General features: G+C 30.9%; 6 protein-coding genes across 7 annotated transcripts; 3 read left to right on the forward strand and 3 right to left on the reverse strand.

The window, feature by feature from the left end:
- Positions 1–4,487: 4,487 nt before the first annotated feature.
- On the reverse strand, positions 4,488–7,302 carry LOC113867837. The gene is made up of 4 exons (XM_027503332.1): positions 6,682–7,302; positions 6,048–6,119; positions 4,995–5,052; positions 4,488–4,532 (listed from the first exon to the last, which is right to left on the reverse strand). Exons 1-3 carry the CDS (start codon positions 7,288–7,290, stop codon positions 4,999–5,001), a joined length of 735 nt encoding a protein of 244 aa, XP_027359133.1. The 5' UTR covers positions 7,291–7,302; the 3' UTR covers positions 4,488–4,532; positions 4,995–4,998.
- Positions 7,303–15,876: 8,574 nt separating this feature from the next.
- Positions 15,877–17,900, reverse strand: LOC113868139. Its single transcript, XM_027503704.1, has one exon. The coding sequence runs from the start codon at positions 16,966–16,968 to the stop codon at positions 16,138–16,140; it is 831 nt and encodes a 276-aa protein (XP_027359505.1). The 5' UTR covers positions 16,969–17,900; the 3' UTR covers positions 15,877–16,137.
- Positions 17,901–18,269: 369 nt separating this feature from the next.
- Positions 18,270–22,729, reverse strand: LOC113867432. The gene is made up of 6 exons (XM_027502755.1): positions 22,583–22,729; positions 22,326–22,458; positions 21,269–21,372; positions 20,460–20,604; positions 20,236–20,376; positions 18,270–20,061 (listed from the first exon to the last, which is right to left on the reverse strand). The coding sequence occupies exons 1-6, from the start codon at positions 22,621–22,623 to the stop codon at positions 18,646–18,648; spliced, it is 1,980 nt and encodes a 659-aa protein (XP_027358556.1). The 5' UTR covers positions 22,624–22,729; the 3' UTR covers positions 18,270–18,645.
- A 3,075-nt stretch (positions 22,730–25,804) lies between these two features.
- LOC113866799 lies at positions 25,805–27,061 on the forward strand. The gene has a single exon (XM_027501597.1). It carries the CDS (start codon positions 25,805–25,807, stop codon positions 27,059–27,061), a length of 1,257 nt encoding a protein of 418 aa, XP_027357398.1.
- A 2,784-nt stretch (positions 27,062–29,845) lies between these two features.
- On the forward strand, positions 29,846–35,899 carry LOC113867198 (kinesin-like protein KIN-13B). 2 transcript variants are annotated; one of them, XM_027502324.1, is made up of 13 exons: positions 29,846–30,207; positions 30,251–30,421; positions 30,678–30,857; positions 30,978–31,079; positions 32,287–32,364; positions 32,455–32,536; positions 32,837–32,996; positions 33,073–33,375; positions 33,539–33,757; positions 33,836–34,053; positions 34,249–34,331; positions 34,421–34,486; positions 34,568–34,928. In XM_027502324.1, exons 1-13 carry the CDS (start codon positions 30,079–30,081, stop codon positions 34,742–34,744), a joined length of 1,968 nt encoding a protein of 655 aa, XP_027358125.1. In that variant the 5' UTR covers positions 29,846–30,078; the 3' UTR covers positions 34,745–34,928. The 2 variants fall into 2 exon arrangements, with proteins under 2 accessions (XP_027358125.1, XP_027358124.1); XM_027502323.1 differs by having other exon boundaries at positions 30,308–30,412; positions 33,836–34,331; positions 34,568–35,899.
- A 7,660-nt stretch (positions 35,900–43,559) lies between these two features.
- On the forward strand, positions 43,560–45,059 carry LOC113867442 (heat stress transcription factor C-1). Its single transcript, XM_027502771.1, has 2 exons — positions 43,560–43,972; positions 44,123–45,059. The coding sequence occupies exons 1-2, from the start codon at positions 43,736–43,738 to the stop codon at positions 44,897–44,899; spliced, it is 1,014 nt and encodes a 337-aa protein (XP_027358572.1). The 5' UTR covers positions 43,560–43,735; the 3' UTR covers positions 44,900–45,059.
- The last annotated feature ends 18,357 nt before the right edge of the window (positions 45,060–63,416 follow it).

Consider the following 63,416-nt stretch of genomic DNA (forward strand, 5'->3'; position numbering starts at 1 on the left):
ATATTTAAACTCAAATTTAAAAGTTAAAGTTAATAAAATTTATTATTTAAGTATTCTATCTCATAATAAATAATTAGTTTATTAATTTTTTAGTTCAAAACATTCAAATTCGTACGGCTTGACCAGTTTGTATGCGTGTATTAAATGGGAGTCACTTATTTTATTGAAGTTTCTTTATATAACAGGAACACGAAATGAATACAAAAACCCTTTTTTTTTCAATAAAAAAACATTGAATAAGATAATTTAAGTAGTAGAACCCTATCTCTATCATGATTCCATTTTCATTAACCTCACAGAACAAAAGCAAAACCGCGTCTTTGAAAAATGGAAGCTTCAAAATTCACCATACATACAACAAAAAGACAAACAAAGAAGAAAGAAACCATTAGCTGGTGGAAATGTGTAAGAATATTAATAATATTAAATTGTATCAATAATAATTACAGTACAAAAAAATTCTGAAATTTCCTCGATAAATATTAAGAGAAAATTAAAAAAAATCATATATGATTAATCTCGTAACAAAAAATTAATGGAACATATACGTGATTGCCAACGCCACCAACATAAGAATATAAGCAATTCCTTGATCAATTGCAGTGCCTGCGATAAACAAAACAAGATTAGATTAAAAAATACACCCAAAAAAAGAGAGGAATTTTACTATAACTTCACAAATTAAGAAGAATGAAGAAAGAAATTCTGGAAAAAGAAAGAAAGATTGCTACTTTCTCACTCACCATCATTGCTAGGAGGAGGTGCTGAAGAAGGAGCCAAATTCTGAGCTTGACCCAGATGAGAGATTGCCATGAACAACAAACTGAGAAGTGGGAATGCGAAAAAATTCACAGTCTTCATTTCCAAACGATATTTTCCGGGAAAAAAGGGTCGAGAAAATGATGGAAAAGTTGAGGAAAACCTTAAAGGGGTGTATGTGTTTGAAGGGAGGGAAAGAAGGGTGGGTTGCATTTATAGGTGAGGAAGAGAAAAGGGAACGAAATGAGAAAGGTGGTGTGGTGGCGTCTCTGAGAAATTTCAACGAAAGAAAGAGTGAGTTTGAAGACGAGTCAGCAGTTTCGACTCGGTTGGCGACTCGTTGACTCAGGTAGGGACACGAAGGAGAAGGGAAAGATGTATCGTCTTTAATATGTTACATGTGTGTTTAACTGTTTTTTTGCCTTACAAGTTTGGATTCTCAAGCAACAACCTTCGAAGATTCAACCCCAAGTTTTCTAGAAACATGTTGTCGTGGTCAGTGGAGAAAATTATTGCAGGTTGAACAGTGTGGTAAAAATTCATGTTTGATCAAATTGGGTTTTTTGGTGGAAGTTAAATAGTGAATTTATGATTAGTAAAGGTTTTTTAATGTTATGGTCCAAGACAAAAGAAAATGGGTCATTTTTTTTTTCATGAATTAATCATTGAATAAATAGCATGAATCCCAATTTTGTCTGATCAAGTTCTCTCATTTCGCTTCAATTTTTTAATTTTGGGTAGGAATTTTTAAATAACATACTATATATAACATATTATTATAAAAAATGATTCATTTCATTAAAAAAATATCGAAAAAAGAGTATACTTTTTCTTAATAAAAAATTATAAAATAAATGATTCATTTTTTGAAAAATTAAATTAGAAAAAATTATACAACGGGATCCTTATTCCAAGCCATACGAAATTGAGATTTCATGATATTGTAGTCAAAGGTGACGAGCAGGCTGCAGAGGCATGTCAAATTAAAACTTGGAACGGTGAAATGAGCTCAGAACTTTGACCGATATATATATATATATATATATAGTTTGATAAAATAATTATTTTTAATTCATTAACTAATATTTTTAATGTACTAGCTATGTTTGGTCGTTTTGCTTCTGTCTTTTGGGGGCCTGTAATGAGATTTCAATCCTAAAGGCCGAATTCATTCTGAAGAAAAATGTCATTCCAGGATAGCTCTTTCGTGTTTAGGTGAAATTTTATATAAAATTTTACTATTACTATTACTTCCAAGAAAAATTTCAAATTACCTTTAAACTTAATTTTAATTAATATGCTTATTATAAATTTTAATTGTTTATATTGAATATTGTAGATGTTTTGAAAATTTGTGGGCGTGTGACATTATATCCAATAATCTTTAAGTAATTCTAACCAGACACATATTTATACCTTTTCATAAATTATAAAATTTATCTATCCAGCGTAATATTACTGGCACAGTTTGAATCACCTAATGATTTTTCCATCATATCATATCATTATCAAAAAGGTCATTGCATACTTAAAAGTAGAAAGGGGTAAAATTTGTGAAGTGCCCAAGTGGGTAACACATGGTTCTGCTTTCTACTTTCTATACCATAGTATGGTACATTCATATATACATCTAAGCGTCTATGAAAATGAACCAGTGAGCTTTCAACCATCGTATAAAGAATCTTTATCTTGGGTTAATTACCTGAATTGGAAAGGGCAAACAATTGAAAGGAAAACAAAGACACTGCTCAAGAATCAAACTAGGAAATCCATCAACATGTTTCTAACATATTGTTATATTCACTTTCTGCTAAATAAACACGTGCTCTCACAGAAAATTTAAAAGTGCTAGGTGGAGCGTGATTCTTATGAAATCAACATTGTGATTATAATACAGCAAGAGAAAGTTTTTGGTAATGTTGTTTTATTGTGATATAAATACTGAAAACAAATTTTACCGCAAAAGTAACGTAGTTTAAGGTAGGATGAATAGCTCCAAAACACAAAATTCAATGGCGGTGATTCTATCCATGCCTATGAAATGAAACCACCTTCATTAATATCCCACTAGAGGTGCATGCCACGCAAGATTTCTTCTTGGGTTAGAGGCACCAAATGTACCCAAGTGGCATCATCAAAGACAGATACCAAAGAGAGATGCTTGATCACTTGTGATGGGGCCACACACTAGTTTGGAACTTTCATTCAATGTAGTGGGTTTGGTTTTATGCAAGATATGGTTTGGCTTGGCCTCTTTTATACATACACAAAAATGAAAATACACACCTCTAGTAACCCTTGCAAATTGCTATGCAAAACACAATACTTTGTCCGAAGGAATCTATCTAAAAGCCCTTTATGCCAAACACCGCAGAAGCCTTTACTTATGCACCACCTTTTTCCCTTTCTTCTCTTCTTGTACAATGTCATATTACCCTTTAGATTCTTTTCTTTTTGAAGTCTTAGCTTGAGAAAGTAAGGCACATATATATATACATATACCTTTTATTATTTAGAAGAGTTTGAAAGCACAAAGAAGAATCAATGTGTCACCCGGGTGTTCCTTTTGTGAAGGAAGAAGGTTTGATTGTGGATAGAAGAATCAATGCACCGAGGCAGGTTCATGGTGGTGGTAGCTCTGGAGAGGGTGGTTCTGTGAAGCGTTGCGTGTGCTCGCCGTCGCAGCATCCGGGGTCATTCCGGTGCCGCCACCATCATGGTGAGTATGTGTGGCGCGGCAGAGCAATTAAGTAGTGTTGGTTCCATTAGATGTTTCCAATTTCCATCGTATATAAAGGATCTAGTTTGCAAGCATGCATATAAATATGTTTCCCCTTTCTTCTTTAATGATTCTCGTGAAAGAATTTGCGATCACAAAGGATGGAGTTACTCGCATTTTGTAATAAATAATGAAATTGAAGTGCTTTTCTTTGCTTTTCCTGTGCCAATTAAGGTATGCTAATGCTTCATAACTACAGGATTTAGATATAAAAAAACGTGACAAGATTTTCACTAATTCTTATTTCTACTACATAAATGTTGCATTAGAATGACACTGTTTTAAATTAGACCCAAAAGGTAATCTGAATAGAAGGGAGTTGCCACTAGGTCGCTTTTAAGGTACCCCTACTCTCTCCCTTCTATTCATCATCTCAGAATTGTATCATATCCTGGCATTGCTAAATGATTATTAGATAAATATCAGAGTAGACACCAAATTCAAAAATTTGCAAGCTAGAAGTGGTACCCATCCTCGAGATCTCGATTCAAGGATGCACCATTTAAAAACACTTACTTTTGAAACAACATGTGTTTGTACTGTGTAATCAGAGGGTAAAATATGATTTATAGAAGCCTGTTATTTTTTGTTTTGTGAATGATATCAGGAAAATATTTCTTATCACCGTGAGAATAAAACATAAATAAAAGGACCCAACCAATCTCTAAAGTTTGACAAAAGAAAACAAGGGTTTATACCCTTGATCTATATTCCCGTTCAATCAGGGCAGGTTTGGCTCCACCAACAAATCTGCCTGAACTTGGTTCTTTCGGCCACTGCTTGAACGCACTGAGAACAGAATATTTTTGTTAAAACAGACACAGCTATCAGAGAATTGATGCTAGATAGCAACCCATTAACCACTGACGACGATATTCCACCAAGATATTGAAATTCAATATTCAATTCAGCAATTTCAATATATCATATCGTGGTAGGACACCTCCCCCCCCCCCGCCTACGAACATTCTACATGTCAGTGCCCCTTCACTCGCTCCTAAAACGCTCGACATATTCAACATTAGTTTGGAGTAACATTTTTCACATAAAAAAATTAAAGCAAAAGAGAATATGAATAGAACTTTCGTTGTAAACAAAATAAGAAAATATTGGTCATACCAACCAATGAAAAAGACACTTCCAAAACAAACTCGACTAATATCTAGGGTGTGAACTGTGAACATATAAGCGTGCCATTTAAAAAGCAAACTAAAATAGCATTATCATAAAACAATATTTTCATTTCTCAACTACATAACTGAAAAACTCCCAGGTACAACTTTCATTTTATATACCTCGTACGAGCGTTAAATACAAAATGCTGGTAGTCTCTAGACAACCATTATTTACAAGGGTATGTGATCCATTTACAATTATACAGCACGCTAATAGTAATGTAATGAAAAGTACAGAACACCGGCGCCTGTATAAACAGAGGATGCTAAAAGATCAATACCGCATCATGTATCTCCAACTCCAATATATGTGTTCTGATCCAGCGGATCACCCAGTGACTGAAGCAAATGAATAATGGATCAGCAAATTCTATATATATATATATTAAATGAGAACATGAATTGTAAACTGTAAAATAGTTTAAAAATATAAAACACATAACAAGTCAGATGGTCTGCGTAGCCAAAACTTAAAAAGTTCAAAGTAGGGGATAATGTAATTTAATTCAACCCTTAACTTTTGAAACTCCGTAAAAGCAACCACCGATGAATAAGACAAATGATACTGAGGGTAAATTATGACAAACCCGATCCCCCAGCAGAGTACTACAGGATTGTAAGAAGTAAGGATGATGGTTTAAGACCAAGAAGCCCCCAGGCTAACAAGCATAAAAAGTATAACTTAAGTTTCAAGTCGATTATTCAGGATTTCTTATAGGCATAGGAAAAAATAGCTTTATAAGAACGTTTCTCATAGTTCAAGCTTGCAGCTACAAAATGAATAGATTTGCAGCGAAATCAGACTAATTAAACACGGCCAGAAAAGTATCATAATATTATATAAGAAAAGGGTGCTATAGTGCTATGGAAGTACAATTTACAAACAAAATGTCAATTCAACGTTCCGTCTAAAACAACGGAAATGAAGCGCTCAATGATGATCATAGTTTTGCATATAGGAGAATCTTATAATCTCTATGCCTTTCGTATAGAGGTTTGAAGTTCTCCTTAAAAAACACTGCTATAAATAATTGCAGACATCTAGGATTATAAAAGTAGAGCAAGAGTTTGACAGTAAAGGAACGAGAACTTGAATACACATTTGAAAAGAGTTAACCAAGAAGATACAAAATATATACGTACATTGCATTTGCACCAAACAAATTAGTTGCCGACGTATAATAACAAACAAGTGAACAATTCAGGAAAATAATGGAAAGGATGAAACATGAAAGGAATAATTTCTATCTATTGATGAAAAGGATCATTCCTTGGCCATAAATAAGCAGCGAAATTGCAAATTAACATTTGATGTAAGAAACAAAAATCCTCACCTCAGGATAGCAATCTTGACGTACAATTGTCTGCTTGTTTAGATTCACATACACTTCGCACGACACTGTTGCCTGGATTGAACACAGTATTTCAGATAGAGGTATCAAATAGACAAAAAAGCATCCACATTAATCATGTCAATACTTGAAAAACACAAAAACAACAACGCGACTAGCTCCACTCATCAAATACGGGGTTTTACCCCTTTCATTTCCAGACAAAAATAAATAAATAAATAAATAAATATTATGAAAAAAAAATTTAAACCTATACAACACTGCACATAATAAAAAATTTAATAATAATATTTTTTAAGAAAAATTAGCATTTAATAGCATTATTGTATTTAATTGTATAAATTTTTGTTATTTTTAATAAAAACTTACTATAATAATGTTTTTCTTAGTATGCACTAAAGGTATGTTTTAGCTGATAATTGAAGACTAATAATCTATTTCAACACAGATTTTCATTCATATAACATAGAATCAAACTCTGATTAATATGCTAATGCTTAAGAACCCAACTATCTACAGCAATTTCATGAGAAAAAAATTTAAAACAAGCTACCCACAATCGAAATTGAATAAAAGAATTAAATAAAATTGCAAGTTAAAATTCACAGGTGAGCACCTTTAAAGGAATTGAGAAGAAGAAAAGTCCCAATTTCCCCTCAACTCGCGTATCAGTATCGAACGGAATCACGCCCCTGGCAATGTCTTCGAGCAAGTAGAAAGCATCGTAGATGACCTCGAACCCATCGACAGTGAGCGTGGCGTCCACGTACGAAGAGCCACGCGCCCTGATGCGGCCACCGGCGGAGGAGGTGACAAACCCTAGCTGGCGGCCACGGTAGCCGACGGAGACGGCGAGAGAGTGGTAGGAGAGGGAGAAGAAGTCTCTGTTGCGAACCTTAACGGTGATGGAGAAGGAGAGGTCGAGAATCGGCTTTGGGGAAGTTCGAATACCGATGTGGTTGAGTCGGATCCGGGCGAGGCGGATCTCCGGGTCGGAGGGGTAGAGGATGAAGACGGCGGCGGCGAGGAGGAGGAAGAGAAAAAAGCCGGCGGAGTAGAGGATGCAGCGACGGCGACGGCGGTCGAAACGAGAGTAGTAGGAAGGAAGGAGAACGACGACGTTTTGGGGATAAGGGTTAGGGTATTGGGAATAACTGTTAGGGTTAGGGTTAGGGTTTGAGGGAAGGGGCGAGTAAGAGACGAACTCGTCCTTCCCGGTCATCATGACAGATGGTATGTAATGTTATGTGTTTTGTTATGTTATGGTTCTTTCTACCACTTTTAGACAAACACGTAAAACAATAATAATCCTTGTTTAACAACTTTAACGCTTCTTAATTAACACTTTTCTTTACTCTTAATTTCTCAGATTATGTGTTGCCATTGTTTAATTGGTCGCTCTTTTGTTAGATGGGCACTTGATATTATTATATTTATTTGTGTGCTTATCTTTTCCTACGCTCCCTTAATTTTTAATCTACTATGTCAAAATGATATTTTATTGTATTAATTTGTATGGATGTTATAATTATACGTTAATTTTTTATTTTTATCATTTAAAATCATTTTTTTCTCTAATCGTATGGTTCTTGAAAATTTAATGAATAGTTTTTATAAATTATCTCACAATTTAAATTTTTACTTTTAATTCTGATTTGTGTTATTTTTTTGTTTTGAAAAATTGTATGAATGAGTCACCTTTTACTTAATTTTTGTTCAAACAAGATTGCTTATATAAGATAATGAAATGTCATATCCTCTCTTTCCAACGATATTTCTGTATAAGCTTCATTTGCTTATCTGAAAAAATGAGTTAAGCATCTCTTGTTGAAAATATTTTAAGAATATTGTTTAAAAATAAATATAATTTAATACAATGTTTAATGATTTTTATAAGCATTTGTTAGCAAATTTATTCAAATAAGGCTGCAATCGAAAAGGATAAAAAAATAAATTATAAAATAAAATAATTATTTATATGTAAAACTTAATACAATAAAATACATTAAATGATGGATTTAATTTATTGATCATAAGAAAAGTGAGTTAGAAAATATATTTTTAACTTCTCTGTTATGTTATGAATAAACACAAAAAATTTATAATTTTTATTTTATTCTGACAACATATTTATATATCTAATTGCTTTTGTTTTTGACAGATAAGGACTAAAAGTAAAGTTATCATTTTGTAAAATCCTAGTGTTTTGGTGACTTAATTTGAAAATGTTCATCAAACTTGTTGATTGTATCTTAAAAAATTCACCCCGTTAATCCAAGTTATGCCCAAATAATAATATTTGAGGGATGAAACAAATCAAGTCAAAACGAATATTTATCTATATTTTCAAAATATTATATATACACTTTTTTCTCTTCCACGTTTTAAAAATTTCCTTACACCAAAAATTTATTTCTTTTACTTATAATTCATATTTATTAATTATGAGCTTGAATTTTTGTTTTAATATTTTTAAATTTATGCTTATTTTAACTTTATTAATAATAACTTTTGTGTTAAATATATATTTGGATAATTTTAAATGTATTTTTAAAGTCACACTAGTTTGACAATACAATAATAAGATAAAAAAAATGATTTAAATAAACTCCAACTATTATAAGTAAGATTTAAGATATTTGAGTTGAGACAAATGATTAATGCATACTATTGATCTTTAAACTCCCTTCATTTGTTTCTTTATTTATTCATGCAAATTGTATCCAAGTTATTTTATATGTAGTTAAATAGTTTCATTTCCTGTAGTTGTGATCTTTGGCTCAACTTAAATCAATGAGATGTTTAATATGTTATTTAATGTCCTTAAATTAAAGACATTTTTTTATGTTGGAAATAAAAATATAAAAACATATCGTATGATTTACTTTTATATAATAAATATAATTAAAATTTACATATGTTCTTCTTATCTGTACATTGTATGCTCATTCACACCCTTTAGCAGTCCCTGTAGTTCCTTATATGTTATATGGATAAGCTCTACCAACAATTAAACAAGAATTCAAGTTCCTTAATAGATGGGATTCATGTGATAGTGACTGAATTTTATTTAACAAGTAATCAGTCCAAAAGAAAAACAAAAGGATTGAAATAACCAAAGTGGTTTAGAATATCTAGACTTGTGATAGTGACATCAATTCATGCTTGTTCAGAATAATATTATTTTACAAATGAGATAAAATATTATAATAAATATTTATATATCTTTAAGATGATTCCATGAATATGATACTAAAGTTCTCTATGTATAGGTCCACCTTGTAGCAACTTATCATTAATTTCTCTGTTTGAAAGATAATTAGCTATAATATACATCATGGCAACGAGTTTGAGTGCCAATTAATCAAATCATCATGATCAGGGGTTGGTGCAAAATTCACTCACAGGTAGAAATGCTGCACAGAGAGGCACTGATTTTTTTTTATAATATTTTTTTTTTTTGCCCAAATTGTGGAGTGGGTTGAAATCAATCTAATCTTAATTTTCATAATTGATTCTATATTCAACTTCAGTAATATCTAAATAGTTAATTTTGATGTATTAATAATGCAAATCCTTCTATTTATTAATGATTGCTTTATTATTTCATAATTTAATAAAACTGTTAAATAATGTGGTAATTCATCATAAGATGTCTCCTTACAGATTATGTATTTAAAGTAAATTCATATTTAACAATGATGATTAATCATATTGTTTCAGTGGAGTATCACAAAAATATTATTGTGTCTGCTTCAACTTTTTGAAAGTTATCCAGAAGAATAATCCATTTCTATTTATTTTCATTTGTAAAAGCAAATTGCATAGGGGTTAATATATTTTGATTTTTAAAATATGAAACTAATGGAAAGAGAAAGAAGGCGACAAAGCAAAAAATCTTCAAAATATAATTGTGTGTCTTTATCAAGATTCAAGAGCCATCGGTTTTCATTGGGTGGTTTTTCTGCTATTCCAAGTCATTTGACTGTAATTCATTTCAATCTCATCATATCCAATATTTTGTTAAAATCACAAGCCATTCAAAGCCCATCCAAGTCGTTTACTTCTTGTCCAGAAAAACAATATCACTAATTAAAATGGGTGAACCAAGAAGTAATTAAATGAATGATCATCTTTCTTCTCAATCTAGATCACCAACAAGTAGACAAAGAAAATCTTTTTTTTTCTTTCTATTTCTGGTGGATGAACAAAACCCCCCAATATATACCTTATCAGTCACAAAAAAATCTTATTATAAGAAAACTAATCATATGGTTTAAGAAAAAAAAACTAAAACAAAAAGTTTCCCTTTTTCTAAATCTACAGCTCCAACCAATGACTCTGTTATGTGAAAAAAACATGTTCCTGAATAAGAATCTCATGATCTGGTAAAACATACTCCTTGCTCTTACAATATATTATTGAATTAAAAACCATAAAATAAAACAAACGAGACTTGTCCAAAATAGTATAGTATAATGTAGAGGATCTATTATCAAAACCCAGAGAATTAATATTTAGAACAACTTGGTAAAAATCCAGCACCTGGTTTGTTTCTTAATTAAGGGATGAAATCAAGTTAGATAAGCAAAGAACTTCTGAAAATATATTACAGCTAGCAACCCCATCATCATCCACCCCAAGAATTAAATTAATTAGGCAAATACATCTATCTCTACTAATTTATATATGTATATATGTGTGTAACATAGCATAGGGGAAATTGAGATTTGGAACAAGAAGGTTCCATGCATTAACACTTGCAAAATTCAAGTAATCAAAAGTTGCAAGCAATGATTAATAAAGGTACACATGATGAACACAACTCACAAATCATAATCTTCAGCATATCATCATCATGTGGACTCTGGGGAGATTGAAACGACAGGCTTATTGGCAGGCATGGACTTGGAACGTGTCATCCAAGCTGGTTTTGATGAAGACCCACGATGTAAACGACACCTAAAGGACCCTTCATGTGTCGTTGGTGAACATAAGCAGTGCCCTTTTGGCAACGAACCTGCTCCTCCACCACCACCACTGCCACTGTCACTCTTTGGTGATGTGGAAATGGTAAGCTTGTTAGTCTGTGTTTGGGATTGAGATGCCATGGATGATGATGATGATGATGATGGATGAAAATTTCAAGCGGAAAAGCAAGATCTTTCTTTACACACAGAAAGCACACATAGGCAGGGATGGACCTTTATATATAATAATGTTATTATTTTAATATTTTAGAATTAATTTTTTATACAATTATTTTTATTTTATATTTTAAAGTTAAAATGAACATAATTTATAATTGTCTTTTTTTTACATAAATTTTAGGAAAAGTATATGACATCATATTTTGAGAGAAAAAAAATTATCGAACTCAATAAATATTTATATTTACCTTACATAAAAAAATTATTTATTTATAAAATATATCTTTTTACATTTTTTTTATCTGCGGTAAAGGATAAAAATGAAATATCTTATAAGTAAGTTTTACTTGATACGTAAAATATTTTTAAAAATGTTGTTTTTTATTTGTTTAAATTCTTTTTCAATTTTTTATTATTTTAAATATGTTAACTTAATTTAACTCATGTAATTAAGATTTAAAGTGTTTTTAAGGGTATCTTTATTTATTTATTTTTATACTACAAGTATTTATGATAGGCAATTATGTTTAAATTGGGTATGATAATAAATGATAAATGTTTAATATTTAATATTTAATATATCTGTATTAACTGCATCTAAACTCAAAATTATATGTTAAGTTAATAATTTAAAATTAATAGATTAAATTTACAATTTTTGTATAGTTTAAAAATGATTGATACTTTATATTATTGTATTTTAATTATATTTTATTTTAACTAATTAATTAAAATATGGGATTTATTGACGGATAAAGTACTAATTATTTTGTTGGGGCCCAATGGGATGGGGAATCAAATCGAAAGAACATGGGAATGGATGAGAGTATAAGAGCGTAGCCATGTGGGAAGCTCATGCTTTCATATGCTTGATTGAACACTTGGCACTTTTATGCACAATCAAATTTAAATACGTAAGAATATTCATATCAGAAGGAAAAATAAAAATTAAAGAAAAAGAGAATTTGTGGTCACAATGTTATCAATAAAACGACACGGTATTGGCATATGGGCTACCTCTCTTTTCTCAATGTCATCATCCACTACTTCCTCATATAAATGCTTCTGTTCTGTGATGTATAACCACAAAGTAATGTAATCAACATTTTTTTGTTATTTCATTCACTGGATACATAGTCAACATAATAAAATTTGACTATAAAACCTTCTATGATTATATCAAGTTAGACTATATCACATGAAATTTGACTATGCATTACTTGCATATGAGTCCTATATAATAAGTCAATTTCAGTTACATACATTGTTTTTCCATTATTATCACTCTATTGGTGAATGAATTAACTTAAGGGTTAAAGTACCTTTATATATAGGTCCATCTGTCCTCCATTGCCAAGGGTGCTTTCATGACCATCAACACAATAATCACCTCATCTCATCCCCCATAGACCAAGTAATCCTAGACCCACTAAAATTATAAGTGTAACTATATAATATTAATATATTTTTTAAAAAACAAATAGTGCATGTTTTACTGATCAAGGAAACGAAATCGTAAAAATGTATAATACACACTTTATACAATTACTAATTTCAAACTATAATGTTTTCATTTTCTAATTATACTTATAGTTTACTTATAATTTCCATTTTCTTTATTTTCCTTATGATGTTGTATATATTGAGTAAAAGAGAGAGAATGATTTTGAATTTGTCCATAAATAGAATCTTCTTCTTATACTGTTCAACATGAGTTTAACCTAGCTTGCTTGTGTTTCATGTACAAGCCACACAAAGTTGACAAACTAGCTTGGCTAATCAAGCTATTTATAAAAGGACATGCTGTTGGTCCTATAGAATAATAAGCTCCAATAATTGTCCTACCATGAAAGGTAAGCTGATAAAAAATTATAGAGATTTATTGATAACACGTGTCACGTTTACAAGCATTTTGTCTTAAAGTTCAAAGGACAAGTGCTGTTCCAATTTATATGGATGTCCAAAGGAACAATGAGAAAAATACAATGGATAATTAGATTCTCAGGTTAGTGGGGTAGGATTCTAGATTAATTTCATCTGATCCATTGGAGACTGAAATGTTAAACAATACGATTTTTTTTATTAAATTGTTTTTAATATTTGCAAATTAACTTTATACTGTATAATTAATTTTAACCTATATATATTTTGTAAACCTTGAAATATAACAAAAGTGCCCCTCTTGAAAAACACTAGTCCACTACACTCATGAATTTTTCTTCTTTTTCCCACTGATTAGTAGAGCTTACGAGCCAAACTCTGGTGGGTATGACTTCCCTTTAACTGGTTTGACAAATTGCCAAACGGGTCAGCTCCATTTATACTATAGAATTAGTTTGCATTTGAGATTATAGGAACAAGAAAGAAATGAATAACTTGCATCAGTAATTCATATTCAGAATCACAATTTGGCTCCCATGTATTAGCAAGGTTCTACTGCTGCTAAATATAGCGGTGTTGACATCACAAGCGTGATAATTATCAATTTAAAGATTCCAAAGCTATGTTTATTACTATCATTTTAGACGTAATCATTTTCATTTTGGTAATGAATAATTAGCAGATAAAGTAACAACTTTTTTTTGGGTACATAAAGCAGTGGTTTTTTAGAATTGATGCCATGGATTTATGCAATGATCACTTGCCTTTAATAATGAGGCTTGTTGGGCTCATAATTTATTTCAATTTATCATCTGTTAAACAAGCTTCACATGATCTGTCACGAAGCTGTTCCATTCCTGAAGTCTGATCATTACAAACAATTAACCTCTTAGAATTTTATGTTGTTCTGACTATTCAATTAATTTTATAAAATGAGATAAACAAATGATCATGTATTATATTTATTAAATTTTAGTTGAATTGATAAATTTGTTGTGCATGATTTAGGTTTATCAGTGTTATGTTACTGTGAGCAATCTCACTGGAATCATAAAATTAGAATTGGTTGACAATGGTAACAGGGAAATGATTGGGTACAAATTGATCACTTGCAAATCTAATCGACTCAATGTTGGGCCTTATCGACCCATCCCAATATATCAAAGAAGCTAAGATAATGTCTCTCTTGATGGGTTAGTGATAAGCTAAATTGAAATGGTACATCAGAAAATCATGCCCTGTTTTCATTCTTCATCTGCACTTCTTTCTGTTGAGCTAAAAAAATATTGTCAACATTCTTAGCATTAAAAAAAATATTTACTACACTTCTATATTTTTTATAATTTTAAAAAATTATTTAAAATGAGCCCTAACAATTGGTGTTAATATTTTCCTTGATCTAATTACTCCATTATCGAACCAATCCACACAAAGATTTGGCATTGTAGAGGCCGGATGGTGTATGGAATAAAACAAACTATTGAGTGGATATAATCATCAGTTCATCTCTCCCTACATTAAACAAAACAAACAAAATAAAAACAACAGCCTCAAACGATTTAGTATACTAAAATATTTATATTAACCAGTGCTTGCTTAAAAATTTCTTTAAATATCACCTATACCAATGAGGGATGCAAATAATGGTTATTATTATTATTATTATTAATTAAATATTTAGTTCCTATAAAAGTTACACAATCTAAACTTGATTTTTTAAAATATTTTATTGAATTTTTTTATGAACTATTATTTTTAGTTTATCTAACTAAGATAGTCTAACAAAAATTTGACACATCATAATATATTAATAGAATATGTCAACTAGAGAGATTAAAAATAATAATTTGTAAAAAATAAAAATTATATCATAACAAAAAATTTTCAGTAACTAAATATAAATTATGCAACTTTCCTAAAGAATAAATACTTAATTAAGCTTTATATTATTATTATTATTCATCTTTTATCTATAGTGCACAAAACTACTTTTGACTGAACACAATACAGTAAGTAGATGCAAAAAATGAAGCTTCTTGTCCTTATCGATGCAGACTTCGACTAACTCAGAAGTCTTTGTTTACAGTTGCAGTGATATTATTTGTTTGTTTTTAGCCTTCAACGTTTTATTTATCGGAATCATAACTCGAGGCCCCTCAAAAACTGAGATATAACATTTTAACTTGATTCTTATGATAACAAAACCAAGGGGAAAAAATTAATTTTTATAGTAATTTTTCCTTCAAAATTCACGTGCACAATCTCCCAGTCCATAAAACATAAAAATAAAAATGAGAAAATTAAGAGCTTGTCTGCTACTTGTACTATGAATAGCAACAACTTCCCATAAAACCCTAGCAAATGTGAAGGAAACCGAAACATATACTATCCATTTCTCTAATGTAAATGGTAAGAACGCAAAGATAGATACATAAAATGTAGAGTTGGCATGAGGGTGACATGGTTAGAAGGGGCATGGTCACGCCTGAAAAGTTGATAGTACCTGTAGTTTTGTCTTCCCTTTCCCTCTTGATTTCTGGTTAAGAGTTTATATTTATTTTAATACTGTTAATTTTAATTAGTACAATAGATTCAGGCATGTTTAACCCATCTTGTGACACATACTAATTAGTGGCTAGATCTTCCCGATCATTAGCACTAATAATATTATAAAATATTAATTTTGAATTTTAAAAATAGATTTAAACAATTAATAATAATAATTTATAAAAAAATATTTATTATGCTTCATAACTTTAATATAATAAATGTTAATTTTTAATAAAAGTTTCTCACAGTGGATACTTATACTCAATCATAATATTATTCACATGTCACACAACTACTGCATAACAAAACAAATACATGAAAATGAAAATAAAAATAAAACAAAACAAAAGCTTTGTAGTCTAACTACAAATTTGGTTCAGCTTAAATTTAGAGAAATAATCTCTTGTTTTTAAAATGAACTGAAAAAGTGATTATTTTTCTAAAGGAAACTGAACCAAGCATGCACTAACTAGTCCATCGAAGAACCACAATCACCATGAAGGAGAAGTACAGGGGGAACCGGAGGAAGAGGAAGAGGGAGCACTGATGCTACGAGAATCACTGCCTGAAGTACCCAAGGAAGTGGCATCTCTAAGAGAAACAGAACAAGCCTCAGCAGGAAGCTTCTTTATTGGGGTCAAAGGAGGTGTAAAAGGAGGTGATGAATGACTATGAGCACCACCACAAGGGGATGCCTTAGCAGAAGCATCATGATCATCATCCTCCACAGAAGAACCACTTTTTTCCGAAAGAGAGGGTGAAGTGTTTGGTGTCTCAAATGGGGTGTTCGCCACACTTTCTTTCCCTTCTTCGTTTTCATAAATGGGGTTGGAAATGTACACAAGGTGCTCCCCACCACAACAAGACTTATCAACACACAGAACTTCACTGCCACTGGCACCACCTTGACTTGTCTCTTGAACTTCTTGTAATTGGGGTGCTCTGGCCAAGAAGGATGATAGTGGGGATGCTTTTGGTTCTTGTTTACGATGCTTCATTGGTTCAAGCATGTCATCTCTGAAAGGGAAAAGGAAACTTGTTGGGGCTTGGAGGACCCCTTGTGAATAAATGTTGCTGAAGGGTGGCGGAGGAGAGTGTTGTGAGTGTGGTGCATGTGAAGGGGAAGCATTGGGTATGGTTGTGGTGGTTGGAGTGGTGGAGATGGGGATGGTGTTGGAGTTGGTTTTTTTGAGCTGGCGGCGGCGGAGTAAGAGAGAACAGTAGAGTTCAGCTAGGAGCACTAGAATGAGGCCTAGAACAACGGCAAGGGTTACCACCATTACCAAGGTTGCTCCCATGATCACTTTGGATGTTCCCTTCATTTTCTTTTTGGAGTTTTTAGTGTGGAGCGTGGACTACTATAGCCTTTTACTTGCTTCTGTTTCTTTTCCTCTTTGTGCAGGTAGTGGAACAAGTAGCAGTAGAAAGAAAGAGAGTAATATAGGGGAGGGTAAGGGTGAGAACTGAGAGAATGAAGGATTTTTTGGCGGGAAAAATGTTACTTTTACCCTTTGACGAGTGGTGGTGGTGAGAGTCTAGGGATGGGAATCCTAAAAGGGCTAATGGTCCTAGGGAAGGGTAAAGGCTTTTGTTCCTGAACTAGTTAGAAGTCCTGACAATGGTCAGATTGATCAATTTGCTAGTTTTGCTGTGAGATTCTCACCTACAAATGAGATACCTATGTTAGGATTTGTTTGGTTTAATTTGGGTAGAATTAGTTCTTTCAAAAAATAATGTTGAAAGAATTGTTTTGTATTTTAATAATATTTTAAAAACGAATTAAGAAAAAGTAGTTTTACTTAGATGATAAAATGAAATTATTTTTATAATGTGAATATAAATAGATTTGTTCAAATTTTATGTATTTCAAGGAAAAAGTTAAATTAAAAAAATGTATTCGCTACAAAAATATTTTTGAAAAGGTGAAAAAGAATTTAGGACTCGATTTTTCATGCTGGGAATATGGGAAAAAGAAAGAGAAAACACAATATGAATTGATTTTGCTGGTTGCAAAAGGATATTTGCGGTTATCCATTATTTTGGTCAACTTGCTGTTATCCAAACCGATCAGGATATTATCCCGAAATGAGGTATGATGGGCTGAGAAGTTATCGCACCCCTACATGGGAGACTGCTGCACTAAAACTAGCACACTTCTATATGCCGAGCAATTTTTATGAAAAATGTAAAAAAAAATTATTGCAAATCCTCTTAAGAAAATCAAAACAGATATTTAATTTATCACGAGCTGTTAAAATTACGATTGAACTCTGCACTTCAATGAAAGTAATAATAGCAACAACGACGACCCCTACCATGAACTCACTCAATCAGCACTCACTATCAGTATCTAATAAGCCGGCATTTGACAATTACACTTCTGATAATTTGATAGATACAACCTACCATATTATCTTTAAACAAGTTCTAACGAATTATTCCTCAAGTAGTCAGTAAATTATTATATGATAAGTAGAAAGTTTATTTTCAAACGTAAAAATTGGACCTCTACTTCCACCACACTTCTCATTCCAAGATCAATATCAACCTTTTTTTCAGTAAAATAAAAACCGCTGCCACAATAGTGACACTGCTAACTTCACTGAAATTCACGTTTGGAGCTGCAGTATTACCAGGTCGGGCAAGAACTTTGACACAATCCCATGTCTCAACTTCTTTTACTCAACTCAGAAAATAGGACCACCAATTTCTGCTGTTACAGAACACTTCTACAAGCATAAAAGGTATCTTGAATTAACTTTGCATACAAGTATAATCACCATTAGTAAAAATTGATGACAGCATAGCAATTGTCAACAACACAGGAACGGCCCTGGCTGATTAATAATACAGCTCTGGCATAGTCAACAAATGGAAATCAAAGCACCACCGCGCACTCTTCAACAATGCCAACGGCATTCGAGATTAAACCATGACGATCATAATCACTGCAATCATGCTGGTAAAGGAGCAGTATTTATTCACTGTACTTCCATCACTTATGTTCCTCTCAAGGCTGCAATCCTAGCAGCTAAATCATCATAGTCAGGTAACTTGGGATGTACATGCGGAGCTTCATTTGATCTATCTGGCTGAAATGAAGCAGCACGAGCAAATACTTTGTTAACTTTCACTGCTCCTGATTGTTCGTGAGGAAGTGAAACTGAACGTGGTGGATGAGCGAGCATCTCTGGTGTCTCATCAGGGCTATCTCTGCTTCCATTCTTCAGGGATTCCCTGGTTGAGTTATCTATTTGATGTGCACGGCGACTTTTAGACTTTCTTCTTTCCTTTTGAGGCACAGGAATGGATGGCTTTTTGCTATAATGGATCAGTAATCTATCTATAATCCTTTCCTCTTCATCATTTTTATGCCGCTCATCCTCAAACAGAATTTGCAGGCCACGTCTTGGTTCATCTCGTCTCCTGCTCCTTGATTTTCTCACTTCAGCATCTTCATTATTGGCATCATTGTGAGTATATCGTGATTTTGAATGCTTCCGCCTCACAGATTTTTGCTTTAATGCAGGGACTTCAGTAGCATCTTCCTGAATATAGTGTTTTTGTTCATGATCCTGTTTACTCGCTCTTGCATGTCTAATGGCCTGCAAATCCTGTTCAGAATCATCCAAACCTAATTGGATCCTGTCCATTGTAGAAGCAGCATCAGGCTTTTCATGTGCCATAGGATATTTAGGGATGCCATTACTGTCTCTATGTGAAGATGCTAAATTGTTTCCAGGCATGCTGTTCTTAAGTTTTGAATTTGGTTTTACATAAGGAGGTGGAATGGCATTACTGTAGAAAGGCTTTACCCTAGGAGTGTCATCCCTTTGAATTTTTCTCTCTGGGTTATCAACATCTGGTAGCCCACCATGATTAACACCAAATGGATCGTTTGCATCGTTCTTTGAACAGAATCCTGCATGGGCAGGCGACTTCCTTGCAGTGGCAGCATCCTGGCTTTCTTTAACACGTTTGGCATTCCCCCACCTGTCATGCAGATTGGAACCACCTTCAAATTGTTCTCCTCTTTTATCTTGGGAAGAAGATCCAATTGGGTTTGGCTTACTATCCTCCTTCCAATAGCTTCTATCACTCGTATTAGAAGTATGATTTTCTCTTCCAGGTAACGAATAACCATGCTTATCCCTTTTCACATTGACTTCATCATGACTGCTTAGTGGCTTGACTCCATTTTCAAGGATTGGGCGTTTAGATTTAGAAAGAAGATAATTTTCATCTTTTTTGGAAACAACAGCCTCCTTGCCCTTCTGCAATTTGTGCCCATCATTAGGATAGTCATGACTTCTCTCAAATGAAACCTCATACTTTACTGCTTTTGGTGTAGCATCCTTTCCTTGTAATGGTTTATCATAATCAGTTGCCTCATAAGACTTAAAAGGATTGGGGCCCTGCACAACCATATATATTTTGGGTACATATACTGACATAGATTAGTAAGTACAGCTTTACATACATTCTCAAAATGATTTCCCAAGCAGAAAACAAAAACAATGTGGAGGAAAGTAAGTTTGTAGCATAATAGGGAAAACTAATAAAAGATAAGAAAAGGGTGAAGGAAGCACCTGTGCAAATGCAGAGGATTTTGACATCCTCAGTTCAAAAGCTTTGGAATCCCACTTTATTGAGAACTCCAAAGCAATGTCCTGCATCAAGTGAACCTTCTTCTCCAATGTAGAAGACTTTGAATTCAAATTTGTAGCAAACTGATAATTAGCAATTTGAAGAGTCAGTTTAGAAGTCATAAAATATGTACAATTCTAATGAAACTAAAGAAATGAAGAGTGACCTCTTGATTGACATAACATTCAAGGGAATCTCCGTATCTCTCCTGAAATACTTGACGGAGGTCACGTAACTCTGGTAGATCAGAAAATCTTGCAGCAGCAAACATCAGAGATGAAATAGCCTCTCTGCACTCCTCAGGACATCCACTGTAAAAGACATGAGGAAAATTTTGAAATGTCCCCAGGAATTCAAGGATATTTAGACACTGCATGTGTCCAAAAATTGCATATCAGCATACCAAAAAGAGTTCAACATTCCTACTGCTCTACTCTTATTAAAAGAATACGGGGAAATAATGTAGTTTGGCCAACATTTATTATGTTTTGAAAACGAAACGAGGAAAGATAATTTAATGACAATATAAAAAGAAAGAAGACAACCAACTAGAGCACAGTCATTATCAAGCACTCGAACTACATTGTTTGTTTTGAACCAAAATGAATAAATCTCCAGACAGAACCTTAGAACATTCATTAGATTTTAATATTAATGCAACCGCTGCACAACAATGAGGATGATTATGTAAGAACACTTTTATATTTTTAGACATGCTGAAATAATCTTAAGGTTTATTTTCTTATAAATAAATAGTGAGTTGTAAACATTTCTATACATTTTGAGAAATATACAATGTTGGTCGATTGTTTCTATTAGACAACCACCAAAAAAGAAGTGATTACAAGTTATACAAGGCACATTAAGCCTAGTAGATTGCCTTTATCAGTTATCAGCATGATTCAAATGAAAAAATTAATGCCAAAAAAAAATGACATAAAATCTAAAGCATAAATCATTAAAATATATTCATACCTCAGTTTCTGCAGCACTGAGAGGTGCCTCAACACAAACTCACAGCATTGTTCAACAAAATCATAACAAGACGATAAAGTCAACTCAATAGAGAGTCCTTCAGCCTGAATAACCACCCCACAAGCAGGATAAAACAAATTATGTTCCAAATATAATCAAGAGCACAATTCTAACTCTTCAAAGTCATAAAGTCCCCTTTCAGTTAAGCAACAATTAAATACAAGATAGGAATTAATCATTCTGAATTTCTGATACTTAAAAACAACAAATTTATATGTATATAATTTTTAATCTTTTTAGATAAAAATGTATGACCAATTTTCTTTTATTAATTTAATTATCAACTCCTATATATTAAATTTAAGGCTTCATTCTTGATTATTGAGAATAAGGATTTCTCTCAACATACTCTCATTCTTAATATTCCACTTGGCTTTTCTATATAATGTATCTGGTCCGGTATAAGTCAATTTTACTTTCCTATCAAATATTATTGCTTAAATTTAGTCAATCCTATTTTATCTCGTTGTCGACATCAAAACTTTCGAAATTTATAGGTATAAATTTGCATTTCATAAATATAAATTTTGACACATCATCTCAAATTAATAATTGATTCACATATTTTACTCTTCAATTTTAAAATACTGTCTCCTTAATGTATTCTTATACAATAAAATAAAAATCCCCATTCATGACAATGACTTTATCTCCTATTAACTATTATACTGTTCTTTATTCTTGCTTAATTATTTTACAACAATGACATTTTTCTTTATTCTTTTTTTTTACACACATATATAATATATATAAATATACTAAAATTGAAAAACATGTAAAATTGATAGGACATGTTAATGTTTTATTATTAAATTTTGGCCCTCTCTCATTTGTTTTCTGGATCTGCCGGTAACCTTTGATTAGTAGTAGAATCAAGCAAGAGCGAAACTCGCATGTTATTTAGACAAAGAGATTTAAAAGTAGTGCAATGCAATGATTTCAGATATCAATCCAGTGTTGCGCCAAACTAAAAGAAGAAGGAAAAAAGGGCAATTACTCTTCCATAAGCATTGACATCCAAACCATTCGCTAACAGATCAGCGATGTCTTTCTTGAGAAACTTCTCCGTCGCCTTCCTCTTCCTCCTTATCACCTCGATCCGATTCTTCGTCAATTTAATCAACGATTTGCTAAACAGAAACAGAACAACAATTATGATAACTACATTCTCAAACTACGAAAGTTTCTTCATCAGAAACCAAATCATGCAATAACTATCAAAAGCAAAGAAGCAGAGAAATCGCGTCGCCGAACCATTTTGCGGCGAATCCTCGACCGAGAAAGCCGTCCAACATGCTGGAAGATCTGTGGCGATGCCGAACTCGGTGGCTCAACTCAGTGAGCGATTTGACTCGGAAGCTGAGAATGTGAGATTCGCCACCGCACAGAGCAATAGCACAGAGCTCTATGCAGTGGAAAACGAAGAGGAAGAAAGAAGTGAGAAAGAAGAAGAAAAAAAGAGGAAAAAGAGCTGTTTTTTAAGGCTATTTAATTACGATAATGACCTTTGGCATTTGCCTTTTGTGGATGGATGATGTTAACTTTACCGTGGAAAATGAGCTGGGATGAGTCAGAGTGATTTTGACCGTTCGATTTGTTTACTTTTAAGGTGTAGGAAGCATGAAGAACGGTGAGGATGAGAATATTCGTGTTGTGGTGAACTGGACAGCATTAACGGTTCAGGAAGGTTATTGGTTCGGACCAAACGCATTAGGGGTTTGGCGGACTTGTCTTCGATATGGATGCGGTAGGTTCTGACCGCTGTTTTAACATGAACACAGACATTGCGCGAGAATTAAAAAAATATATCGGAAATTATAATAGATATGTAATTATATTTTTTAATAATTGTTTAATTATTTAATTGAAAATTTTTATTTTTTAATATAGATAATAACATACATAATAAATATTTATTTAAAATTATAAGATCTAATATATTTCGAATATTAAATATTATAATTTGAATCATTCTCATGAAAAAGGTAAAATAAGTAAAAACTCTGTAAATATTTATAAAATAGATGTTGTTACTAAGCTTCAGAAGGACTTTGATATTTTTTTTTCAATTTACACAAAAAATTGCATTGTTTAAATATTTTATTCTTGTTTAAATTTTTCGTACATACAAATATAAAGGAATAAATTTATTTACTGTAATTAATAATCATTCTTATGCATACTTGGAAAAATTATATTTTTTAAATTTATTATAATTATACTTTTAAAAAATATATATAATTAATATATATTAAAAAAGTTGTAATATTTTATCTTAAGAATGTAACACACAGAATCTAACAAAGAATAACAAAAGGTTTTACATTCTTCAAACGCATTAACATAGATTTTAATTGAAATAAAAATTTAGTTTAATTTTAATTTTGATATAACGCGTCGAAATTTTCTGAATATTCCTCATACAAAGGTGACTTCGAGTGGTCAAAAGTCTTTCAATAACAAAGAAGTTAAACAACAAATAGTATCAAATCTTAAAAAAGAAGATGAAAATAACATATAGAGTGCACAAAAAGATTATTTAGGAATATGAAATAGGAAATGTTACAAAAAAAAGTCAAATGGAAATAAACTTTGATTTTCTTAAGTTGGAAATTGAAAATAAGAGTTTGTTGGCATCTTCTTTGTGACAACTGACAACTATATTATTTGCATTTTGTTGCTAAAAAAAAAAAAAGAGTATATTATTTATTTTTTCTATCAATAATCGTACTAATTTTGGATTTAGAAATCAGAAAAAATATTTTGTTATTTATATATGCTTCGATCAAGCATGTATGACCTGCGTTACCTTTTCCATATTTGTGCGTTGCAACCACTGTACTTATTTAGCACAGAAATATTGACCAAAATTTCCTTTTTTTTTGTTTGTAATTATAGTATTTATAGCATTGATTATATAAGATATTATTTCTTATATAAAATTAGAATATTCACTGGTTTCCTTTTGGTGTATATGATATTTTGGGATCTCAATACTTAATATTTGTAAGATTTAACTTTTATATGACTAATTTTTATTATCAAAATTATTTATTCTATATTTTTATAATAAAAATTATCAAATAATTTTAATAAAAAATCACATATTAAAAATATTACCCTCACTTGTTAATTTTACTATTTTTATGATTTAATGAATAGTAAATAACTTAACAATGTGGTAAAAAAAAACTAAGGCTATAAAGAAAAAAGAAGTATTGAATTTTAGAACAGATAACATATAAAGAAACAATTATCTTTTAAAATTCAATTCACGAATTCTTAAGTGATAAAACTATAATTTTAGGAATATATTTTAGAATTTCCTGATAAATACAATAAAATACAAACTGATAAGATATAAGAATCGACTATTATATATATAAAAAATAAAATAAAATAAAATAAAATAAAATAAATTTTAATTTTGTTATATATTTGATATATATTAAAATAGTGTAACTAACATTTGAGATAAATACAAAATAATATTATTATATTATATTATACTTAAATAATAAAATCACTGTTTTTATTAAAATTAATATAATTATTTTATTATAAATTATTTTAATTAAAAATATACATAAAAACTTAACACGAATTTTATATAGTTTCATACTAAATATAAAAGTATTGTCATTTTTAATATAAAATAACTGAATTAAATATTATAAACTTGTGATTATAATTTATTTTTAAGATTAAATATTATATTTTTCATAAAAAATTAAGATTTTGAGAGTTATTATAATTTTTTTTGATAAAAATAAAAATAAATAATAATCATCTATTTAAAAGTTTGATACTTATATTTTATTTTTAACATGAAATTAACAAATTTTCTATATCTTTCTGTCATATTATATATTTTATCATCTTGTTGTTTTTTATACATATTTTTTTAAGTTTATTATTAGAGATTTTTTATATATACAAAAAAATAAATCAAATTTAAAATTATTTAAATGATATTAAACTACTTATTATTGTTCGATTAGTTCTCTTTACTTATTTTTCTAATCTATTGAAAAAAATGTATAAATTTATTATTCAAAAAATATTTGTCAAATATATAAATATCATTTTATCTAATTGATATCCATCTAAATCTTTCTTTTAAAAACAAGAAATATTAATCAAGAACAGACAAGTAAAGCATCAGCACCACTATTTATCACAGAACAAGAAAAACTTCTAATTTGCCGAGCACAACAATACTAACATATGTATTGAGATAAATATTCATGTTATAGTCCTATGTATCAACTGAACCCTCCGCTAAGTATGGAACTGAAATAAGGCTCGTAAAAAATACCATTCCGAATTTTGCTCAATATCACAACAATATAATAACAGTCCCCAGTAAAAGCGGCGCTTCAATTGACAATATAATTTGAAAATTCATTCTTTTTAATCAGCAAATAATGTGTACACACTACTAGTTAATATTGATCTCAGCACAATAAGATCGCGATGGCAGAGAAAAAAGGAAAGAATATTTGGTTAGAACTTCAACAGGAAGTTCTGGAACTTATTTTACAGAAGTTAGTCCTTAAAGATTACCTCAATTGCGGACAAGTATGTAGATATTGGCGAAATGTTGTTGTTGATGCTCTTGCAATCAAGGGAAGATGCCCTCCTGCACCTCAATTTCCATTTTTGTTAGTGCTCCCTTCTCCTGATCGCACCATTGCTGAACTTTCAACACTTCTGGAGCTCTCTCAAGACACCCTTTACACCATCTCTACTGACTCTGGGGAGGGAAGCTTCGACGATGTTGGGTCAGTGGAAGGATGGTTGGTGTTTCGAAAATCTATACATAATTCAAGTGGCAGTCGAAGTTGTTGTTTACATACGTTCTTTAATCCGGTGTCCGGTGAAAAACATAACCTTCCACCGTTGTTTCCACGTATGAAGATTGACAGCAGCGTTAGAACAGAAACAAAGTTCTATTCCACACCAAGTTCTCCAAAGTTTGTTACAGTAATTTCATTTGTGGCTTGTATTGGAAGTGAATTGAAGCAGCGATTAGAATTTTGCAAATTAAATGACAAGTCGTGGACTAGCATTAATACACTTGAGTCTCGATCGATAATTATTCATGATTTTGTGATTATTGGTGGTTGCAAAATATATGGTATTGTTGAGGGTGTATTTGATTTTGTGATTGTTTTTTATCTTAGAGATGCTACTGCTATTACTTGTGAAAGGTTAGTTTTGTTAGATCCAAAACCAGATCCAATGGTTTCACATGAAGGGTTCAGGGTGAGGGATGTGCTTCGTTTTATTACTGACTGTTTTAGCATGATGGTAACAGACCCTACACGTGAAGAAGAGGTGTTGTTAGTTCTTCATCTTCACGACAAAGTTTTCAACGGGGAACGAAAGTCCTTTGGTTCGACTAAAGGGTTTCGTGTCTTTAAGTTGGACATTAGTGAGTGTAGATGGATGGAGATAGATAATTTGGATGGTCGTTTCTTAGTATTGGATTGCAAAGGTATTCGAGTTATGTCTACTACGGTCCTTGATTGTCCAGAGAATTTCACTGGAGGCAATTGTGGCAATTGTGTCTTTTTCTGTCTGACAAACAATAACAGGCTTGATCCTTACGTGAAGCGGGGTCTTGGAGTCTTCTCTTTAACGGATAAGAGAATTAGGAATTTACCTCTCCATCCTTTTTTAAAAGTAGTCTCGGGTACATGTTCTTGGTTCACACCAAGTCTTTGGTAGATAGACAAGGTTGATTGTTACTTCCAACATAATATATCGTGTTTTTTTTTTTCAATTTATTTTTTGCTAGCATTGATCTCACGGTACTTCATTCGTTTCTTAGAAAATAAAGTGTATGTAAGGAACGATTGTTAATTAGCAGTGTTCCAAACATGGAATGATTATAAATTTTTTATCATATTTTATGAACCAACAACTTTGTTTTTTTTAATTAGATTATAAAAATTTGATACTCATTATAATTATTTTTAACATGAAATTAACAGATTCTTTCTAATTCATTAAAAATATACAAATTTATTATTCAAATAACATTAGTCAAATATATAAATTTTATTTTATCTAATTGATATTCATTTAAACCTTTCTCTTAAAAATAAAAAATTTTATTAACAAAGAATAGAAAAATAGATCACTACACACATAAGCATCATCCCTATTTTCATTTCTTATTACAAGAAAAAGAAAAACAACTTTAAAATAGAATATAACAACTTATATGAGAGACCGTGAGTGAAGAGTCACCACTGAAATTTAAGATGATTTTTAAAATTAAAAATTTAAATGATAGTTATCTTAAATTAATTGTGTAAATTTATATTAATTTTAAAAATAGTTATTTATTAAAACTATTAATTGATATTATAATAAAAAAAATATATTTTTAAAAAATTATAGAATTTTGAGAATAAATTTAGGATGAAAAATTATGTCATAACAAATTTATAATAAGTAATGTCTAGATTAACATAAGTACACATGATCTTCGTAATAATATAATATAAAAGTAGAAAATTTATATATTAGCATTATAAATTGTTATATAAAAATTATATATATATTTTAATTAATAGGTTAATTTTTTATATATATATTTATATATATATATATATATCATAATATATAAAAATAAAAAAATTACATGTTAACATTATAAATTATATAAGAATTATATTTTTTTGTTTAACTTATTTTAATTTTTATTCTTAATTAATGGCATAAATGCATATGTGTTTTAATAATTGTGTTTTATTTACTTGTATTTTTTTTTTAAGAAAGAAAATTCACATGGTATGAAACCCAAGATTATAGGTGTACATAAGACTCCTTTATTATTATAGTGTTTAAAGGTAGAAAAAATATACAATAGTACTGTAAATTGCTGCATGAGATTCTATTTTAGCTAAATTCATTAATAAGTTAATTTTAATTCTTAATTAATTGTATGAATGTATATTTTAATTTTTAATTAATTATATTTTATGTACTAAACAAATATAAAAAGAATTTCACATTGCATGGAAATGTAAATACACATAAATCTCTGGTATGATAGCATTTAAAGACAAGGAAACTACGCATTGACACCACTCATTAGTGCATGAAAAGTTATTTTATTCATTTAACAATAGAAAATGTTAAAATTAAAATTAAAATAATACATAAAACATAAATAAACATGTCATATAAAGTGAAAATTGTTAAATAATAATAATAATAATAATAATAATAATAATAAATTATGGTGATATTATTTCATGTGAATCTAACTGTTTTTATTTTATTCTATCATTATTATTATTAAACTACACTTTTTGTTTGTATTATTAAGTTAAATGAAAACTAGTACCTAAGTAATATAAACTAATTTAAATTTATTAATCATATAATATATTAAATGAGAAAGAAAAGAGAACCTTTTTGTAAATAATAAAATATTATACAACTAAATGACGTGTCATGTCACTTAAAAATTGATAACAAATTAACTCATAATTTCTTAATTTTATATAAAAAAGCTATAAATTATTAATTATGCTAAATCATTTTGGTAATTTTTTAAAAAATTAACCTAAATATGAGATATAGGTTAAACCAAAAGTCGCGAATAATAATTTTTAAAAATTTTAAATTATTTTAAAAATCGATGGTGATGAGTTTTGATTTTCTTAATTTTTAATATATTTTTTTAAAAATTGTGAGGAGCAAAATTTGAACTTTATATTTTTACAATTTTTCAAAAAGCACCATATTTTAGTATATATATATTTAAAAAACCATGTATAATCATTCTTATTTTTATCTAATAAACCGCTGAAGGCCAAGCTGTCGCAACGACGTGAAGGCCATAACCGCCCAGCGCCTTTGAGGCTTTGACGATTAATCAATCCATCAGCCAATAGATATATTTATAAGAGTTTATTAATAATTTATAAAAAACAATTTATCATTTTTATAATTATTTTTAATTTATTTTATAGAATATGCTGTAATTTTGAAAAATATGAAATAAAAATTTAAATGAATTATGTATCTAAACACTTTTTAATATATCTAAGAATTTAGGAGAGGGAATGTTATTTTTTATTTTCAATTTAATATTTTAAAATAAACAGTAAAATGATAATTATTATAAATATAATATTTATAATTTCATTTACGTGTATTAATTCCAATTTACTTATATAATATTTATAATTATTAATTTTAAAATAAAATGCTTATCTTTATTTTTCTATAAAAGTCAATTCTTATGGGAAAAAATTCACTTTCGAAACAGGATAAAATATTTATGGTATAAAGGTGAAAAGACCAACGCGTATACATCATCCGCAGCACATCGCGTGACCATATATTCAAATTATTAGGTAGGGTAAATCCGAGAAACGCAAAGCCGCGGAACCCTGATTCACTTCTTTTTTTCGAAAAACTTACCTGAACCCCGGGCACGCGCTCCTCCAATTGCAGTGTGGCACACGCGCTTCTTCCCTGTTTCACCCCTCGTTGAAAGAGCGCTTTTCCTTTTCGAGTTTCAAACTCTTCTTTTCTTTCACTTTCTCTCCTTCTCCCAGCACCGTTTGTTTGTTTCCCGAGAAAATTTTTGAAAGAGAAGAACGAGTGAGAAGAGATAATAAGCGTTCAGCTCTGTTTAGATTCTTCAGTTTCTGACTCCATTTCGTCTCGTGCGTGTGCATACTCGTGTTGGAACCAAAAATCCATTGCGAATTTCGAAGTGGATGAGTGTGATTGGAAAATCGATGCCGCGATCAAATTCGGCCGTGCACCACCACCGTCAGAGCTCCGATAACTTCATCCTCGACTCAACCTCTCACGGAAGATGGTTTCATTCCTCTGCTTTCGCACATGTGAGGTTTTCGTTTCTTCGATCGTTTTTTATTTATGTGGAAGTTGGATACAAAACGAGCTAAATTTCGATTTGTGTTCGGAACGAATCGTTTTATGCAGGAGTTTGGAACTCGATCTTCGAGCTTGAGGAGAAACGACGACGATCGTGTGTTGAGCAGTGGCTTGCTTGACTTGCATTCCTTCGATACCGAGCTTTTACCCGAGGTTTGGTGTGTGTTTAGATTATCTTATTATGTGTAAGCTTTTAGTTGAATAGTGAAAAATACTGTGAAGGCTAAGCAGAATACCTAAAATGTTTAAATTTCGTTTGGTTTAAAGTAGCCGAGTGTTTTGGATAAGCATGGCGTTAGTGTTTATTTGTTTCCTAATTACTTAAGTGAATTGAGCTTGATAATTGGTAGTTAACTAGATTTTTGGTGTTCAGCGTGAACATACAAGTGACTGGGAATTTTAATTTTGCTCTCAATAGATGTATGATGTTCAAAATGAATATTTATCGAGTCGAGGACAAAGTTTTGATGAGTCTGACTCGATTCTCACCGGCAACAAATTCGCACAAAGGTCTCGGGGCTTGCCTGAGAGTCATCTTCTTAGAAGTGTCACAACTGATAAAGAGAGAGCAAACAATGTTGCCAAGATCAAAGTCGTGGTATGCTTCTTGCCTTGTTTTTCCTTTTTATGCTGCATGAGTTTCTTTTCCTTTATAATTAAGTGCCTTTATTTTGTTTAATAATTGCATTTTGGCTGATTGTTCTGCTATCTGCTGCAGGTTCGGAAGAGACCACTAAATAAGAAGGAAATAGCAAAGAAAGAGGAAGACATTATTACCATAGATTCAAATTATCTTACAGCGCACGAAAGAAAACTCAAGGTGAGTAAGTAATGGGCTGCCTTGAAAATCTACATTTTCATGATGTAAGATCATGATTGAATTTGTTCTCAAATATATATTATGAAGTTCAATAAAAACTATTCCATGCTGCTTATGCAGCAGCTAGCATGCAATTTTTTGACATACAAAGTACATTTCAGTTTTCACAAGCCATTCTGGAGTCAACAACGTGATGACAAAAAACCATGCAGCTTTTGTTTCTAATACTTAACTTCAAACTTCCACATATGTAACATCTTATGCGTTGTACATCTGCGAAAGATTTTTTACAACATAAATTGTATTTTAAAGATATTATGCCTAACAGAATTTGCTGAACATAAACAATATAACCAAGCGTACTTACCATCATGCCAAAAACCTACTGTTAATAGACACAACTCTTGACACATAATACTCTGCATCCAATGCCTATTAAGCTATTGGGTATGGGTGACCCAGTTGAATTTGATTCACAAACCCAACACGAACTCTCACAACCCTTTGGGCATATCATCCCTCCCTCTTAGAGAAGATTCCCCCATGATTCTTAAGATAATTGGAATATGTTGAACTTGGGATTCAAACCCACGCTATCTTTGATATTAAATGATATGACCAAGAGTATTTACAAATATGCCCAAAGCCAAAGTTTTTAGCAGATGGAACTCTTGAAATATAATGTCCTACATTAGAAACAGGTCATTCCTTATTTAAGCTATTTAAGAGACATGGGCCACGGACTACCAAGTTGAACTTTACTCATAGAATCTACATGCTTCTTTGCAACTCTCCAGGAATATCATGTGAAATTTTTCACCAGATATTGCTGGTGATCATGGCAAATATAAATGAAGATTTTGCTCATTTATTTATTGCATCCAATTCCAAAATAATTAGCTAGTTCTTAAAAGTTAAAGGTAAGGGAAAAATAAATGTTAAAAAAATCATAATAAATTGACTTAAACATGAACAACCTTACTTGTTTTCAATAATTTCAAAATTTCTCTTTCTAATTCTGTGATCTGTGTCTAAAATATTCAAATTGGAATAGACCTTACAATTACTGTCAAAGACCATCACTAACTAAGGTCAACAATTTTCTAATTAATGTCGATACATTTTACAGTTGAAAATTCCACTAAACTCGTTTGGATATAGTACCTTTTTTTTTCTGATTTATATCTTCACTTCACCTGTGTTGTAGGTTGATTTAACAGAATATGTTGAGAAACATGAGTTTGTTTTTGATGCTGTACTGAATGAAGACGTTTCAAATGATGAAGTGAGTATTTAACTAGCTGTGGCTCTTCTCACCATGTTGACTACTTATTCAATGGTTTCACTAGATTAATTACATTTTCTTTTTCTCTAGGTGTATGCTGAGACTGTGGAGCCAATTGTTCCACTGATTTTCCAACGAACAAAAGCAACTTGCTTTGCATATGGTCAAACTGGTAATATTTTGTTTCTACTTATGCATGTGATGTAAATATTGTTTTGGCTGCATAGTGGATTGAATTTTATATTACATATACCACTTATAAAATTAACTGGATCAATAATTGAGTGTGCCTGCATTTTTCTTCTGTTCAGTATTTTTATTTTCAAATTTCTTCTCTGAACTCTATAAGCTCTCTCTATCTATGGCTTAAGTTTAGCACTCATATTTCCTTCTGCACCTCATATTCTATTAACCTTGATTTTCTCTTATCTCTGAATTCTTTTTGTTGATATGAAATTGCTTTATTGTCTAGGGAGTGGGAAAACATATACTATGCAACCATTGCCTCTCAAAGCATCCCACGATATCTTACGATTAATGCAGCACACATACAGAAATCAAGGTTTCCAATTATTTGTTAGTTTCTTTGAAATATACGGGGGGAAACTTTTTGATCTCCTCAATGATCGAAAGTAAGTCATATCAACTTGTGAGCTGGAAAAAGCATCATTTTAGGGTTATATGCATAATTGGTTTATGATTTGGCAGAAAACTTTGCATGAGGGAGGATGGGAAACAGCAGGTTTGCATTGTTGGCTTGCAAGAATATAGAGTGTCTAAAGTTGAGACAATCAAGGATTTTATTGAGAAAGGAAATAGCACAAGAAGTACTGGGACAACTGGTGCAAATGAGGAATCCTCTCGATCACATGCTATACTTCAGCTCTGTATCAAAAGATCAGCTGATGGGACTGAATCAAAGCCTGCTCGAATAGTGGGCAAACTCTCTTTTATAGATCTTGCTGGAAGTGAACGTGGTGCAGATACTACTGATAATGATAAGCAGACTAGGTGGAGTTTGATTTTTTCAAATTTAATAATTCTTGAATCATTATCTTTTCTAATCATATTTTGTTAGCTGGTGTTTCATTTGAGTAACTGAATCACTTACCAAATCCAGGTGTGTTTGATTGCCTATTTGGTCTAATTAACTTAATTTTATTTTTTATTTCAGGATTGAGGGAGCTGAAATTAATAAAAGCTTACTTGCTCTGAAAGAATGCATTAGAGCTCTAGACAATGACCAAGGGCATATCCCTTTCAGAGGAAGTAAATTGACTGAAGTTCTGCGAGACTCTTTTGTTGGTGATTCACGCACTGTAATGGTATCATGTATTTCACCAAGCTCAGGTTCTTGTGAGCACACACTTAACACATTAAGATATGCCGACAGGTATGTAGTTTGAAATTTTCTGGTAAGGAAATGATTGATCTCATATAATAAATATTCTAATTGACAACCACATTTCAGAGTAAAGAGCCTGTCAAAAGGGAACAGCTCCAGAAGGGATCCCCTTTCTTCTTCAAACCTTAGAGACTCAACTGTATTGCCTGGATCTTCAGTTTTATCTCATGATGATGCCTTTGAAGATGAAATAGCATTTGTTTCCAGCGAGAGAAATCGATTTGGTTGGCCCAAACAGCTTGAAAGAGAGCCCTCCCCTCCAAATAATGTGGATAGGGTTCCAAGTGGTAGGATGGGGGGAAATGTGGCACCATCTGCGTATTCTAATCCTCCAAAGGTTCAAAGAGGTAGTCAAAATGACAGAGCTGCAAATGAATTTGATTATCTAGGACCAACATATGAACAGCACAGAACAAGAAAAATAAGTAAGAGAGTGGATAACAACCAATTATATGCCTTGGAGGACGAGAGGAAGGTAGAACCTCATGTTAAACATGTGGATGTATCGCTTTTTGAGGCTAATCATTCTGACCCTGATGATGATTTAAATGCCCTCTTGAAGGTATATTCTACTTATGCCATGATGATAAAAATGCTTGTGAGTTGTGACTATTAAAGTACTGAAGGACACCTGCTTTGCTTGGTAATTAGGAAGAGGAAGATCTTGTAACTGCTCACCGGAGACAAGTTGAGGAAACAATAGATATTGTTAGGGAGGTCAGCATAAATCTCTTGTACCTTTCTTTGATAATTTGCTTAACATGGTATGTTCTTTAATGTTGTGAATTTCTTATGCAGGAGATGAATTTACTTGTTGAAGCTGACCAACCAGGAAATCAGTTAGATGATTATATTGCCAAATTGAATACCATTTTATCACAAAAGGCTGCAGGGATCTTTCAATTGCAGACGCAGTTGGCTCAATTTCAAAAACGTTTAAATGAGTATAATGTCTTTGTATCTTCTGGTAATTGAAAGTGCTAATGCGAAAATGAAATGATTGCTGTGTTGTGAGTGAGGCAATGTTCGTGCTCTACAGATATTGCTTCTAAGAAAGATTTCATTGCCGTGGATTGTTTCTCAGTTGTAAAGAATGTTGACAAGATTATGGTGGTTGTTGGAGTGCAGACATATTCAAACGAGTTACTATTGTGACTTGATATACAGATGTATGTCACATGTTTATTTGGCATACTGTGAGTTGCCTGTGTTGAGTACAATAGTCAAATTACCCTGTTGGGGGTTGCTTGTATTTTGCAACCGGAAATCTTTATCTGTAATTTTTCATTTGTTGTACCGCATCCTTTGATTATGGCATGGTTGTCGTGTCCTATTGTCTTGTATCATTGATTAAGAGTGTTCCCATTTCTTTTCCTCCCGTTTATGAGAAGTAGTTGCGGGTGATGAGAAGGATTAATCGCTGGATATGAAGAATGGTCACTGGAATCCCATCAAAATGCCCTAATCATTGTCTATGTGCTTCAGTAGATGTTCAGAAGTGCATGATAGAAATCCCCTATAGTCACAATCTGCGAGTTGTACCTTTCTTGGTGGCTTCAAAAATATTTCCTGGCACATGCAGATAACATCAACTGGTTGGGCCCCCCTGTAATACTGATAATTTCCTACGTACCTTGCAAAATTCCAATTGAATTCCTTATTGTCGTTCTATACACTTGTCCTCTGCTTCATCACCATTTTCTTGCCTGTGCCTTTCAAATCACGACATAAACACAGGTCGTTTGACGTTGTCAATGTGTCAATAATTATAACACATTTTATCATGATAGCTGCACAGGTCCAATGGGGGGTGCTCGCTGTCCAACATGTTTTCGTCTGTTGTACCTAAAGCTTGGTGATGTGTGTGATGTGTCATTCTTTTGGTACTATTCTCATACCTAAATATAAAGCGGCACCCGAAATTCTGGTCGAGCTTTGATCATGAGAGTCTTGAGCCACGTGTTGTATGCAAGGGACACGCTGATCCAAAGTTTTTATTTCCTGCCCAATGAAATTTATTTTTATGCTCAAAGTTAGCAACATGCTAATATACTCTATCTTGTATTTTTTACAAGGCACAGTTTGTAAGAATTGGATGATTTTTATGATAAGGTATTTTATGACTTTTACGAAATATTTATTTTTGGTTCTTGTTAAGAGTAGTAGGTAAAAACTTAATAAATACAAAAATTTTGGTAAGAATACATTTATAGTATTATAATTTTTTTTTAGTTTAGAAGTATTTGAAGGATATTACTAGCAAGGATAGGAGCAATTTTTTAATATTAAAATGTTAGTATTTGGATTGTTTAATAATATTAAATAGAAATAAAATTGATATATTTTAATTTTAAAAAAATAATTAACTTTAATCATTTTATTACTGTGTATTTTTTTATATATGAAAAATTTAAGTGTGTGAATTTTATTTGGTGTCATTCGATTATTCAGCCTACTTTTTAATAACACTTGTGCTAACTTTACCCTTTAATATTGAGTTTAAGCATTTATGTATAATAATTTTTTGAAAAAACAAGATATATGTTACATTAAAGAAACAAAAGTATAATAAACTTTTTTAAAATTAAATCTACAAGTATTAATATTTCTCTTTCAGTAATAAGGTCAGCGGATAATTTCACTTAATGAGAAATTTATTTTAAAAAAATTGAAATAATGTATGGTTGGTATTTCTTCCCATTCTGAATATTATCTTTGTCTGTTACCTTATCTTGATGAGGACCTTGCTATAGTTTAAGCAGACAATAGGTATGACATGCTGATTCTAAACCCTCCTACTGGGTCTCTTTTGCTATTTGTCAAAGCTTCAACCGTTCTCTTTAATGTTTGTTCGGCTTCAAAAGTGAAAACTTTCCTGATTCTTGTGAATGTATCGCCCAACAGTGCCATTGGCGCAAACAAAAGCTAAAAGCATATGCCTTTTTCTTCTCATTTTCATGTAATGTTTGAACCCCATGAATTTTGAATTGAGCAGAAACGGCTTAAGCCCAGGGGCATTTTACATTGGTTGGTTTAGAGAAAAAAATAATTGATTTTGATACATGTTAGTTGTTATAATACCATAAATTTAAGAGAATATTATATACTTTTAGTAAATTAACAGATTTTTCATATTTAAAGACATTTATGTCTTTTTTACATATATTACTATCCTTTAGACATATTTAATACAAAATCAATAGTGATAATTGTTCCACATATAAAAAAGTATAAAATACCCTCTTAATTTATAAGGTATTCGTGCAATTCATCTGATCAGTTAGTTTAGTTTAAAATATAAATGCATTCCAATTTATATCATCTTAGATTGAATTAATTTTTTGGTCTTTTTATATTTTTTAATATATAAATTTACAAAAATATAATTTGATTATACATTAAACATGAGTTTAAATTAATTCATCAACCTTACAATATATTTTAAGTCTAATAGGTGGAATTTAGTTTAACTCGATGTATGATGACAAAAAGTTCTTAACTTTTAAATTTGGATTTTAAATGTTACTATTTATTGTATCCATTTACGTCATAATTGAGCGAAATATATCCAGGTCTAAGATCAGGTTGACCTACCATAACCAATGCTAAAGCAAAATGAATAGAGGGTGGGTGATGATATGGTGGACATCATTCGAGTAGACTTCAAAGTGCAATTGGTGACACAACTGATAAAACTTGAAAAAGCCATTCAATCCATAGTTCCATTCTGCACCATCAGAACTTCTCTTAGCATGAAATGCTAATCGGACACTTGATTTTACATTTAGAGTTTCATTAATTTTAACTTTTGAAGTTAAATTTAAATTTGATAGATTTTTATTAAAAATAATACATTCATTACAATAAATATATTTTTAATAAAATTTATATAATTAGTTTCTTAAACACAATTTTAAATATTAAAATTACAATTTTCCTTTTATTTAAATTCGATGGACATGATTAATTGCTCTTGAAATCCGAAACCCAGCACATAAAAGTTCTAGGGTATCCTTTAGCTGTTGAGATATGAAAATCTATAGTGATTAGTGACAGCCACCACTTGTAATTTCATTGGTTGTTTAACCTCCACGTCGCACGCTGCTTTCTCTTGTTGTCTTGTCTTGTTTTCCAAAGACACCATGAAAACCTAGACAGAATGGAGCAAGTCAAGGTTGAACTTGTGAATTTGTTATTTGTCAACACTTTTTCATGTCTTTATGTTGCTTGGGAAATTGGTAACATCCCTCACACAAATACAGAGAATGAAGCAATACTATTTTTTTGGCCAAACAAGATTCAGTTTGATTTTTCAGATTGAAAAAGCGATTTGATTTCACTTCGACATTGGATAAAGTTATTTTGAATCATATGATGCACAGAGTCTTATGAAAAGCAGAACATGAAAAACAACTGGTCCTCATAAGTTTTCTTTTAATGAAGCAATGATAGATACACACATGTATCCCATTCACACCTTATCGCCCCACCCAAGTAATGAGAAAAGAAAATTAAATTCAACGTTACTAGTTAATGTGTCATGTTTGATTTCCCATTAAAAAAAGTACAAGTTTATATTTATTTTAACTCTTCTAATTATATCTTGCATGTTAGATCAATGTTATATGTCTTTCAACATACGCATTACAGTTGTGTGAATATGTTATCGATCGATGCATACGTACAAATCTTTGTCTAAATTATAGCATTGATATACAACAGTAACATTTTTTTAACTCATTCCTTTTATATTTATTTTCATTAACTCTTGCTTTTTATTTTTTTTCTTATTTTTTCTTTTGTATATCTAATCACTTATCACACTTCTCCTTTACTTTCTCTTTCTTTTTGTTTACTTCTCTCTCTCACGCTCCCCAAACTATATCGTGAGTGAGTGTCAAAATATCATCACCACCCATTTACATATATAGGTTGGAAAGAATGACTTTGATAAATAATATACTCCTTTTGTCTTACTTAACTCTTTTATTTATTTATTTATTTTTCCCTTCTTATCATATCACTCTTATTACAATTTTTTTGTTTTCTTTGTTTTTCCTCTAACTCGAAGGAGTGTATAAGCTCCAAATGAGAGTCAATTATCGTTTTTACATTAAATAATGATAGAAAAAAGAATCTAGACATCATAGACCTTCATAGTCACTGAAATTAATGCAGCTAAGATAAAACTGAGAAACTTGCCCGTTAGCAAGTGATTCAAAGCAGCTCGAAAGAACTTACTTGATGTGATACAGACATATTGTTAGAACTCTAGACCCTTCTTAATGATTTTGTAGTTAAATACACTATAGCTGAAAAAGGATCTTACAATGTCGGCTTAAGACAACTTGATTGAGTCATGATCGTTTAGTATTTCTACCGATAAGACACTGGGATTTGGTAAATGGTTCAAAATCTTTTTGATGTTACATTAATGTGCCTATCATCTACTTTTTTTCCGTCTCTCTCTAAACCTCCTTAAATTTGTTTACATTGTTGTCCACGACAATCCCTTGTCCCTTATACAAAGTTAAAGAGGTGAAGTAGACCTACCAGGCAATTTACGTCATGGTGATCCAGATTTTTCATACTATAGTTGGCACTACAAGTCAAAAACACTATTACCTATGAGCTATAAAGGGAAATATTTTATTCAGTTTTAATTATTTCAAGTAATGTTATTGGTTAATTTGTTATTTTAAAGCAATCTTATTGGCTGACTCACTGATTCAGGCGTTGAAAATCTTGTTCTAGAGTTGTTTATCGAACTTAGACTCTTAAGAAAACGTTTCCACTGAGTTATTAGTTGCTTAAACCAACCAATCAGTTACTTAATCTGCTTCACTACACAAATCAATTTTTCTGATCACTTAACCAACTAATCAGGGACTAGAATCTGCTTCACTGTTTTTTGCTATAGTTCTCTTGTTTTCTTTTGAGAGATAGGACAACGAAAGGGTCGTCACTCTTTTCCCAACTTATATGTAAGTTTACCTAAACCTGATTATGGGCAAGATTTATTTCAATCACTAAAATGATTAGATGTGACAAAGGTAATTACATTTGGTACATTACCACTAGATTTTTATTGTAAATTAAAGGAATAAAAATGATATAAGCTTTCCTAACCATTTTCTTAAGGATGATAAAGTTTAACAATAAAAAAAAATATTTAATATTATTAATACATTTTTATTATAAATTTTGATAAAAATTTTCATTAAGTTTATAAATTTATGGTCAGGGAAATAATTTAAAAAATGGTATTAATATAATCGAAACCTTAGATTTCTCATATTTTGCATCTGATTCGGTATAAATCATTCAGACGACATGAATTAAATCAAACAAGGAAATTAAGCTCTTATTGATCCACTTATTAATAGACAGGGGTTACATATAAGTCACACCTAAGTAGGCCCAGGAAGTAAATATATACTAAGTAGTAGCTTGAAGTAAAGGGAAGCAAAAATACTGAAAAAGATAACATATCACATGAAAATAAAAATAAGAAATTAAAAGATTCAAATGCATGCATGTCCAACTTCCGATAAAAAGTCATTAATGGATGATGTTAAGTTTTGGCTTTTTAGTGATACTACAATTGTGTTTTCAGCTATTCACATTCTGGCTGCGGATAATAGATAGATATTACATGAAAATAGAAATAATAAATTTAGATTATATAATTATATATGATTAATAAAAATATTTTAAAATTATATGATTATTTAAAAAGTTATATGCTTTTTATGCTTTAATTTTAATTATTATGATAAAAATCAGTGAATAAATTTTATTCTTATATTTTCATATAAAATGAATATTTTTATTTAATGTTTTATCAGAGTAAGTTACACTTATTTTCATATTTTAAAAAATTTTATATAAAATATTTTTTTATTAATTTAACTGTTAAATTATAATTATATATTACTTTAATTATTTGTATTAAATTTTATTAAAATAGAATAATTATATAAATACATTCTAATGTGTGTGGATAAAGTAATAAATAATTTTAAATTGATACAATGGTTGATAAACATAAAAACTTTATAAGATAAAATTTTTAATTTATAATAAATTATCTAATAAAAATTATTAAACAATATATTAGTTTTGAATGAAAATATTACAAAAGTTTTGTGTATTTAGATGTGTAAATTTAGCTATAATGATTAAGGTTCACAAAATCTTAAAATAAAATACAATAGAAAAATAATCTATTAAAATAAATATCAGAAGTCTAGATTATCAAATCGACTTGAATTGGAAATGGTAATCACATTTGTTGTTCTTTTTTTAGCAAGGCTTTTCTTCTTACGTGATCATATAAAATATAAGCTTTATTTCATAATATCATATTAATAATTCTCATACTTTTATCAGATTCTAAAATGAAAGTGAGAATACGAGAGAAAGATGGTAAAGCACGAGCTCTTATTTTATCCTTCCAATATATATATAATTCAATTCAACCATAACAGTCGATGATAATACATACTTAACTTGAAGCATGTTTGAGCTCAATCCAAATTTCACATTAACTTTAATTAATGGCATGTTTATTTACTTTGATAAATAGCTTCAGGCCTTCACCCAATATTGATATAAAATCATAATTTTCGATTGGATCAAAGAAGAAAAAAGAAAGTGTGTTTAAAAACATATTAAAAATTTGAAAATGTAAATATAATATAGAAAGTAAAATCATGCACAATATTAAAAGTTGAATTCAAAAAGCTACCCTATATTAATTGTCAATAATAAGGTACACCTATCTAACTAGACCCAAAAATATTTTTTTTAATATGTATAAATTAGATAGATTATTTTATTTGCAGGAATGGCCGGTGGTGATGCAGCCAAGAAATCTTTTTCTTGGAGCCAATGCTTATATAACATTTAATATTATGAAAATCTCAAAATTTGGAAAGTAAAGTAGAGAAAGTATATTAATATATTAAGATTAGCGACGCCATTTCTTCTTTGGGCAAGTAATGGATCTCACTTTGCCTGAGAGAACTCAATCATTTGCATTCTTAATAATAAAATAGCAGTGATTTCTCTAACATTATAGATACGTGGGGTATATAGAATCTGGAATTGAGGGAAAAGCGTTACAAATAAATATATATATATATATATATATATATATATATATATATATATATATATATTAAATGATATGTTAATAACATTTCTTCAAAATAAAACAGAATGCAGATTAAGGACAAGAAATCATATGATAATTATATGCATAAATTTATTTTTCTTTCTGCGCAACTATACACATCATTGTGATGCTAATCACTTATCTATCGTATGCAGTTATATGAAAAACTTCTTAAGGTTGGAATACATGTCAACATTATCTATCAAAATATTTCACCCTTCACTTTTTTTTAAATTGTTTCATGATGCATTTTTAATTTTCACTAAAATTGAGTTAATTTATGCTTATTATAAAACACAGATAATATGCTAAAGTTTATCTACAATGTCATGTAAGGGTACAACAATAATAATAATGTTGTTGTAAGAGATAGATATAAAGAAAAACTTATATATATATATATATATATTATAAAAACTAGATTTAATTAATGAAAAAAGTAATTTAATAAAATGAAAGTAGAAGATGAAAAGTATAATTAAATGAAAAAATAATTTAATGAATTAAAATAATATAAGAATAATGAAATTGTATAAATATGCTCCCCAGTGCTGAAGCAGCACTTGAAACAATATAAAGAATGGAGGCTGATAAATATGGACCAATGAGAGAGAGCCACCGAGTTGAAGTCATGCCCCACCCACGACCCTCTCTTACATCTAAAGTAAAGCCAACGAATCCAAGCCACTGTTTGCAATTCACCCTCTGCTTCTGCGCGTGTCCATCTTCATTCTTCTATGTATGCTTTTCGGCTCAAATTCATTACATTAATTACATTTTATTCAAGAGATAAGGGAACCAACAGAGTCAACTTTGCTTTAGCCAACTTATAATTATGCATTTATTTTAAAATAACTCAATTTTAAAGAATTTTAACTTCACAAATATTAAAGAGATGCTTTTCACAGTTTATTATAAGAAAAATCGTATTATCTTTTAAGTCTGCTCCTCTTGGACGATTATTGTTTGGTATTTCGTGCTTGTGGTTTCACGTTTTGGTGCCGGGATTTTGTCCCATTTTTTGGATCAATTTCCTGCTCACTATAGTTCTTCTTGTCTATCACCAACTTTAATTCCAAACCAGCTTAATTAGAGAAAAATAATATATATATATTTTTTTAAAATTTATATTTGTGTGCCAAATTGACACAGATTGTTTATTTATCCAGAAACTGATAGTAACACTCAGTTACTTTCGTAAATGTTTCTAATTTTTTCAAGTTTGTTTAATCTAGACGTCTATTGTGCTGTGATTAACTTTCTTATTAATTTTTTTACGTAAAATATTTAAATTTAAGAGAGCATAGTATTAAGTGACAAAGCCAGCACAGAAGAACTGTGCCTCACCTTCGCTTCCAACTTTCGACCAAAAACACGTTGTCGTTTACTAGCGTTTGTCACGAACCAATGGCGGGGACCACGGCCAACCGCCACAGCATTGGGGCATTGGAACCCCACGCGCCATCGAAGCACGTGGTCCTCCTTCAAAAATATCTCCATCGAAAACGTGACGTGTACCAAAGCAAAGCCCCAGTAGGTCCCACCACGATCTTTGAGCAAATATCAGAAACCCCTCTCATTGCGCGCAACGTAGCCCCCTCCGATACTGTACATGCATCCCCTTTATATATTCGGTGCTCCCTCATCCAAAGAAAAACCTCACCCTCTCTCTCTCTCTCTCTCTCTCTTGCTCGCTCGCTCGCTCACTCACTCACTGTCACAAACACAAAATTTCAGAGATCCACGTTCACGCTTCACACACAAATTCTTCTTTGTATCTTAATGGGATGGAGCTTTATCACAGCAGCAATCAGAACAACAACAACAACAACGTTGTTATTGCTCCGTTTGTTATAAAAACTTACCACATGGTTAACGATCCCACTACCGATAAACTCATCACGTGGGGCCCAGCCAACAACAGCTTCATCGTCCTCGACCCTCTCGATTTCTCTCACTCTCTTCTCCCTGCGTTTTTCAAGCACAACAATTTCTCAAGCTTCGTTCGCCAACTCAACACTTATGTCAGTATTCATTTGTATCTCTCAATTTTCACCCAACCCCACTTCACAGATTTTGATTTTTCTTACTGGGTACTGTTTTCTTTTGGAGAAATAAATGAATTGAATTAGGGTTGTTGAGTTTTTTTTTTTTTTTTGTGTGTGTTTTTTTAGGGTTTCAGAAAGGTGGATCCGGATCGGTGGGAATTCGCGAACGAGTGGTTTCTCCGAGGGCAGAAGCAGTTGTTGAAGAACATCGTGAGGAGGAAGCACGGTGGAGGGAGGAGTGGGTCGCAGAAGGTGGAGGAGTTGGATGAAGAAACCATGGTTATGGAGATATCGAGGTTGAAGGAGGAGCAAAAAGCGTTGGAGGAAGAGCTTCGAGGGATGAATAAGAGGTTAGAGACAACAGAGAAACGACCACAACAAATGATGGCTTTTCTTTGCAAAGTAGTGGAAGATCCTAACGTTCTCTCTCGGATTCTCAAAGAGAGAGAAAGGAAGCATCTCGGTGAGAAAAAGCGCCGCCTCATAACGTCGGCGACGTCCTCCTCCTCTTCCTCCGACATGGCGGGGACAAACTCAGTCAAGACGGAGTTTGAGGAAGAGGAATTAACCGTAGGGAATAATATAATATCGTCCCCGGAAACGGGATTTGAAATTGATAATTTTTGTTCGCCGTCACCGCCGCAGGAGGCGCCGGCGGGATATTGGGGTCAAGTGCACGGGGGTGTGATGGATAGGGCTCGGATTGGGCAACAGAGGTTTGGGTATGATTGTGCCGCCGTGCCGACGCCGTTGACGGCGGTGTCTCCGGCGGCGACTGTAATGGGTGGAAGCTATTTGGGGTGTGAGAATAGTAAGGGGCGTGGGAGCATTTTTAGTGAAATGGCGGCGGAGAGTAGTTCGTTGCCGCCTTATCCGTTTTCGTTGTTGGAAGGTGGGTTTTAGTTTTTCTTTTTTTTAGTTTGTGAAAATTATTAATTACTTCCACAAGATTTTATCTTGGATTCTATCTTCTGTATTAAAGATTCTATGCTTTCTGCGTAGTTTTGTGTAAAGAAAAGAAAAAGGAGGAAAAAAGATTAAAAGATTTACGAAAAAAGATGTTTATAAATGTGTTCGATTTTGATTTTATCTTTTTTTTTTTTCTTAACTATGTATAAGAACATGTTAATGTTAATTTTTTAGATTGATTTTAAGTAATTAAAAATGCAAAAAAATATTATTATAATTTTTTTTTTTTGTGATAAGTATTTTTGAAATACAAATATTTCATTTTAAAATATCAATATCAATTAAATTAAATTAAATCGGATATTTATTTATAAAAGACGCTTTACCTAAATAGTTTCACCTATAAAAAATTAATATTTAGCTTTTTTTTCATGTTTTATTTCGCACAAATAATAAGATAAAATTAAAAAAGTAGAGTATATAATTCGTGAATCAATCTATTCAATTTAAAACTTAATTTGAATTAGATATCAGCATGTGACTTATAAATCTTTAATATAAATTTGAATATAATAGAATTAACATGAGTGTTTAAAATTTAAATTACATTTACAAGAACACTAGTTTAAACAAAAATACAATTTATCTAATCAAACAAACGCATAATTTAAATTACTTTCTATTTTTAATACTATATTTACAAATTTTGAATTCAATTCACATATATCATTATAATTAAGAGTTTTAATACACAGGTTTAATGACAAAATTTATTAAGATATATTAAAAAAACTTATAAAAATCATAAGTTATTATCATAAGCTGCTTATAAATTCCTTAAAATCGTCCTTTAAAATTAAATTATAAATTATTGATTTAATAAAATAAAATTAGTTTTAGTTTTGTTCATTTAAAACTTTGCTACAAATTGAATTGATTTTGATAAGTAGAAACGTTTAAATTTGACGGTAAGGTGTAAGATTTACAGAGTTATTAAAAATATGTTTATATCTACAATTCAAAAGTTATCATATTTTATCATTTAAATAATCTTTACAAATATTTGAATATGATCTTATTTATATGTTGTGTAAATTCTACCCAAATCTAAATGGAACCACCTAAGTCATGCAAGAATAATAGAAATTCAAGTTTAAGATTACTTAAATTCTTTATTATTAACTCAATTTGAATTGTTTTTTAGTTTTGTCACATATCTGAATCCGAACTTGGATGTTTCATTTTTCTAAATAAACAATCTAGCGAATGGGAAGGTTGGAGGTTTGTCTTTTCAAATTGACAACATTAATCTAAGGGAGCCCCTGTCGGATATTCCTCTAAAGAAAGAATCTTCTGATTATCGTCAATAATGTTTTAGTTGATCCCCAAAATCAACTAGTCTAAGAATGAAACTATCTTTAATTTATAAAACAATAATTTGGATGATAATGTAGATTTGGGATAGTAGTTTGTATTTTTTTCATCTTTATTTTTTGAGTTTTCTGAACTGTGAAAGTCATGCGTTTTATTTTATATTAAATTTTACATTCACCAAGTTATTTTTATCATTAATAATTATATATTGAGGTACAAGTAGCATTTTCTTTTAAGCAAGCAATATTTTCTTCTTACAGACACCGAATTTTAGTTTCTCTAAATGGAAAATGCGAAAAAGAAAAAGGCTTAGTTTGAATTTATTTATCTAATATATTTATTATTTAATCCATTCTAAATTAAGTGTAAATTAACATATTCTTGTTTTTTTTTTCACTTTACACATTTAATCCATTTTTTATAATTTCCTATAAGAATGTAGTTTTAAATGATCGATCCAAAGAAACAACGCATTAATTTTAAATCTATTTTTCATCTTATAAATCTAAACATAAAATTATTTCATCTAATTAATCCTTAAAATAATACATTATTTAGAAGGAATCCAAATGCACACTTGAAAATCTCGTACAATTAATATTATGGTCCTAAATCACAAAAGTGAAACGAATGAAGTATTTGTTACTTTTAGAAATGAATGCTTGCAAACCATCATTAAACGTACTGCTTTCTTGCATGCAAAGCTAGCTATAAACTACACGTTCTACTTCTATTCGACAAAGGGGTAAGCTTTGAAGATCAAGGAAAAACCGAAAGCATCATAAAATTAGTAATTAGTAACAGCAATTAACAATATTCAATGCTTTTGTTACATTGCTGTTTATAAATTTGTTTAATTTAATGAATGTAAATTATAAAATTTAAACTAAACAAATTTAAGAGACAAAACAGTTTTAAAATTTAAAACATATTGGATTAAATTGAATTTTAAAAAAAGGTTTATTAACGAATAAGTTTCACAAATATTGTATGAAAACAAAAGGATAAGATAAGATTAGCAAAACCACAATTTAATAATGTAATAATTTAAATTTATGAAATTTCAGTTTGCTTCAAAATAGATTAACAGTGAACGAACGAACGCCATCTCCTCTATAAATTTAATAAAAATTAATGATAAATATTATTTAAAAAATAATAAATAGGAGAACAAACAAAGAGTTCATCCAAACTCAACCTCTACCCCTTCGCTTGCAATCGTGCAACCTGGCATAGTCGTACATTGAATGCTTATCAACCTCTTGTTAGAATTTTTTATAAGATTTATTATGGGCTATAATTAATTGTGATTTTTATTTTGTCAAAAACAGGCTAATATTGTGATTCATTTGATGATATTTAAGCTCGCTAATAATGTGATCAATTATTTGAGCCTTAAACACTTAATGTTGATCTAGAGTGAAATTCAGTGTGGGTCTAACCTCTAGGTTTATGATGGGAAGTGTCTAGGGTTAATAAATATAGTGGCTAAGTTCCCTTTACCGTCACGATAATACATTTATTGTTCTCTAGGTTTGCTCCATTGAGAACTTAGGATTAGGAGAACGTGATTAGGCAAAGGAAGTTATTAGCTTCTCGCTACAAAGGGATCGCATTCCATGTAAGTTCACGCACAATCAACGATGTCTACAACAAGTAAGCAACTCTACAAATTATTTTTCAATTGATATTCTAAATTCATGTAATTAGATCCCATTAAATTTGTGTTTACATTTGGTATCAGAGCCTGAATTACATGATTTAGAATTTAGATATGTTTCAATTGTTTATCTATTGAATTACTATCTATTTGCTTGGATGATGTTTCATTCCTAAATTTAAACCAATTTTGATTTTAAATCTAAAATTGAATTGTTGCCGCCCCTAATTTGTTTGTTGAAATGAATGGATTTAAAATTCACATTGAATAATATTCCGCTGCCATCATTATTTTTATGTTAAAATATTAATATTTTAATATATAATATTTTAGCATATTTATTTCAATCACTGCGCCAATATTTCAACACTTTCATTTTAATTGCTCGACATTGCTCCCAGTGTATTGAACAATTGCTCGACGTCATAATACTTAATGCAACAACGCCTTTTAACATGAATAAGTTATGTTTGTTTGCTGTTTCAATATGAATATTACGTTTGCTTGCTGTTTTTATTTTCAATACATGCTATTTCAATTTAAATGCTTATTCCGAATGTTTATTTCAATTGTATTATTATCATTTATGTTTGGTAAGATATTCTATCTCATATATACTTGCATTAGAATTAATGAGATTATGATTACTTATTATTTAAATTTCTACTGTTATAAATTCATTATTAATTTTTAATTGTTATTGTTTACGTATAAACATATTGTGAATGTAATTGATGATTAAAGAACAACAAATAAGAACAACTTTGATGTATTCGTCTGTTTCATAACTTGGACAAGAGAATATTGATTCTTGTACAAAGAATTTTGTGGATTGCTATAAATCGTTACCACCAAAGTGGGACTATTTCTATTGGTTCATAAAGTTTTTTTTTGTAATTTGAGGAATGTTTTTAATCTTTACATGTGATTACATGTCCAAAGGGGGTAGTTGTGTGTATAGGTTGAAAATTGAATTTGGATGGAGTTATTGGAAAATGCGTTAAGTTGAGAGATTTGTTTGCTCAAAGGGGACAATTTTTTTAGCTTGGTGTGTGTTCATGGATTAACCCACCTGAGGTATTGACTTTAGTAATCACTTTGGTTAATGTATTCTACCCAAAGGAGAATATGTTGTTTTATGGGCCTCACCTTGATAGCTTATTTTTTTTTTATCTTAAGCTATATCTTGTCTTATGATGTGATCTAATGCGTTAATGTTTTATCTCATCAGTGAATTTTTCTATGAATAATTGTTCTGCATCCATTGAGATCCTAACTGAATCAAACTATAGCAAGTGAAAACAAGATTTGGACTTCTCTTTGGGAATTGTTGATCTTGACTTAGCCTTGCGTGAGAGTAAGCCCACATTCAAGCGAACAGTCTCTGACAGGTTGAGCCTAATCGCTATCAAGAGAACAGTCTCTGGACACCTTTTGAGTGGTCTTCCAAAGAAAGGTACAACTTAGGAATTTCTCACTACTTTGGGAGAGAGGTACCAGGTATCTGATAATGCTGAGTTTGGATGTTTGATGAAACAGTTGACAGACATGAGATATGATAATGTTGGAGGAGTAAGGGAGTTCATTATGAAGATGGTTCACATTCAAACCAAGCTGAAATCTCACCAAATTGACTTTAATGAAAAATTTATTGTCGAACATGCCTTAAATTACCTACCTGCTGATTTTACCCAAATCAAAACTGCCCATAATATCATTGGTGCAAATTAGAGTGTGAACAACCTCATTACCAAGTGTGTTGCTAAGGTAGAGAAACTTAAGAAAGAAAAGAGTGACATAGCCCTTTTATCTATCCATAGTAAACCCACTTCTGGCAAGAAAAATTGGAAAAATGCAAATAAGTCTTCTAATACTTCTCATTAATATCGAGGTTCAGAAAAACTAAATAAGAGTCAATGCCACAATGTAGGAGGACTTAAACCAACAGTCTTTAAGAAGAATATTTGGTATTTTTGGTGTAAAAAAGAAAGGACATAAGAAATTTGATTGTGAAAAGTTCAAGGCTTGGCTAAAGAATAATAATAAATCTGAAGGTGATTGTCTAGCTCTTGTCTGTTATGAATCTAATCTAATTGATGTTCCTATAGACTCTTGGTGGATTAATAGTAGTTCCACAACTCATATTGTTGTGTCTTTACAGGGGTTCAAAAATCTGAGGGAGCCTAATTTGAGGGAAAACAAGCTCAGGGTAGGAAATGATCTTGAAGTCTTAGTGGAGAAAGTGAGAGATGTCAGATTAGTTTTAAGTTGTGGATTTGAGTTGATTTTCAATAATACATTTTATGTACCCTCTTTTAGGAGAAATTTAATTTATGTTTCTCGTTTGGATGAACTTAGTTTTAATTTTATTTTTGGAGATAGAAAGATAAATTTGACATTAAACTCCCAAATTGTTGGTTATGGACTTTTAATTGATGGTTTATATAAATTGTCTTTAGCTTCTGATGATACTTCTTTATCTTTAGTCGTTGAAAATTGTGTTGCTAAAAGATCTAAGGTTGAGGAAAAATCCTTAATGTTGTGGCACAAACGTCTAGGTCATATTTCTAAGGAAAGAGTTGAAAGGTTGACAAAGACAAATATACTACCCTCATTGAATTTTGATGATTTAGGAACTTGTGTAAGTTGCATTAGGGGAAAATTTACTAAGACGAAAAAGAAAGGTGCAATTAGGAGTACAAACCTCTTAGAAATCATTTACACTGACATAAGTGGGCCTTTAATTCCTACAATTTGTGGTAAAACTTATTTTATTACATTTATTGATTTTTCCCGATATGGATATCTTTATTTGATTAAAGAAAAGTCTGAAGCACTTGAAAAATTTAAAATATTTAAGACTGAAGTAGAAAAATAATTAGGAAAAATGATTAAAATTGTAAAATCTGATCGTGGTGAAGAGTATTTGGGTAGGTATAGTATTACAGGACAACATATGGGACCGTTTGTCTTATACCTGCAAGAATGTGGAATAGTTCCACAATACACCATGCCTGGGAGTCATGAACAAAATGGTGTAGCTGAAAGATGTAATAGGACACTTAAAGATATGATGAGAAGTATGATGAGTGAATGTAACTTGCCATAATTTTTGTGGGGTGAAGCCTTAAAAATAATCCTTTATATCCTTAATAGAGTTCCTAGTAAATCTGTTCCCAAAAACACCCTTTGAACTGTGAACAGGAAGAAAGCCAAGTTTGAATCATCTTCGAGTATGGGGGTGTCCAGCTGAAGTAAAAATTTATAATCCCTTGCAGAGAAAAATAGACCCTAAAACAAGTCGTTGCTTTTCATTGGATATCCGGATCGCGCTAAAGGATACATGTTCTTCTGTTCTGGTAAAGAGAGAAAAATAATAGAGTCCTCGAATGCCAAGTTCTTGGAGCTTGATGTAGTTGATCATGTTGAAATATTCAAAGAGACTGATGTTTTGTTACCTAAGACTATTGCCTTGCCACTGACTGTTTCTGCAATTGGCATCCCAACAATTGTTCCAAATGAGGCTAAGGTTCAAAATGTTCCAATTGAAAATAAAAATTTGATTCAAGATATAGTTGCTCCTCAGATTAATAATGTGTGTGATCCTCCTGCTGTAGTGGATATTCCACAGCTTATTCAACCAATAGCACAAATTCCTTTGAGAAGATCAACTAGAGAGAGAAGATCTGCTATTGGTAATGATTTTGTAGTGTATCTTAGTGAGGATGCATACGACATTGGAGGCGTTGTTGACCCAAAGAACAATCAAGAAGCTGTATCTTGTCTGTAATCTGAGATGTGGAAGCATATGATGAATGAAGAAATATAGTCCATGTTGGTAAATGATGTATGGGAGATTGTTGAGTTGTCTAAGAATTGTAAGGTAGTTGGTTGTAAATGGGTATTCAAGACGAAGAATGACTCAAATGGTAAGATTGAGAGATTCAAAGCAAGACTGATGGCCAAGGGTTTCACACAAAAGGAAGGAATTGACTTTAAAGAAACTTTTTCGCTCGTGTCAAGCAAGGACTCCTTCAGGATCATCATGGCACTGGTTGCTCACTTTGATTTAGAGTTGCATCAAATGGATGTGAAGACTGCTTTTCTGAATGGTGAATTAAATGAGACAATATACATGCAACAACCAGAGGGTTTCCACATTGATGATGGTAAGAACTTAGTCTGTAGACTCAAAAGATCAATCTATGGTTTAAAACAAACCTCTAGACAGTGGTATCTGAAATTTGATGAAGTGGTAACTTCTATGGAGTTTGAGGAGAATAAAGTTGATCATTGTATATACCTCAAGGTCAATGGGAGAAAATTTATCTTCCTCGTGCTTTATGTGGATGATATATTATTGGCTTGTAATGATTTGGGCATGCTACATGAGACAAAACGGATGTTGACCCGATTCTTTGACATGAAGGATTTGGGTGAAGCTTCTTTTGTGTTGGGAATTGAGATTCACAGAGATAGATCTGGAGTTATCTCAAAAGGCTTACATTGATAGAGTCTTAGAGAGATTCAATATGCAGAACTGCAAATAAGGAGATGTTCTAGTTGTTAAAGGTGATAGACTCAATAAAGATCAATGTCCTAAGAATGAGATTAAGCAAGCAAAAATGAATGACAAACCTTTTGCAAGTGCATTGGGAAGTCTCATGTATGCTCAAGTATGCACTAGACCTGACATCGCTTTTATTGTTGGTGTTCTAGGTAGATATCAGTCAAATCCTGGAAGTGATCATTGGATAGCTGCTAAGAAAGTAATGATATACTTGAAAAAGACAAAAGAGTATATGCTTGTATATAACATAGTAGACAACCTTGAGATTGTGGGATACACAGATTCAGATCTTGGCGGGTGCCCTAATGACAGAAAATTGACTTTAGGATATGTTTTTATGATGGCTGGAGGTGCAATATCTTGGCAGAGCAAGAAACAAACTCTCGTTGCCTCTTCTACCATGCAGGCAGAGTTCATTGCTTGCTATGAAGCTGCTACTCATACCATTTGGTTGAGAAATCTAGTAACAGGACTTCGTATTGTGGATACCATTGTTGCACCACTAAAGATTTTTTGTGACAACAGAGCTGCAGTATTTTATACAAAGAATAACAAGATTTCTAGTAGATCTAAGCATTTGGAGTTGAAGTACTTGACTATCAGAGACCTTGTGAAGGATGGTTCCATTGTAATAGAGCACATTGACACAGATTCTATGTTAGTTGACCCCTTGACCAAAAGACTTAGGCCTATTATTTTCAAAAGGTATGTTGAAAAAATGGGCATTGTGAGTTCTTTTGATGTGTTTGGTGATAAGTATATAATTAGGCCCTCTTTTATAACCTATATATTCATATTTGACCTTTATTTTATTTGAGTTTTACACTAATTTATATATTAATTGTACAGTTTGGTATAAAGAGGCCGCAAGTGGATTTTGGATGTATTCTGGACCCAAATTGATGGAAGATTAGAGCTTCGCAGCAATCAGCACGCCCAGACCCATTCAATAAGCACGAGAGGTGCTTCAAGCCCATGCACGGTCGTGCTTAAGGCCTTGCACGACCGTGCTCATCTGCGGGAAGCCCAATTATGAAGTGTTTTTAGGATTTTCAAATCCTACAAAAGGGAAGATCTCAGGCATCGTAAAGGAACCGTTTTTACATCTTGGCTTTGACTCTAGATACATCTGATATTGTCTCTCTTGTACGGGATCCTTGACACATGCTTGGCGACACTTGGAGCTTCGAGCGATCGTACTTGAAGACTGGGAATGCATCTCACACTCTAGTTTGCTATTTCTTTTGATTATGGATTTGTTTATGATTGTTTTAGTTCTTTTCTTTAGCATGAGTAACTAAGTCCATATCTAGGGCTATGAGAACTATTGTTCATGAATTTATAGAATTTTGATGTTTGAATCTAAATTTGATTTCTGTTTTGTGGTTATATTTTATCCTATTGCGCTTCTTTCTTAATCTTAATTAATTATATCGTCAGGCGACCGTACCTCGGTTAATTAATAGATCTATAGGGTAAAACAAGACAAAGGATTAGGTGGACCAAATCAATTTTTCTCTTCTAATCGTTATTAAATTATCAAGTTCATAGGTTTCTCAAACTTTCTCAAATTGATGGCTTGCATGACCATTGGGAATATTAATTTAGAGAAAAGAATATTAATATTGCATGACTATTGGGTATTAATAGTATTTGTATGAATGATTGGTAATCACAAGGAAATCGGATTTAGAGTTAAACAGAAGAATAACATAAAGGATTGAATGAAAAAACTCATATGCCCTAGGTTCCTATCCGATAAATTTAACCAAGACGTGCATTGTATTCCTTGCTCTTAGTTTATAATTAATTTTATAAATTATTGTTTTAATTAATCTCATATCTTTGAAGCTTAAACAATTGAATTAAGAAATTCTTAGTAATTAGAAAACAATCCTTGTAAGACGATATTTTGGAGACTTAATTTAAGAACCCTTTATTACTTCTCGATGGGTACACTTGCCCCCCGAACATTTGGTTAAGTGGGAGTTTCTTTTTGGTTTTATGTCATTTTACGTTTATTGAATTCTTGTTTTAGACTTTCGTAAATGTTGAGTTGATGACATTTCGCATTTGATTTGATGAACGAGTAATGAGATATATATATATATATATATATATATATATATATATATATATATATGTATCAAATATGAATTATTAAGCTCGGCGTCGTTGGGATCACTATGCCGGTGGTTGATGCTAGTTGGAGCTGAGGCATAATAGTTCGTAATGAAATATATAATTTCTTTGACTTTTAAGCATTTGAGAGAAATTAGAAATTGATGTATAAAATGATAGTATGGCTGTTTGATCACATTGACATATCATTTTCTCACCACACTCCACACAGATGACTAGTCGATGAAGTTAGTAGTATTTGTAACTATGGAAAGAATTGCATCAATAAAGGATGCAATTGCCACCATCATTCGATATTGCATGATTTTGTTGGATGGAGTCTCAATTAAGTGTTATATCTTGGGATCATATGTTTGTGGCCACAATATATTATTAGCCTGAGAGTCATTTTTTTTTTAAATTTCAAAAATTATGAACTGCACATTTGATTTTATCCAAGTGGGAGAATGTTAGAATTTCTTATAAGATTTATTATGGGCTATAATCAATTGTGATTTTTATTTTGTCAAAAATAGGCTAATATTGTAATCCATTTGATGATATTTAAGCCCGCTAATAATGTGATCAATTATTTGGACCTTAGACACTTAATGTTGATCTAGAGTGGAATTCAGTGTGGACCTAACCTCTAGGCCCATGATGAGAAGTGCTTAGGGTTAATAAATACAGTGACTAAGTCCTCTTTGCCGTCACGGTAACACATTCCATTTCTCTCTAGATTTGTCTTATTGAGAACCTAAGATTAGGAGAACGTGATTAGGCAAAGGAAGTTCTTAGCTTCTCGCTACAAAAGGATCGCATTCCACGTAAGTCCATGCACAATCAACGATGTCTACAACAAGTAAGTGACTCTACAAATTATTTTTCAATTGATATTCTAAATTTATGTAATTAGATCCCATTAAATTTGTGCTTACACCTCTTACTAATTATTTATATTCTTTCTTTTTTAAATAGTTAACACTTTATATGTTTAAACAAATTATAACACAACAAGAATAAATAAGTTAATTTGTGACCTTATTAGAGATGTTGGTTGAAATATTATGCCTCTCTTTTAGCAGTAAACTCTATTACATTTAGGTTATTAATAATCGACTCATGAATTAAGATACATGATACTTCAAATTCATTTTTATTATATATTTTAAGAATTTAGATAACTAAAAAAACCCAAGAAAAAGGACTAATTTTTTGTCTTCAAAAAGTTTTCAGTTTAACTCAATAACACTCACATGAGTGGCGACTCCATCAAACTAGACATCACGAGAAAAAATTGTATTGTAAGTCTGTATACTTACGAAAAGATGTGTTTCATTCAAGTTCAGTTCATGAGTGAACCATCGAACTAGACATTGCTGGTGTGATTGGACAAAGTTTTAGAATTATAAACAATTTAATATCAACAATTAAGGATGATTAAGAAAAATTATAAAAAGTTAAGTATAACAAATAATTTTTAAACTTTTTTAAAAAACATGTTATTTAAATTTGTTTGTATTTAATATAAAAATTCTCTTACTAAATTTTATATTATTTTAATACAATTTATCATATATATATATATATATATATATATATATATATATATATTGATAAAGTTATATGTATATAATGTGAATATTTAAAACAAAAACCATGTCAACTAGAAATTATGGTAGGGCATGTCTTCTTTGAAACAATGTCCCACCACATATATGCCCACCTTGCCTTTGTCCCCTTTGCCACACAAAATTCTCGAGTCTTTAAAAACTTCCTTCAGCTGTTCTTCATGCGCTCCTTGCCTATGGCTATCTTCTTATATCCCATGCTACACTTTATGTTGATCTCTGTTACAGCACACAATATAAAAAGCATTGGGTAAAAAATGATAGCTTCAATGGAGTAGAGTTAAGAATAAAAAACTTTGCGTGATAGGAAAACAGCTAACAATACAACACTTATCCCAACAAAATAAAATACTATATAATTTTTTTTATAGATTTAACAGAATATATCATTAAAGCCTAATATTTTACAGAGAATAATAGCAAAAAGTCAAGTAACTCAACAGGTTGATGAGCATGTTGAAATTTCTTACTCCAAATTCAACACTTTATTATGACAAAACGTTATCTTTCATTTTTTTCTTTGATTTCTAGTAAATAAATAATCAGAAATCCTCATCAATAAATACCAAGTCATGTTTACAGTAGGTGGAAATATTTGAGAAAAATTAAAATATATTAAAAATAAAAGAAATGTAATTGGATCGGGTCGGGGATGACGATGGATGCACGCGAGGAATTGATCATGTGGGGGCGAATCCATGACGAGCCAGCTGGGTTGCAGCGACACGAATCACGAGAATAAAGCATCGTGTGGAGAAAGTGGGACCCACCTTTCTTTCCAATAATGAATTGAAAGTGAGGAGTGGGCCCCACCTCTCATGTAAGGGACAAACTCGTCGGTCTCTTCGCTTTTCATGTGGGGACCACCCTACGTTGGCTCGTGCAACTCACGTGGGGGCCACTTCAAATAATACCTACTCGTGTCTCCTTCCCATTGGACGCTACTTTCTCTGTTTATTTTCTAACATTTTCTATGCTAACCTTCATAATATATATTCATTTCTTCAACATTTCTTATCAATAATTTTATATCTGTGTTACTTAAAAGATCCTACCCAATCCAAGAATCCCCAATGAGCTGCGATATGGTGCTACTCTGTCACACACTATTGTGGTGGACGTTGAACCCATCACTTCCATTACTCCTTTGGCTCCACCACGTGTAACATCTACACCTCATCCAACTTAATATTATAACATACATATAACTCTATACAATTTTATTTTGCCTTTATTTTTGTTTTACTTAGATTTAATAATGTTATGATATTGTTTAATTGATTTGATATCTCATATAATTATTGATGTAATTAAATTCATTACTTGTAAGCAAGCATAAATGTATATTTTTATTATATATAAATATCACTCTCTAGAAGTAAAAATATTTGTGTGACTTACGGGTACCATACCATTCAAATTGATCTTGACATAAATTATACTTTGTAGCAGGAAGTTTGTGAAAGTACCACGCTTGGTGTTCATTCGGTTGAGGAAGAACTCACTTTAATCAAAATTTGAAAATTATAAATACGATTTGATATATTCAGATAGTATTAAAAAATTAGGTTAAATCAATCTTTAAATTCAATGATTTTATTAAGTTTGTATAGTTCAAAACTTGTAGTTAACTTTTATAATTTCTAAATTTTATAACTAAATTCCTAAAAATTAATACTGTTATTGCATTAGAGACAGCAGACAAGTGTTCGTGAGATGTGTTCTTGGGTTACAAATAGGTGCCCATAACACTGGTTAAAACGTGTCTGTTTGGCCCCTCTGGTCCATAATTAAAATATACTTTTCTCTTAGAGTTAAGCTATTTGAAATTATGTTTAAAAATACTTACAATTTTGTTATATTTTTTTTTCTTCTCAATTATAAAAAGTTGGAGACACCTAAGATGGCTTGCAGTAGGTGGTCAAACATAAAAGAATATTACATATTGTTTCAATTGGTTGAAAATTAAGAGAGAATAAAAAAAAATTCACGTTCGCCGATTTATAGGATAAAAAGTGAAAAGAGAACAAATATTAGTAATAAGTAGCGATACTTTTCTATGCTTTATATTAAAATAAAAGACACAAAGCACATCACACACCCAACTGATCAAAATTGTTAGATAAAAAAAATAAAATATAAAAAAAGTAAAAGCTTTTGCTCTAAAAGAATAAGAATAATGCTAATACTTTTGTCATTTTATATTTGGTCAGTACCAAAATTTGTGCAAAAGCATAATTAAAAGAATACTGATACGAAGCTCCAATGAGAGCCCAGATGGTAGTCGGCATTTCTAAGACACAAAATATGCACTTTTTCAGAGCACAGATCCAACAATTGAATAATATTCCAACTTTCTTATTTGTTAGAGTAGGAGACGTGTGCATGCGCGAGTGAATAGCATAGCTTGAATCAACAAACAATGTGACACTTGTCAATTGGAAAATTATTATATTAGGAAAGTCTTTGTCTCAGGAGAGAAAAAAAAAATTAGTGCCACGGCTTCATGCTAAATTGTTGTCTGTGGTGATTCACAATATATATTAATTAAATTAGTGACCTTAAATCACCCACGTTACCAGGAAAAATAAAATAGTAGGAATATTTTCTTTTGGGACACATGCAATTAGTCAATTAAATGCTGCATTTATGTGTGTGAAGTTCTTATCACCTGTCATCTCAATTGTTCTTAAAATTAATCAAAATTAGCAAACATTTCGTGCGTCATACGGAAACGTGCCGGTATAAAATACTCTTTCATTGATAAATGTTTAAATATAATAAGTATGCAAATTAAAATATACAAGAAAAAATGATTTTGTTGATAAAAGAACATTTGATTTAAATATAATAATTGAAGAAAACTAAATATAACTTATAAAATTTTAATGAGAAAAACACGTAGACAAAATTATATGAGGAAAAAGCACATACAGATATGTTTCATTTTTGAGAAATAATGATATGAATTGATTATAAATGAGGAAAACATGCAGACAAAATTATATGAGAAGAAAATAGCCATAGATATTATCTCATTTTCAAGAATAATGATATGAACTAATAATATAAAATTTGTAGAAAAAAAAAATCCACTATAAGAAGCTAATTAATTGACCGAAACCCATGAATATTTGACTGCAATTATAGTGAATTTACCGTAGTAACATGCTTGATGAAAGGGTGACCTAGAGAATATGTGGTGGTGAAGAGTTTGAGACCCTCGATCGAGACTCTGGACTGGGAGTGGCAGATAGAGACAGAAGAAGTTCCCCTCTTTAGGTACAGTGCAAAAGGAAAGAAAGGAAATGGATGAAAAATTCGATCAACAACAACAATATTAGCAATACGTTAATACACTTTTAAATACTATACTTTTGCTATAAGTGAAAAATAATTAAAAATTACAAACTTTATACAAATCCTACTCTTTATTTAATGACAATATAAGCTCTCGTTTATCCCTAACCTCTTAGTACTATTGTTATCGAACTCAAAATATACTTTATTATAAGTAGTGGTTACACGGTGATATCTTATATCTAGCACTAGATTAGAGTTAGATACATATATATTATGTTATGCGGATCTAAATTTTATGGGATGACGATTGTTTGGGTTTCGTAGTTTAGATTCTCTATAGTTGTAAAATAACTATTGAAAAGCCTGATGCATGTTACTCTGTTGGACAATGTTGGTGTGAATGGCGGCAAGGAAACAGTTTGTGGAAGATATATGCAGCAGAAACAAAATATATAGCGAACTGGTGGCAAGGGGTGACACGGTCACAATTGACTTCAGGCTGTGCGACAATGATGTAAATATGGTTGACTTGAAGGATAACGTACGTGGCAGGAAAATACCTGATTATGTGGCCTTGATAATCGCAAAAATTAGTGCAGATGGAGCATTCAAAATTAAGATTCAAGCATGGTTTTGAATTTGGGGTAGGCAAAATAACAGGAGCTAATGGTATTAGAACATGTTAGATCATGGTTCTCGTACTCGAGTTTGATTCCTATAAAATAAGGAGGTTTTCTTTTTTATTTACTCATCTCTTAAATCCCAATATGAAGATGATATGAAGAAATAAAAAAATAGTGTTGAGAAATTTACATCTTCTCTAAGGTGGTCCCTATCTACATAGGATTTTTCCCTCTTAACTTCGGTCATGTGTAAGCTTGGAGAATGGATCTTTTTCTTGCCAAGATTTTATTAATTTAAATGTGGCTTAGGTACTTTCTTTTAGGTGAACTGGTCCTTTCGTAAGCGTTTTATATTACCCAAGTGCTTGAGTTTTGAGTATTGGGTTTAGGACCCATTTCCCTTACCTTTATGGGTACACATTTTCTGAGCTAAATATCCCAAGTTTAATTTTAGCTTGAAATGGATCTTATTTATTATCGATCAAAACATATAAAATTATAATAATGTTACTATTTATTATGACGTACATATATCAAATTGTAAATCATATTAAAACTGCGTTTTCACGGAGATAAAAATAAGTGACAATTGAATGACTAAAACTTTGAGACAATAGTGATGCATGACACTGGGTGACAATGCTAGTTAATCTTTGCATCTTCTATTTGTTTGAATACAAAGATTGCATTGTCATGCCCTTATCTGAATAGCTTCATAATTGTATCGTGTTTTGATTCAAACAAGTAATTTGTGTAGGGTTGTAGGTCATTAATTAACAAAAACAAACCCTATCAACCACCAGACAAAATACTCACAAGAGGACAACGATAAAACCATCCATAAAAAAACATGTCAAGCCATACTTAATCAAGTCAATTCATAATTGATGTTTGCAAAGAGGGTTGCTTTTCTAATCTTATTAACCTTCACGTGTACACGTGGGAACTATAAGAAAGAGAGGTAAGTTTTTTTTAAAAAAAAAATGTTTAATACAATCATATTTACTAAAACTTGAATTTAAAATCATAAATTAATTAGAACAATTTCATTGATCAGAAAGTGTTGACGATGCTGGTGCTAATAATAATAATACTGAGCCTTCTGTGTCACAATTTTATTTTTTGTGCATTGAACTGGCCATTCTTCAGCTTCGCTATTGTTAATTTTCATTGGATTTAGTTTGGCCCAATATCAACAATACTGGGTTTATGGTCCAACATCCGTTAACAATGTTCTTTATCTTGAGCAATATAAAAGATTGGGAAAAAAAATTAATATAAAAGTATCTTGATCAATGTGTGTATATAAGGATAGTGTGCAAAAAATTAATATAGAATTATTATATAGGAATTTTGTAAAGATATTTGGGTAAAATAAAGCGGAAACTAAAGATAATTAAATTATACATTGACCAAAAAATGCTAGAATATATTCTGCATTAGGTTTAGTAAATATTCACAAAAACTTACATATCTGTATTATTTTTGGAATTAGGTTTAGTAAATTAGTAAAGGAGATTTGATTTATCTCTGATACTAGTTGGTATATATTTTATTAAATGAAATAAATTTATCTTTATGAATATTATAAATTTACACTAATAATATAATTATCATACTAATAAAAATTATTATTATAAAAAATTGATGAATAACATTAATACATTAATATTATGGTACTCATGTTTTCTTTCTTTTATACGGTGGTGTCTAATGAATTATAAAATGTTAACTTGTTCCATCACATCAATCTAATTATTTTTAACTCAATTTATTAGGGTGTAAATTTCAATAATTTAAATAAATTCATGTTAATTATTTATTTATTTTTGTTGATTTATAGCTAATCATAAAATGTTAACCAATAAACAATGTATCTTATCTAGAAATCTGTATTACCAGGATCAATTCCATTAAGTGATCACAATAATAGCCTTTTAACATATGAAAAATATAATTGTTAGGGAAAAAAGTGCATCTTACGTGTCTTATTTGAAGTCTGTAGCATAATGATAAGGAGAAAATTTATCATATTCATATAATAATATACAATCAATACACAACGAATATGACGAGACAATTCAACTAAATTACACTGCTAACTAAAAATTATTTAAATATTATAATGCACAAGTGCACCAAGTAAAATTTGTCCATAAATTTCCACATTTATTCTCTGTTTTAATATTTTGTTTGTCCATACGTTTCTTTTTACTGTAACACAATCTCTTGCAATTTTTTTCAAACTACGTTAAATATTATAAAATATATTAATTATTTGTATAAATTAAAAGGATAATTGGTGAAGCTAACGTGCAGATCCAAGTTTAAAATGGTGGCCCAGTTCTAACACTCACTCTTGTTCTGAAACTTCAATTTTAAAATTTCCTCTTGCTTTTGAACAGAAAATTGTCTTACTTTTCTTTAATTTTGAAAAAGGATAAATTCCCACCATCATTCTTGTGTATTTCTTAAAAATAAAATAAAATTAAACACACGATATAAAGCTGCATCAATCATCGATCTATATTTATTTGCTTTTATTAATAATGCATATTTAATTAGAGTGGGGTTAATAGCATTTTTAATAACTTGCTTATCAATTGCTTTTTTGTTTTAAAATTTCCCTTACTTAAAGGTGCATACATTAAAATAAATATATAAAGCTTTAATTTGAATAATTTTTAACTAAAATGATATTTAATTTACAAAAGTACAATGATATAATGTTTAATCAATAAACAATGCTAGCAAATCATTAATAATGTTAATAGCTATAATCATTTAGTTATTATTATTATTGAGTTAATCCGTTCTTACCATTGAGTACCTTAATTTCATCCTCCTTCAGAATCTTAGGGTGTTGAAAATCGAATCCAACAATTTTTAAACCGTTAAACTGAGATCAAAGAAAAGATTAAAATCAATTTAAATGAAAAAATGAAAGAAATAAATTTTATATGGTAGTTTAGTTTTTATTGTTAAAATTGAATTAAGTTAAATGATTCCTATAATTCAGTTATATTATTTTTATATAATTTTTTTCTTAATCTTCTCATAATATTGTATAAATATATGATGTAGGACTCTTAATTACGTATTTATTTTTTAATTAAATATTCTTTCTTCTCTATCAACAAATTAACTTTTTTTATTTATAGTTTTACCTTTCTAATTAACGTTTATTTTATCTATATTTTATATTTTTAACAAACCCACTTCAAATTTT

The sequence above is a fragment of the Abrus precatorius genome, unplaced genomic scaffold (assembly GCF_003935025.1).
Source record: "Abrus precatorius isolate BTA unplaced genomic scaffold, Abrus_2018 Scaffold5, whole genome shotgun sequence".
NCBI lineage: Eukaryota > Viridiplantae > Streptophyta > Magnoliopsida > Fabales > Fabaceae > Abrus > Abrus precatorius.

Bases quoted from the DNA above. Each gene is read 5' to 3' on its own strand.
- LOC113867432 (XM_027502755.1), bottom strand. From the start codon at position 22,623: ATGTTGGACGGCTTTCTCGGTCGAGGATTCGCCGCAAAATG. The intron at 20,605-21,268 runs GTATGAATATAT...TGTCTTTTACAG, and splicing joins TCAGTGCTGCAGAAACTGAG to TGGATGTCCTGAGGAGTGCA. The intron at 20,377-20,459 runs GTCACTCTTCAT...GCTAATTATCAG, and splicing joins AATGTTATGTCAATCAAGAG to TTTGCTACAAATTTGAATTC.
- LOC113867442 (XM_027502771.1), top strand. From the start codon at position 43,736: ATGGAGCTTTATCACAGCAGCAATCAGAACAACAACAACAACAACGTT. The intron at 43,973-44,122 runs GTCAGTATTCAT...GTGTTTTTTTAG, and splicing joins TTCGCCAACTCAACACTTAT to GGTTTCAGAAAGGTGGATCC.
- LOC113868139 (XM_027503704.1), bottom strand. From the start codon at position 16,968: ATGAAGGGAACATCCAAAGTGATCATGGGAGCAACCTTGGTAATGGTG.
- LOC113867837 (XM_027503332.1), bottom strand. From the start codon at position 7,290: ATGATGACCGGGAAGGACGAGTTCGTCTCTTACTCGCCCCTTCCCTCA. The intron at 6,120-6,681 runs GTGCTCACCTGT...TGTTCAATCCAG, and splicing joins TCTTCTCAATTCCTTTAAAG to GCAACAGTGTCGTGCGAAGT. The intron at 5,053-6,047 runs GTGAGGATTTTT...CATTTGCTTCAG, and splicing joins GTCAAGATTGCTATCCTGAG to TCACTGGGTGATCCGCTGGA.
- LOC113866799 (XM_027501597.1), top strand. From the start codon at position 25,805: ATGGCAGAGAAAAAAGGAAAGAATATTTGGTTAGAACTTCAACAGGAA.
- LOC113867198 (XM_027502323.1), top strand. From the start codon at position 30,079: ATGAGTGTGATTGGAAAATCGATGCCGCGATCAAATTCGGCCGTGCAC. The intron at 30,413-30,677 runs GTTTGGTGTGTG...TGCTCTCAATAG, and splicing joins ATACCGAGCTTTTACCCGAG to ATGTATGATGTTCAAAATGA. The intron at 32,997-33,072 runs GTAAGTCATATC...ATGATTTGGCAG, and splicing joins GATCTCCTCAATGATCGAAA to AAAACTTTGCATGAGGGAGG.